The 71483-nt window shown below is 41.6% G+C and overlaps 4 protein-coding genes and 1 pseudogene across 4 annotated transcripts; 2 read left to right on the forward strand and 3 right to left on the reverse strand.

Annotated features, from left to right (window-relative positions):
* The first annotated feature begins 284 nt into the window (after nucleotides 1–284).
* Nucleotides 285–22245, forward strand: LOC139649194 (myoferlin-like; annotated as a pseudogene).
* Nucleotides 22246–22439: 194 nt separating this feature from the next.
* On the reverse strand, nucleotides 22440–28011 carry LOC139649199 (alanyl-tRNA editing protein Aarsd1-like). The gene is made up of 12 exons (XM_071525536.1): nucleotides 27897–28011; nucleotides 27194–27322; nucleotides 26911–27070; nucleotides 26064–26121; nucleotides 25810–25966; nucleotides 24936–25052; nucleotides 24240–24370; nucleotides 24061–24127; nucleotides 23236–23327; nucleotides 22956–23010; nucleotides 22776–22870; nucleotides 22440–22680 (listed from the first exon to the last, which is right to left on the reverse strand). The coding sequence occupies exons 1-12, from the start codon at nucleotides 27933–27935 to the stop codon at nucleotides 22542–22544; spliced, it is 1239 nt and encodes a 412-aa protein (XP_071381637.1). The 5' UTR covers nucleotides 27936–28011; the 3' UTR covers nucleotides 22440–22541.
* A 161-nt stretch (nucleotides 28012–28172) lies between these two features.
* LOC139649200 (putative protein PTGES3L) lies at nucleotides 28173–31447 on the reverse strand. Its single transcript, XM_071525537.1, has 7 exons — nucleotides 31328–31447; nucleotides 31026–31139; nucleotides 30614–30680; nucleotides 30184–30282; nucleotides 29079–29168; nucleotides 28888–28950; nucleotides 28173–28406 (listed from the first exon to the last, which is right to left on the reverse strand). Exons 1-7 carry the CDS (start codon nucleotides 31360–31362, stop codon nucleotides 28398–28400), a joined length of 477 nt encoding a protein of 158 aa, XP_071381638.1. The 5' UTR covers nucleotides 31363–31447; the 3' UTR covers nucleotides 28173–28397.
* Nucleotides 31448–33021: 1574 nt separating this feature from the next.
* LOC139649195 (histone acetyltransferase KAT7-like) lies at nucleotides 33022–42156 on the forward strand. Its single transcript, XM_071525532.1, has 14 exons — nucleotides 33022–33176; nucleotides 34079–34229; nucleotides 34329–34577; nucleotides 34747–34829; nucleotides 35937–36020; nucleotides 36391–36489; nucleotides 36649–36759; nucleotides 37368–37559; nucleotides 37662–37751; nucleotides 38716–38856; nucleotides 38978–39071; nucleotides 40452–40598; nucleotides 40842–40948; nucleotides 41081–42156. Exons 1-14 carry the CDS (start codon nucleotides 33159–33161, stop codon nucleotides 41180–41182), a joined length of 1668 nt encoding a protein of 555 aa, XP_071381633.1. The 5' UTR covers nucleotides 33022–33158; the 3' UTR covers nucleotides 41183–42156.
* Nucleotides 41830–43353, reverse strand: LOC139649196 (protachykinin-1-like). Its single transcript, XM_071525533.1, has 6 exons — nucleotides 43240–43353; nucleotides 42912–43008; nucleotides 42523–42555; nucleotides 42235–42288; nucleotides 42004–42075; nucleotides 41830–41867 (listed from the first exon to the last, which is right to left on the reverse strand). Exons 1-6 carry the CDS (start codon nucleotides 43351–43353, stop codon nucleotides 41830–41832), a joined length of 408 nt encoding a protein of 135 aa, XP_071381634.1.
* Between the last annotated feature and the right edge of the window lie 28130 nt (nucleotides 43354–71483).

A 71483-nucleotide genomic window follows, 5' to 3' on the forward strand; every position in this document is an offset into this window, starting at 1 on the left:
AAAGGCAAAGGCTTTGGAAAGAAATTCATACATAGGATCAACTTCACTATTTATATTTGTCTAAGAAACAAATTTCAAGCATTTAAGCATAAGCCTTTAGATCAAAATGGCTTTAAGAGAATGAAAGACATTCAATCAGGTGTGTCCAAACATTTGACTGGTAGTGTACCTCTTCCCTTCTCGCTGTTTTCTCCCCTTCTAGTTCACTTCTGTATCTCCTTTAATGGCTTTTCAGCATCTCACAGCATTGTTAACCTGCTGATCGCTGTGTTGTCTTTGCACAGGGGCAGGGGGTGGCGTACAGGGGCAGGATCCTGGTCGAGCTCTCCACTAAGCTGGAGGGCAAAGCGGACAAGACAGTAGACGGCATCTCCAGTGATGACATCCTGGTGGCCCAGGTACAGTGACTATTTATTCATGCCTGACAAGTGAGGTTAAGTTTGACCTCAGTGGGGTTTCACATGTACAAGATTTGCATATTAAGACTGGAATAACAGTTTCAAAGTTATTGGAGTTCAAAGTGCTTACATCATGCTCTCAACAGACTTCTCAGAGGGTAAAATAAAAGAAGTTCAGTTAAAAGAAAGATAAGTGAAAGGAATAGACAAGGTACAGACAACAACATAGAGCACCGTTTTGGTTGTGGTTGTTTTGATGGGAGAGGATCAGGGGCTTGGGATATGACAAAATGTAGAGATGGGTCTTGGGTCTTTGCTTGAAAGTAGACTGTTTCAGATTCCCTAGTGGGGCTTGGCAAGCTGTAACAAAATATAGAAAGGAGAAGGACCTGCCACCCGCTGATTTTTTTCATCGGGTGTCAGGAGTGAGAAGAATGACGTATGGCAGTATGACACAAAATGATTGTGCAACTTCTTTGGCTGTGACTCAAAAAGGTGAAGTCAGCCCTGAGAAAATGCAGTTTGAGGTTGTGCCAAAACACTCCCACTGCTCTGTATGTGAAGTAACTGGAGAGGAGAATGGAGAGGAGATACTGATGTGGCTTGGGAAGAGATTGGGGACATGGTGGGATGCAAAAAGCGAGGGAATTCAGATGGAGAGCTGCACAGTTGGTGATGTAACCGAATGAGAGTGCAGTGATTGGATGACTGGGTGTGTCAAACTTCCCTTTCCTCCCAAACTTTCATCATGAATTGTAATAACAGTCTTGTATGAGGAGTTCTATTGAATTCCAGCTGTTAAAAGATTGATTTCCACTCCATCCCCTTCTCTCTCTCCCTTCTTCTCTTCCTCCATCCTTGTTTCCTTCCCTACATAAGAAGTACCAGCGGAGGAGGAAGTACTGTCTGTGTGCGGTCTTCCACAGCGCCAGCATGATCCAGGAACCTGGCGAACCAATCCAGTTTGAGGTCAGCATCGGTAACTATGGCAACAAACTGGACACCACCTGCAAGCCGTTGGCCTCTACCACCCAGTACAGCTGTGCTGTATTCGATGGTGAGTAATAAAACTACAATCTGTCTTGGGAAACTTTTAGGATAACTTATTTTCCTTATGTTTTTTTAAGGAAGACCATTGTAGCAAATGGGGGGGGGGGGGGGGGGGGAAGTAAGATGGGGGGGGGGGGGGGGGGGGGGGGGGGGGAGTAAGATAGGGTGTGTGAAACTGTGTTATATATGTGTGTCTTATATTGATGAAACCTAGTGCTAGGTAATACACTGAAATCAATGACTTTGGCATACAACTTATCACTGAAAACAAGATATACAATGTTATTTTTGTTCTGTTCTCTTTTCAAATCTCACTAAAGATAATTTTACAAGCTACTCTCACTAGCCAAAAGGTTTACATGGTTTAGGCATTTGCTAACACTTTAATCCAGAACATTTTACAATGAGTGCAAAAAACAAACATGCCATTTAAAAGACTCTTTTATCCGTCACACCTTACAGAACCATGAGTGCAGGCAGTTTTAGCATGGGTGGGAATTGATCCTCTATCCACGGCAGTGTTGGCTACATTAGAGCGACACAGGAATTTGTCTCTTGCTATGTACAGGACCAGACCATCTGTTTAAAATAACAGATTTGGCTTATTTATTTGTGTATAATTTGACTAGGTAACCACTACTACTACCTGCCCTGGGCCGACACTAAGCCAGTGGTTGTAGTCACTTCATTCTGGGAAGACATCAGCCATCGCCTGAACGCTGTCAACATCGTCCTCTACATCACTCATCGCCTGGTAAGATAGCTTCATCCTTTGTTACTTACAAAACTGAGACTTTTCTCCGAGAGTTGGGATGATTAATTAAATTTGAATCAGAGTTTATAATCAACTGCCGGGAGTTAAATGGTTGGTATTGATGTTTGATGCGTGTGTGAGCTTGTGCCAGTGTGGCAGCCAGGCTCATGGTTGTGAGATGACGACATCAGGACTGCTGGGGTGCTGCATGTACTCTGCATCTGTTTAAATCCCCACCCATGTTCTGTTCCTGTCACAGCAAGCTAACCTGGACACATTTAAAACCGCCATCTTGGCTAAAGTCACCGACAACCAGCTAGCTGAGGTGTGGCTGAAGTTGCTTGATCAGCTCATTGAAGACCTAGAAAGGTAAGAATTGGATATGGTGCTCTTATAATAATGCAAGATGAGCTCTATTGTGCAAAGAGGGGAAATTGATGAAAATGATAATGGTTCTAGGAAATATGACAGGATTGCACAATAATATAGCAAATGCCCCAGCTTGATAATATTGTGAAAAGATTTTTTTTTTCAATTGATAAAGTAATAAATCGGACACCACTGGTCTGATTTAGACAAAATTTGTGAAACAGCGACACAGACAGGAGAGGGTGTATCAGATGCATAATCCCAGTTTTCATTTTGATTCGACTGAACTGACCCCCCACCTCGTCTCTCCGCTGTCCTCCAGTCTCCCGACCCCCGAGCTGGAGGGCCGACCCAACCTGACAGCCTTGGACATCCAGATCAAGAAGCTGCGGGACAGCGCCATGGCCACCATCAGGGAGGGAGCCAGACGCATGAGGGAGGAGGCCAGAGAGATCAGAGACACTCTGCCAGACATCGAGGCATGGCTGGACAAACTGAAGCTGCTGGCTGAGGAGGTACGAACACAACAAGCACATCTTCCAGCGTTAATAAGTATTGATTTTTCAGTGGTAATTATTTAGAGTTGACAAGTGTTGATTGCAGAGTTGTTTGTCCACTCACAGAGCTGATATGGCTCTGGGGCGGCTGTTCAAAACTATCTAAAAGTGCAAAATTAACTCTGCTAGCATATTGTTAATTTTTACACTCTGAATTAAATTAACATTAACGGTTTTGCTGTAAAGATGGAACATTCTGAGCCAGTTTCAGGGTTAAGCTTAGACTTAAACTAGCATGACTTTATTTTTAAAGAGGTTTTGGATTTAGAGATTTAGAAGAGGATTTAGATTAGATAGTGACTATTATTGCATTATAATACAGTCAGTTATTGTATTGAGGTTGTGTGGTATTCACATGCTGTTTGGAAACGCGGTAGCACTGAACTGTAATGCACCAATACTGTGGTGCTTTGTGTTACTTGCATTATCTTCATTTTGCTTGCTTAGTAGCACTGCATTCAGTCACATTGCATGTATTATGTGTTATCTGTGTTTCCAGCCCCAGAACAGCATGCCGGACGTGATCATCTGGATGCTGAGAGGTGAGAAGAGGGTGGCATACAGTCGCATCCCAGCGCACCAGGTCCTCTACTCCACATACAGTGATCAGGCCTGTGGACAGCACTGTGGCAAGACACAGACCGTCTTCATGCAGGTATACAACAGCCGTCAAGTCATCACTGAAAAAGTCTCGGAAGGTAGTGCAAATTTGATGGAGATTAGCATTTTGTCTCAACAGCTTATGGTTGAATAAAAGATTTTGCATTCAGATTTAGCAGTCCGATATTTTGCTATCAGATTCTGAGTGCTGAAAGGCAGCGCTATCCTCCGTTTCCCTGAAATCATAATGTTTGTGTGATTATGTTCCCCCTCAGTACCCCATGGACAAGAACAAGGGCTTGAAGGTGCCGGTGCAGATCAGAGTCAACATGTGGCTCGGTCTCTCTGCACATGAGAAGAAGTTCAACTCCTTCTCCGAAGGAACGTTCAGCGTCTTTGCTGAGCTGGTACGTTGCTCTCAAAGAGAACAGCCATAACAGAGCAGGAGTCCGTTTTCTATTTCTTACTGACAGAATTAAACATTTTACTTCTTCATTATGCTTATTAAGTATCGCAGGAAAATGCTGAAGGTTTTGTAAAGCTCACAAGTATGTTTTTGAATCTTTGAAGTAGTAATTTTCCATGTAATAATTCCTGATGATTGTTTTGTTTTTTTTACAGATGTTCTAAGGTACATAATGTAACTTGTGTTTAATTAGATATTTATTCAGAGCCAGCAACCTAGGCATCACCTAAAACCAAACACATGCATTCATTTGCATTGCAGTATGAGAACCAGGCCCAGGTGTTTGGAAAGTGGGGGACCACAGGACTGGTGGGGCGCCACAAGTACTCAGATGTGACGGGCAAGCTGAAGCTGAAGCAGGAGTACTTCCTGCCACCCAGAGGATGGGAGTGGGAGGCCGACTGGTTCATCGACCCAGAGAGAGGGTGAGTAAGATTGAAGATGATTGAACCAGTCTGCAACTATAGTCTTTTCTAAAATATCAACCATTTGACCAAGAGAAAGAACTTGTGATGTGATGGTGACATTTCAGGTTTGGGACTTTTTAATATACCAGAGGAAAGCATGAGTTTGTTTTAAATCTAAATTGTGTTACTGCCCCAAGAAAATGGAAAAGACTGGAAAGGTGAACTTTGCTTGGCTTACTGACTGCTGTATCTTGTGTACAGGAACCTGGCTTCTGATAAGGCTAAGGGAAGGTATTAAATTGGAGTGATGGTGGTGATATTGGTTGAATGTGTTTTGCACTGAACACACATGATTCTGCCTGTGTGGACTGAAGCAGAGGAAGTGGGCTAAGTCTACTGTTTACATTCCTCTCATGCCACTGACCATGATTTAATGACAAAATACCAGTGTGCGCCAGCTAGCTGAAATTATTTACCCTTGGAGCAACACTTTTCCCACAAACCAAAACATGGGCAGCAGGGGCCAAATTCAGTTTGCAAATCTAATTAAGGTTGAAGTAAGGAACTTACTTCAACCTTACTATTCAACAAGATGATTGGTGATCTCCCCCTACCGCCTCATTCATGTGCAGCCTTGCCTTCTCCCAGATTTCAGTTGGCAGAGCCGATGCTGATGAGAGGAGTCAATCTTTGGCTAACTAGTTTAACAGTTTGATCATCTGATCACCGTTCCAATTACCAAGTGAAATTATGCATTTTATATAGTGACTGCCTCCTCACTGCTAGTTCCTGACAGTTGCTGAGTTGTGCCTCCATAGTTTGTTCACCAAACGGCGCTCCCTCACCTCAAGTAACCTGGTTTTGCGTTGACAAATGTAAATGTCATGACTCGGGTAAAATCTTTCTTTGATTATGAGAAACCCGGTCCAGAAGCCTGGCTTATTACAATATTAAACAGGTTACTGCTGCATGTAGCACATCTTACTCCTTTCATGATTGGTTTTCACTGTCTGTGCAAACTCAACACAACAATCCCTGCAGCTCCCTTAGTTATATAGGACTCCGATAGCAAGTGCTGTTCAGTACACAGTGGGATGGCCAGGCTTCATTATAGGCTCCATAATGCTGCACAACTTGACAAATAAGGCCTGTGACATGCAAATGTTTTCTTTCCAGTCTACATCTGTAGAAGCATAGCCACTGCCTTCCATCAGTCCAACTTTCATGCATCATTGTTGGGTATTTTGTACTGGCATCAGCAGTAAATTTCTAGGAGTGAGCCCTTCTCAAGCTGCAACTATAACAGCTGTCCATGACGTTGTTGAGGAAGAAATGGAAAAGTACCTATACTAAGCAACGTTCCTATATGCTCACTTAAGGTGTAGATATGGGTCAAAGGTTACATATTAAGTGCCTAAAACTCAAGAATACTGAATTTGCTTCACCATTAGAAGATTAAACTCTAAAAGTAACATCTTGTGTGTTTCTCACAGTTCTGTTTATAGGTACTTTTCCATTTCTTCCTCAACAACGTCCATGAGTCATATGGAAAATATTATACTAGTGGGGTCATCATTTCTTTCACATTCATGAGAAGTAAGCTACTATTGATCAGTCAAAGAGGGAGAGGCAGCAAGTGACAGGAGTGTTCTATTGATTGGTTATCAAGGATATTAAAGTTGAATATAAACAGGTTAATCAGTAGCATGGCTAATAGACAGGTTACTCCCTGCATGTAAACATAGTTATTGTAAAAACATGCAACCCTTCCCTTCTCTCTCACACTGCCCTAACTTCCCATAAGGAAATTCTATTTTCCCCACCTATAATAGACCTTTAGTTGAAGGGCAGCCTCCCTACTCACTACACCACTGTCACACAGAACCTCTACTTAACCTCTTTGGAAAATATGTGTTTCCATATTTCACACACACATACTATGTCTGCCCCTGTGTTTCAGTCTGTTGACAGAGGCAGACGCAGGACACACTGAATTCATGGACGAGGTGTTCCAAAACGAGACTCGCTTCCCTGGTGGAGAGTGGAAGGCGGCCTCCGAGCCCTTCACCGATGTGGTGAGAGCAACACACTCGCATGCAAATAGAGTGCAGTGTAAACATATCAGACACACACACACAAAGTCTCTCTTTTTCTTTGCCCTTTTCACACGCACATACAGAAATACAGTATAACACACCCATGCTCTCGCATACTTTCACATTCGCTCATCTCAGTTACTCATTTACTTATTTTCCCACAATTACCAAACATTAATACCTGCTGTAAGGAACTGGCATGGTGGGTCAGTGATTAGCACTCTTGCCTTACAGTAACAGGGGCCCGGTTTTGATTTCCGGCCCTTTCTGTGTGGAGTTTGCATGTTCTCCCTGTGTTCGCCTGGGTTTAAAATAACCTTACATTTACATTAATTTACATTAATTCACCCCTTAGTTCATGAAAAGGGTGTTATTAATGGAGAAGACCCCATTGAACCCCCTTAAACACCCCCTTCATTTTTGACTGCTTACTTGCTAATATAATGAAAAATTCAGGAAGACAGGAACTTTCCATTAATAACTCATTAATAACCCTGTAAACCATGCACAAAAGGCATGAAAAATCCCATAATTACTAGTGTTCATGAATCAACCTTCCATTAATAAATTCCTTAAAAACCCATGATACTAACCTGTACTTATTTGAAGTTATGTTATTTTTAATGGATAATTAATGTTTATGTAATGGAGAAATAAAGGATATTTCAGAGATAACATTATGGGGTTTGGTTTCATAGACCTATTTGGTGTGTCTCTCTGCCCTCCGCCCAATGCATGAATAGGAATAATCAGGTAAAGAACATGAGTGAATGTGTGCAGCTAACTGAGGTGTTGTTGTTGTTCAGAATGGGGAGAAGAGCCAGAGCCCCGGAGAGTTTGACTGTCCTCCAGGGTGGAGCTGGGAGGACGAGTGGACCGTGGACGACAACCGAGCCGTGGATGATCAAGGTCCGGCCGTTCATCTAAACCGCTGCAGGCTAGAGCCATAGAAGTCTTTCAAGCAGTTTGTTTCCCAGTTTATCTGGTTAATTTAGAAATGGGGGAGTATGGGATTGAAGTTTATGAAATTTTATCAAATATTTGCAACTCCTGATTTTCCCTGGTTTTCCTGGGTTCCTGATTGACACTCCTCCTTAAAATTCAGTAAATTCACAAGGTAGATTCTCATACAAATAAATTCCCAAATGTTCTTGCATCCAAAACATAATGAGACAATTGCAAATGAATTTTTCTTCCTCCTAAATATTCTCAATATTACTGCTATCTTATCTTATGTGCAAATACTACATTTACATTTACAGTATGTACACTGCATGTGTGTCTATTTCCAAGGGTTGTGGTTGCCATGTCATGTGTTCTTGTGTAACTTAGTAAGCTGTTCAGTCAGTAATTATTGTGTAAAATTGATTTGTGTGCTTGTGCTCTGAGTATGCAAATGCATGTCTTCTAATGAGTGTGTCTGTCTTCTTCTGACTGTATTTATGCTTATGTGTGTGTGTGTGTGTGCGTGTCCTCCAGGCTGGGAGTACGGGGTGACCATCCCTCCAGATGACAAGCCTCGGTCCTGGGTTCCTGCGGAGAAGGTTTACCACGTCCACCGCAGGAGGAGGCTGATCCGGCCTCGCAGGAGAGCTGCGCCCCCTGCTGGAGCCGCTATGGAGGTCAGTACATGGGGCAATATGGCCGTACTGTCGAATACTGTGGCAACATTCATATTTACATGTCGTTAAAAAAAAATTTAAAGTTCAATCTCAAGTTTATTGAGGCTGGAGATGCAAGATAAATTTCCGATAAAGATCTAATAGAAAAGTTAGATTAGAGACAGATCAAAAAGCATTATTAAATGTTCATCAGATTGTAAGTGGTTTGCTGTGGGCGGAATTTATTTGATAGGAGAATACTGCGTTTTGTGATTTAGATAAGTGAGAGATGCTCTACAGCACATTCATTCATTCATTCAGTTGCTCTGAGTAAAGAGTAAATAGTCATTAACTGGCAGTGCCTTCTGGGTGCATGTTTATCTTTGTCTCACAGAGGCGGGACCACGGTGACCCGGAGGGCTGGGAGTTCTCTTCTCTGATTGGCTGGAAGTTCCACAGGAAGGAGCGTTCATCGGACTCGTTCCGTCGGAGGCGCTGGAGGAGGAAGATGGCGCCAGAGGATCGCCTGGGAGCAGCCGCCATCTTCCAGCTGGAGGGGGCGCTGGTGAGGACAGAATATACCTTTGGCCTGATTTACACTGCTGGCTCAAATATGATTCGTTTTATCTGTAAGACACAAATCTCATATTTTCTATTGCTGTGTAAATGTAGAAAATCTGATGATGACAGTGAAAACATCAGCTCTGTGCCTTGGATGAAAAAACAAAAAATCTAAAATAAGGATGCCAGTGTAGAGTAAATCCAGCTCTATTCTATCCTATAAGAAGCAATGTAAGCAAAGCAAGAGACATAAAAGCAAAGTAAGAACATAAAAGCAACACATAAAAAGGAGGTGAAGAGCAATTAATAAAAGATCATTCCATAAAAGCAAGTCTATAAAAGTGGGTTTTAAGAAATGATTTTAAAATGATACAGATTTAGTCATCTTAATATTCTCAGCATGTTCCAAACTGTAAGAGCCTTGATGACAAAGTCTCGATCACCTCTTGTTTTTAATCTAGACTTTAGAGCAGCCATTACAAAGATCTACTTTACTAGGTAGGTAGAAAATACAACAGGAGAGAGAGAGAGAGGGATTAGATGAAGGAATGAGCCGGATCTGAGCCCCATTGAGCCATCATACGTCAAATATTTTCAAATATTTACTCAAGGTATTCAAGCGCATCCGCAGTATCGAGGCCTGTTTTCATTTGGCAGTGTGTGACGCAGGACCCAGTGGTTAAAGCTCCCTGATGTGCTGCTGGTTCTCTCTGCAGGGCGTCGATACAGACGAGAAGGAGAAAGGCTCCAAGGCTGACGCCACCAAGCTGTTTGGTGCCAACACACCCACTGTGTCCTGCTCTTTTGACAGTAAGGCATGCAAACACACAGGGTGGCACACACACACACACACACACACACACACACACACACACACACGAGTGAATATGCACTACAAGCATGCAGAAATACACACTGTACATGAACAAAAAAAGATAACACGTTTCAATGGCAAGACAAGGCAAGGCAAGGCAGCTTTATTTGTATTGCACATTTCATACACTGGGGCAATTCAAAGTGCTTTACAGAGTGATAAAAATACAGTAAAGGTAAAAGATTTACAATTAAAAAGTGCAAAAGTACAGACAAGAGATACAAAAGATAAAAGACTTAAAAAGTAAACTAGTGCAGTTCAAATCAATGTGGGTTACTGGAGACGGTATGCAACTGTCATATTGGTATATTTTATTCTTGGGTGATATCCAAAATTTTATATCGCAATGCTGTCCCCCCAAAATATTGTGATATACAATATTATATTTTTTTTTTCTAAATTCCATCAAATTTCTAGGCTATAAATAATAATAATTACGAATATTTATAGCCTAGAATTATAACCTAGAAATTTGATCTTACTGTACAAGCGAAAACAGCGAACGACACATTTTTCACTACAGCTATGATTTTTTTTTTTCTTTTGTTTTGGGGGTGATGCTCAATATTGCAGAAAATATTGCACTATTCGCGAAATGTCGCAATATCAGCACAAACGTATATTTATCTCTTAGACAGATTTCTAAGGTCTGTTTTTTCTCTCGGGTCGTATATTTGGTATATTTGTCGGTTAGACATGTTTCTAAAGTCAGTTTTTTCTCTCTAGGGTCGTATATCTACCATCTCCGTGTCTATGTGTATCAGGCGAGGAACATGATGTCTATGGACAAAGACAGCTTTTCTGGTAAGATGTTATTTTGTGGTCAAATACTTCTTCAAATGCGTTTAAATATACCAAATATTGATCAAGACTGCCGATGGTTTCAGAATTTCACCATTCAGATGAGATGATAATATTGGAGATAAGTGACATTGCATGAAATTGTTGTTTGCTCTGGATGGGAAAACAACAGACTTAAACTTGCGAACCATCTGTTTTTCTGCCACAGATCCATATGCGCACATCTCCTTCCTGCATGTCAGTAAGACGACAGAGAGGCTGCGAGCGACGCTGAATCCAACCTGGGACCAGACTCTGATTTTCAATGATGTGGAGATTTACGGAGACCCCCAGAACCTCGCACACGACCCGCCTGATGTTGTCCTGGAGTTCTACGACAGCGACCAAGTGGTAGGTTGTGGCAAATATACCTGGAGAGGCAGTATGACCAAATTACGTTGTTTGAGTGCTTAATGAAGTCTGCTTTGAAATATTTCATTGTGGCCTCACTTTATAGATAATTACTATATATGAAAAAAGCAAAATGACTGCAGTGTTTCTATAATTTATCTCAAAACAAATATGTGTAATTGGGGTAATTTGAAAGTTTACTACTGGAATAAATTTATCAGAGAATATCCCTAATACAGGCGGAAAATGTCCATTGGAAACTCAATTGGTCCTCAAGTTTATTATACTAATTTCCTCCTAGTTGCACCTAAACTTGACCCTGTCTTGTTTAAAAAAAACAATTTTGCTTGGCTCTTATTTCTTTACCTACCACTTCTCTATTTCAGATGAATATTCTGGGGACACGGGAATATTTGCACTATCACTATCATTTTAATTTTCTCCAGATGAGAGTATCAGCTAAAGCTTTAAGATGTAAATGCAAAATGTAATTCTGTGCCCAGGGGAAGGACGAGCTGCTGGGCCGGAGCGTTTGCACCCCGCTGGTGAAGCTGAACCCGGGCATGGAGGAGACGCCTAAGCTGCTGTGGCACCCCATCATCCAGAGAGGCCGGAGGGCAGGAGATGCACTGGTGGCTGCTGAGCTCATCCTTAAAGACAAGGTTTGCCCCAGTAGCAAAGGATGGGAGGATACTTTTTATTATAATATTTGTAAGATGGCAAGGGAAGGAGACCAGAGGGCAGATGAGGCACTGTTGTAAGGCTAAGGCTAATGTCAGCGCTGTAGTCAAGACCACATTAGTCGAGTCCAAGTTAGGACCGAGACCAGAGCATATCAAGTCCTATTCAAGACCAAGAGCAAAATAGGCAATACACAGTGTGCATGTCTTTCCAAATGGAAAAAAAATGATTGAGGAGTTTCTTAAGGATGAACAAAGATGTAGATCTATCTGTAAATCCACTCTGTGCTATACCATTCGACAACTAATCAATGTATAGAAATTGCATACTCAATGCATAGAAGTTTGAGGACCATGGCTGAAAACAGGTTGAAATCCCTGAAATTGTTGGGGAAGAAAAAAACTAATAAAACTTAAATAAAATAACCCTTTTTTGCATAAGCAGGAAAATGTTGAGTCAAGATTGGGCACAATACTCTAAATGTCTAATGTCGACTTTATTGATGTCTAAAACATCAACAAAGTTGTCTTGAGACCAAACCACTAAGCCCGAGACTCAAGTACTACAGCCCCAGATAATATTATTTTACAGGGTCAGTGTTGTGAAGAGCAGAGGATAACAATGATAGGTATTGCTTGAGAAAGAGAGAATGATGGTAGTAATTGACAAAAAGAGAGCAGAGAGAGCAGGAGAGGCATTTTTTCAGCTGCTCATTTGGTGTCTGCTCTTAAATGTAAATTGACAAAAATATGGATGTAAACCATACCCTCCTATCCTTCTGTCTGTCTTCCCCTCTTTCTAGTCAGGTGAGTCAGATCTTCCCCTGGTTCCCCCAAAGAGAGCAGAGAACCTCTACATGGTTCCTCAGGGCATTCGACCCGTGGTGCAGCTCACTGCTGTGGAGGTAACACACAGTCACACCCACACACACTGTGCCTCTGAACTGATATCCATATGTTTCTCACACCTCATCTGTGTGTGTGTGTGTGTGTGTGTGTCCAGATCCTAGCATGGGGTCTGCGGAACATGAAGCCCTACCAGCTGGCCTCAGTGTCTTCTCCCAGCCTGGTGGTGGAGTGCGGGGGGCAGAGGGTGGAGTCGGCCGTCATCAAGAACATGAAGAAGAGCCCCAACTTCCCCGGCTCTGTCCTCTTTATCAAAGTGGTAATATATGGGAGGGGCTGGGCGCGAGTGTGTGTGTGTGTGTGTGTGTGTCTCTGTGTGTGCTTGAGCAAGACAGAACCGGAAAGAGAGAGGACTTCTGATAACAGTCATCAATCTTAAGAGCATTAAAGTGGTAATCTGCAAGATGCTCATTTTAAAAAAAATATATATATATTTTGCCGCTCATCACTGTGGTGTTTCTGCACTGCACTTCCCAGAGATCACCTGTCAATCAACGGACATTTATGTGCAAACTTTTCAGATTATTACTTAAAAGAACAATTTTCATGTTCTCTTTCTTGAGTCAATTCAAACATTTATATAAAAAAAATTCTGCCATTCTCTCAATCTCCAGCTCCTTCCCAAGGATGAGATGTACACGCCTCCCATCGTGCTGAAGGTGATCGACCACCGGCCGTTCGGCAGGAAGCCGGTGGTGGGTCAGTGCACCATCACTTCTCTGGAGGAGTTCAGATGTGACCCGTACGTCATCACCGCGGAGGGAGCCATGGCTTCCAAAAGTAAGGACAAAAACAAGCTCACATGAACACACACACACACACACACACACACACACACACACACACACACACACACACACACACACACACACACACACACACACACACACACACACAAAGGTCTTGTTCTCATGTTGTCTTCCCCACATTAACAGTGTCTCTGATGATGGCTTCCCCTATCCAGCATGTCTCTATTGACATGGGTGAGACCAGACCGCTGCTGGAAGCTCAGGTAAAGTCTTCTAAATGACTAATTCCTCATCTAGATCATAACTAGTAACTATATTTGTCTAAAAAATTAAATGAAGTTACCTGTCTTGCACTAAGAACGGCAGAATTTGACTCTCTGGTCAAATTTGACATACTTTGTTACTCTGGCTTGCAGTTTATGTACACTATGTCAACTGCTGTCAACAAAATGGCATCCTCTACCTCCCACTTTGTATGTATGATTACTTATTATAGCTTTCTAATTCACAAGGCTGGGCACCAATGACACCCGAGGGCTCACTAATGAACACTAATGAAAATATCCACTCCCAATAAACAAAAGATTGCTTGATTCACAGCGCTATGACCGCTTCACAACGGCTTCATATCACAGCCACTGTGATTGTTATTAATACACTTAACAATTTATTAATTCACCTGGAAATTGTCACCGCCACCGTGATTGTTTTAAATTTACTTTGCAATTTCACAGATTTGTTGTCAATCATGAAAATGCAGCTGGGGTCTCTTTATCAACCTATAGTTCACCAGATTTTCTGTTTCACTGTCTTTCTGATAATATTAACTTATATGTGCATTTGTATTTATGCTATTGCTCCATGTTTGTGATAATTACTTGTGACTTCTTATGTTTTGTATCACAACGCATCTTCCCTCTCCAAAGCAGGCAGAGAAGGTGAGAATTAATAAAAAATGTGACATAAAAATTCAATTATCATATATCAAATGCAACAATTGAAAGAACTGTGTGTATGAAGATCAAAATTATGCGATTCAATCATTATAGGAAAAAGAGACAGTTGATTGGTGGAGTAAATTCTACGCTTCCATCGGAGACCAGGAGAAATGTGGTCCTTACCTCAAGAAAGGATATGACACCCTGAAGGTGAGTTAGCTTTGTTTTAAATTAAATTCTGATCGCCATACACACGTTGTCCAAAACGTTTCCATGTTTTATCAGGATTAGATGTTGCAAACTGTGCGAGAAGCCTCTCTCTCTGCAGCTGTGCATGACTTGAATATATTCTCAGGTGTATGACAATGAACTGGAGGATATCCCAGAATTCCAAGGGCTGACCGACTTCTGCAGCACCTTCAAACTGCAGCGAGGCAAGAACGAAAACGGGGACGATGACCCCACTGTGGTCGGAGAGTTCAAGGTAAAGTTTCACCCCTCCCCTCAAAGCACTATCGTTTGATTAGACGCTATCAAACATATAGATGTTTAATATTTTCATAAATCTAACATTCCATTTGTTGACATAGAAACTAGAGATGTTCCAATACCATTTTTTCCTTCCTGATACCGATTCCGATACCTGAACTTGCGTGTTGGCCGATACCGAGTACCGATCCGATACCAGTGCGTTTAAAAAAACCCATATATATATTATTATTATTTTTTAACAGCTGTATACTACTAACCCTGTATGGATGTGATATGATTGCTATCATTGTTGTATGGCCTGGCTCAGGTTAAACCCTTTTTAAAACATGAACAAATACATAAAGTGAATGAATGCCATAGAACTTTATTATCTAGTTTGACAGTCAGTCATAACTGAAAAAGAACATAAATAAATAAATCTAGGAATAAATAACAATTCCTTTAAAAAACTGTTAAAGTAACAGTAACAGTATAAATTTAGTATATAAGTATAGATTTCCGGGAAAACGGCCGTTTTATCCGGGTGAAACTACTTTAAAGTTGATTTTTTTCGGAGCTAATAAATTACGTGACATCGGCATAGACTCGCGTACTCGCCGATACCCGATCCAGCATTTTAGGCTGTATCGGAGGCATTTCCGATACTGGTATCGGTATCGGAACAACTCTAATAGAAACAACAGGTGTTATTTGATACTTCATATTCGTTTGCATATAATATACTTTATTCAGACAGGAGGAATTACCGAATAGGTGATAAAGAAATGAGCTGAATCTTCTCGGCTTGCACCCAGGCCCAGTTCTTAAAGTCCAATCCGCTCTGCACAAAACACTCAAGTTAAAAAAAAAACCTGGTATGTGTGTGTGTGTGTGTGTGCAGGGTTCATTCAAGGTGTACCCTCTGCCGGACGACCCGGGCGTCACCCCTCCTCCCCGTCAGTTCAGAGAGCTGCCGGAGAGCGGGCCTCAGGCATGTCTGGTCAGGATTTACGTGGTCCGGGCTTTAGACCTGCAGCCCAAAGACAACAACGGCAGGGTGAGGAGCGCACACATGGCTATATACCAGAAATAAAGCCAGCATTATCCACACACAGAGAGCAACCAACAGGTTTGGTTTGAACTTTTGTTCTCTCTCTCTCTCCCCCTCACAGTGTGATCCGTACATAAAGATATCACTGGAAAGAATACGATTGAAGACAGAGACCATTACATACCCAACACCACCAACCCTGTGTTTGGAAGGTATGTACTCTGAATGGATGAGTGAATGAAATGCAGACCATACCATCTTTTAAAGGAAAATCCACCCCTAAAACACTTAACATTTCTGTCCCATTTTGTTGTTTGGTGGTGTATTGTTAATATTCCTTCAGATAACTGGCCAAACGTAGACAACATGACGTTACGATGAGATATTTCCAGCGCAGTTACAAAGAGAAAACCTTTTTTCTCGCAAGAAAAAGAGTGCTTCATAGTCACTACAAATAATTTATAAATTTTTTATACAATTTTATTTAGTCTTTAATTGATTCAATAACTGTCTGGCCCGAAGACAATCTACCTGTACCCTGATAGTGTACAGCTTGCATAAAGATATAAAAAAGGTAAATGTTTCACTTTTTCTAATTATAAGATGACTCCAGGAGAAGTCATCGAATTTCATGCAGAGTTTAACAGCAGTTTTCACTGCTGTTAAACTCAGCAATGGGTCATTTTTGACCCGAGGACAACACTATGATAAGATAACAGGGAACACATAGTTACCATCACACTCTTCAAACACTCTTCTTTTTGTCTTGTTTAGGATGTTTGAGATGACGTGTTTCCTGCCTCAGGACAAGGACCTGAAGATCTCAGTATACGACTACGATCTTCTGAGCCGTGACGAGAAAGTCGGCGAGACGGTGATCGACCTGGAGAACCGCTTCTTGTCCCGATACAACTCCTACTGTGGCCTGCCACAGACCTACTGCATGTGAGGAAACAAACTGGGGGCGGGACGTTTTAAGACTGAGGAAAAAATGTGTTGGAGTGGTGAAGAAATATGCAGAAATAATCCTGGAAAAAAACTGTCAGAATCCATATTTTTTAGTTATTCCATTACTAATGGCACTTTAGACGTTAAAAGTTATGTTTCAGCATTTGGGCTTTCTTCAGCATTCTTTTTCAGAAATATTGCCATTGGTCAAAGTGCATCATTGCTCACAATTTCTCACAATTTTGGATTATAGCAGACTGCATTTGGACTATGTTGGTCCTCCTGCATGCCCTTGTTCCCTTTGCCAGTTTTAAGATTTTATTGATTCATTCCCCTATGTCAGATTTAACTGGATAGTTAAAATGAAAGAGAGAAAATCTGGCTCCTCTTCATCTGCCAGACTAATTATTTAGAAGAGTTTGCTAATCTCACCACTAATCAAACAGCCTCAAACTATGAAAAAAAACAAATCTCTGCCAAAAAAAAGGTGAAAGAAATCTGATTTTAAATCCAGAGATGTGTCTTCATTGCTCTTAGTTCTGGTATCAACCAGTGGCGGGACCAGATGAAGCCGTCTCAGATCCTGGAGAACCTGGCCCGTCTGAAGGGCCTGTCCAAACCCAGGACCGAGGAAAACGGCACCTCACTCACCTTCAACGGCAAAGACTACACACTGGCTCAGTTTGGTAAAGTCAATGGGATTATTATAAAACCCTTCTCAAAACTCTCATTTACAATTAGAGGGACACAAGATAATCTATGACTTCTATTGGCAATTAAGGATTTTCAAAGCAAGAAATTTCAGCGCCTAGCGAAGTAATCATTGAGTTATTGGTATTGATCAACAACCCTATCAAACCTTCACTGATATATTATGGTCATTTTGTGCTATGGGACGGCAAAAATCATACTTATTACACCTTTTAAATGTAATAATAAGATACTGATCATGACTGATTTGAATAAAACAATGATTATTCATTCTGACGGTTGTTTCTAACAGCACACAGTTCAGAATAATGTGCTATGGTATAACTGAGGTCTAATTAAGGTGTACATGTACCATCTTTTCACACCCAGAGGGCAACAAGGAGGTCCATCAGCACTTGGGTCCCGCCCGAGAACGAATCAGTCTGCACGTGCTCAGAACACACGGACTGGTCCCAGAACATGTGGAGACCAGGACCCTTTACAGCAGCTTCCAGCCCACACTCTCACAGGTTAGAGGTCATGACTCACACACACACACATAACGTCTGTACATCGCATGTCCACATCCACCTTGACTGAGCTACTGTCTGCTGTGTAACCTCTACATTGTCTCGATTTAGGGAAGTCTCCAGATGTGGGTGGATGTTTTCCCCAAAAGCATCGGCGTGCCTGGACCTCCCTCTGACATCACACCACGCAAGGCCAAGCAGTATGTGCCGAGTCGCTCTTCAGTGCTTCACATGAACCCGTCACTTCAAATGCCACCGAATCAACCAAATCCTGTCTTGACTTTTCAGGTATCTGCTGCGCGCCGTCATCTGGAACACCACAGACGTGACTCTGGATGAGACCAGCATCACTGGAGAACACATGAGTGACATCTATGTCAAAGGGTATGATGAACACACAGCACATTCACATCATGTGACAGGGTGGATTTCTATACATTTTCTATAGCTATGAAAATGTATATGGCTTTGTTCACGGGTGGATGCTATTGCAACTTTGACTTGGGGCTCCTTTCTTGGCCTTAAAAATTAGATTTTAAATTCAGTGGGACTACCTGGTTTCCCAAAAGCTTCGATCTGGCCTAACATTATTTTGTTTCATTGTAAGCCAAGTTAATGACCGATTCAGTGTTTATACCTTTTTTTTTTCCCCTATATGGACTTTCTCATCTGTAACTAGTTCAGAATGCAGCAACTAAGAGGAAAGAAAATATAAATCTCTTATTTTAGCTGTCTTACATTGGTGTCTTGGCGATTTTAGAATTGATTTTAAGACGTTATTGATTACTTTTAAGGGCAAAACTTGGTTTGGCTTCAGCTTATTTTGGACCCTTTGGGGTGCTGTGCCCTGGACCATCTTTGAATTGCAGAATGATCAAACCTGTTATTCCCTCTGCCAGCTGGATGCCAGGTATGGAGCAGAACAAGCAGAAGACCGATGTCCACTACAGGTCTCTGGACGGAGACGGCAACTTCAACTGGAGGTTCGTCTTTGACTTCGACTACCTGCCTGCCGAACAGCTCTGCCTGGTCTCGAAGAAGGTGAGTCTTGGCTGGACTGGGTTTCCCACAAGCGATGAGAAGCTCTGTAGTCATCTTCTATTATCTTCTGTTAGCATAAAACAGAGATGAAACATTCAGAAATACTTCCAGACAATAAACATATAATCATTGTGTATATACATTATGCAGTGTTAGGTTCCCTGCATGCCTCTGTAAACATCCACTATTATACTAGGAGAAACTTAGCATTAAAGCCATCCACATAATGATCAACTGGAAATAAATGAGAGGCCAGTACTGTGTAAATTACATCTAAAACCTATTGTTTTCATATATTCTCTCTTCAACAGGAGCACTTCTGGAGTCTTGACAAAACGGAGTTCAGGATTCCCCCCAAGCTGATTGTACAAATATGGGATAATGACAAGTTCTCACTGGATGATTACTTAGGTGAGAGACTTAATTTAAAGGTCAACCAAGCACACTTAACTAGCTTCAAGTATTTTATTTACCTACCTGAGCTGCACACATTTCCACACCAATACAAAAAGCATCATATTCCAACTCTAAACTGTGCCAACGTTCCTACAATGTCTTGATAAGCACTCGGCTGCAAATTGGTTCTGACTAATCTGTTATTTCTACACATCCCAGGCACCTTGGAGCTGGATTTGCGTAACCTGGTACCTCCTGCCAAGACCCCAGAGAAGTGCAGCCTGGACATGATGGACGTTCTGGACATGGGAGCGCCACACAAGTCGGAGCACGCCAAGTCTCTGTTTGCCCAGCAGTCAGTCAGAGGCTGGTGGCCCTGTGCCATCGAGCAGGATGGGAAGAAGGTCCTGGGCGTAAGTGTGGATAAGAGATTCTTTTTTTTTTTTTTTTTTTTGGTTTGGCTTGTTCAGACCTGTACTGCTGAACAAATGATCAAATGCCACAAGGCAGGATGGTAAGAAGGTCCTGGGCGTAAGTGTGGATAAGACATTATTGCTTTTGTTTTTTTGTTTTTTTTGGTTTGGCTTGTTCAAACCTGTACTGCTGAACAAATGAACAAATGTCACAAAGCAGGATAGGAAGAAAATAAAGGCTGTTCGAAACCTGAAGAGAGGTGATTTTTACAGTAGCAAAATTGCTTCCTTACTTTAGTAGTTTTTCCAAAACCATCATAACACATCCAAATTGTTGTGCATATGATCTAGTATATGATGTATAGCATGTATATGATGTAGTAAAATGATGTATATGAAGTATTTATATGACCTTTTATAGGATGTGTATATACAGTATATGAAGTACATATATGTATGATGTAAAGCCCTTTGAGACTTGACTGTGATTAAGGGCTATATAAATATACTAAACTAAATTTAAATGTGTGTGTATGTATTATGCCTTGTTGTCCTGTCTGTATAGGGGAAGGTGGAGATGACACTAGAGATCGTAAGTGAAAAAGATGCAGATGAGAAACCTGCTGGGAAAGGAAGAGACGAACCCAACATGAACCCAAAACTGGACCCTCCCAAGTAAGAAAGCTCCATGCAAACACACACATTCACACACTTTCATCCAGTGAAATGTCTGTGAAACATGTTTTGTATTATGCAAATTTGACCTCTGAAAGCTTTATCCCACGCATATTGCTCTTCCATTAGTTGGGAGATCAATATGGAAAAACATGACATTTTACACACACAGTTAACACATCTAAATGTAAATGTCTAACCAACCTTCTCCCTTTCCTTTACCAACAGACGTCCAGACACCTCCTTCTTTTGGTTCACCAACCCCTGCAAGACCATGAAGTTCATTGTGTGGCGAAGGTTCAGGTGCCTCTTCATCGGACTCATCATTCTGTTCATAGTGCTCCTCTTCCTCGCCATCCTGCTGTACTCTTTGCCGGTAAGGACAGGCGGGAGGGGGACAGTGGAACTTCATATCTCAGATCAGGCCAATCTAAATAAGAAGCATCTACACTACCAGCCAAAAGTTTGGACACACCACATTCTTCTATATTTTTCCAAATTTGAGGATAATAGTCAAGACATAAAAACTATGAAATGACACAATTGGAATTATGCGGTGACCAAAAAAGTGTTAAACAAATCTTATATTTTAGATTCTTTAAAGTAGCCGCCCTTTGCCTTGATGGAAAGGAAAAGGCTCTGGAAAGAAGTTCATACCTAGGCATCAACTTCACTATTTAAACTTGTCCAAGAAACACATTTCAAGCATTTAAGCATAAGCCTTTAGATCAAAATGGCTTTAAGATAATGAAAAACATTCAACAAAGTACATTCAATCATGTGTGTCCAAACACTGGTAGTGTATGCATCTACATGCCAAAAACACAATTTACAGCCTAAATTGTTGTTCAAATGCATCAGTTTGTGCACTTACAGATACATGATTATTGTTCTCTTTTGCTTATTCCAGAACTACATCTCAATGAAGATTGTGAAGCCACTACGATAACTCTTCAACGGTGAGAAGCAATGGAACTAAAAACAATTCATAACATCCACAAAACCACTCCAACTGGACGACTACTGCCAAACCACCTGAATAAGGACTTTGTTTACTGCCTGTAGTATTTTTGGACAAGGCTTCACTGACTGGAAAGGGTAGGGTGGGGAGGGGAGGGGTGGGGTGGGGTGGGGCTTGCACTTTTGCACTACATGAAATTTACCTTGCTTTATCTTGTATACTCTTTCCACACCGCTAAACTGTGATAGAGTTGTGAGTACAGCAATAAATTACCAACTGTATGTCAGTGATTTGTCTTTCCAAATCTCCAGTTAAGTTAGTTTATCAACAATCATATTAAAAGAGCTGATCTTTTGTTACATTTTCACAGATTTTTATATGGAACATATTAAGCTTCACTCAACGGATGCTTACTTCCCTTTGATGATATAGTACCAAATGTTTATAAAATACATGTTTATGTGTAATCTGTTAATCAACAGGGAACTATACGAGTAGCAGGAGCCTGAATGATTTCCGATTTTCTCTTTTATCCAATTTTCTTCAGCAGTTAGAATTATCTTTCCATTGTCTGTGCCTTCTTTGCTGACTGAGGTCCTATGCTGTCCTTCTAAGGATTATACATGACTTTCTCTGGATCATTTCAGGTCACCAAATTTAATTCAAGGACAAGCTGGAAAAATATCTGCTGGCAAAGTGAATGAGTAACACTCTCTGCCCCTATCAACAAGAACTGCCAAGGTGCCCTTGAGCAAGGCACTTAATACAACAACTCCAGGTGCTCAACTGTATGAATGTAAAACAGGATGTTGCTCAAAAAAATTGTTTTAAATAAAGGTCTGACCACAGAAAATATAAGATTTCTTGTATTTTAAATGACTAAAATCAGTACATGAAATTTAAGTTACATTCACATATGTACAGTACATGTTGTATTGTGCAGAAGGCTAAATATATTTTCATGACAAACAAACTTTCCACATTGTTCAGCTCTTTCTGTACATGTGTGTGCTAAAACGGAACATTTAGGGTTCATCACAAAACGTAGGACGGATATTTATCACTCAGGCAGTGAGGTAAGGTAGCCATGTTCGCTTCCAATTGTATTGTTTCCCCTTGATATAAAATATTCCTACAGCTTGTTGAACGTATTTAGCCGCCACTGAGTTCATTCTTCCTCTGCAGCGTGATGTTTGCAGTGCTGCTGCAGCAGAGCCTCCAGCTCCGCTCTCCGTGCCAGGCTGTTGGCTTTGCCCTGGAAACGTCCATTCTTTCCCGCTCCCTTCCCCTGGAGCATCTCTAGCACCCTGCAGAGGACACAATTACATAGTTACAAACCTACATTAAATATTACAGATGATATACTGTAGTTTGATTAAGTATATAGTGTTGTCTATCTTACTGTGGTCCCATCTCTGTCACCGGTCCGCTGGGTCCGGCCAGTAGAAACAAGCCCGGCCCCTTCTCCTCGCCAACAGTCAGGAAAACCAACGTTTCCTAAAAGCAGACAATAAGAGGTTGGGCTTGGCAAAAAGGTTTTATAGATAATACTCATAACTAGGCAGTTATTTTATCATCTTACCTCTGTGCCTATTTCATTGGCAATGATATTCATGAACTCATTGTCACCCTCTTTTCTGTAGGGAGAAGGAAAAAAATGAACATAATTTTCTTTCCAAAACAAATTGGGATGCTGTAGTTTTGTACTCTAAACAAGCCTAGGTGTCTCTAATGATGGCTGGGCCGGTGTATCAGCCACACCTCCATGCCCGTGCACTTCAAAATGTTTAACATCAGGGAAATGTATGGTTACTGTAGTTACAGTACGGCCCAGACCATCAACTTCAAGAAGAGTCTCTCACTTGTGCAAGCTGAAGAAGTTGCCTTTCTGTGGGTTGGTCTTGAAGTTCTGGGCAATGAGGACGGCCATGTCTCGCAGCAGACTCAGGTTACTCTGCCAAAGGAAGGCATTTTTATGACGGTTAGGATGAAGTGTAAAACCTGGATTACACATTAATCTGTATGTTGAAGTCAACTAGATACAAGGCTGCATAATGATCCTGTGGTTCAAATTTACTGAGGTGAAACTGATTAGACATGGCTATCAATGCTAGTCTTCTTACAACTACTACTTGTTGCAACTCGGTTTCAGTGATAAAGTGTTTCCATCATAAAAACTTCACAGAGAGCAAATAAAAGGGCACATCATTCATTTTGGTATGTGCGTTCATAATCAACACATAAGTAAATTAAACTGCACTTCAATGCAACAGAAACACATTCTCCATTTGAAAAGGGGCATTAAGTAATTGATGCCCTCTATTGGCCACCAGTGGGAACTGCAAAAAACATTGATAGACTTATCTCCTCCACAAGTCTCTGGCACAAAACAGAGAGAATATTGGCCGGAAAGTGAGTTTTGAAAGCCAATTATCTCAACACCTGGTGAACTACCCATTGAGTCATTGGTATTGATCAATAACCCTGTCAAAACCCTCACATATATATGGTCATTTTGTGCTGTGGGGCAGTAAAAATGATATGTAATGCCTCTTTAAATTAATGCGCTTCAAATCAGAGACCAACCCATTCAGCGCATTAACTGTGATTCCAGCCTAAACCAAGACTACTGCATGTAAACTCATCACAGTGAAGACCTTGACAGTGACAGAGGTATATTTGCTTACTTTCTGTAGCAGCTTCACAGACTTCTGGATCTTGTCTACTGCCTCAACGTGCTCATCAGCTCCAGTCCTGTTGAACGATGACAAGCAAAGCGTCTCTCAGTTCAAGATTTCTGAATAGAATACGTTTTCAAATCACACAGTCGGGATTCTGATCATTCGGAGACGTGTTAAGAACTCACTTCAGAAGAGAGACCAGCGACCGCTCTGTGCTGTAGCTTTTCTCAGCGTACTTCAGTAGTCTGTTCCCTGTCAGGAAGATCAGGTTGGTTTTGTTCTTCTTTCCTTTCTCAGTCCCCAGTAGCTTTATTACCTAAAATAGAGCTGATTAAATATGGCTGAAAAATCATCATCATTCAGAATCATTTGAAAGTCACTGAACACGGAGTGATCTAAAACTGCTGATAAACATTTCTACTCATATTTTTTTACTATCAATGTTGATTTTCCATCTTAAATTCAGGCTTCCTGCACAGTTTCCATTATATATTTTCCAGATTGTCATTTTTTGACTGGATGTGAAGATTTTTGTCAGTGGTCAAAATTATGTATTCTGTTAGTTGCTGGGCAGTATGGCTGTCAACTAAGCCATACACTAAAAACAATGACTAATACAAAGTAATAAATGAAACTTATTCTTCACAACAACAATATTACTATGTGTGAAATGACACAATATGAAATGTGTATCGGGACTGAACAGCAGATGTTTCCCTATACTTTTTCGTTATGTGTGTGTGATTTCAAAACTTTTCAAGACCTGGAAATGATCAAATTCAATTTTCATACATTTTCAAACTTCCTAGTCGTGTTGGAACCATGTAAGTGATTGTGTGTGTGTGTGTGTGTGTGTGTGTGTGTGTGGTCTGGAGTTTCACCTGTAAGTGACTGAGGTTAGACACGTGTGTTCCACAGCACATGTTGGCATCAACTCCCTCGATATCAATTATCCGAATGGGTCCTGCATGGTCATCTGGCAGTCCTCGGCTCCTCACCTAGTTCCCAAACACAATCCATTCAACACACTGTACATGTAGCAACTTAATATATTCATGGTCAAGTTAATAGATTCAAAAGCAGATGTTAAAATAGCATCATAACCTTAGAAATCTGAGTCATAGACAGTACAGCGTGAGGATCATTTTTTGCTCTGCACCAAGTGTGACCAAGATAACTTCGCTCGAGTCCCAAGTCAGTGTCAAGTCTTGAGGCACAAGTCTCAAGTCAAGTCCCAAGTCCAAATGTAGATTACCAAGTCAAGTCCAAATCAAGTCCATGTCATTAATGTCTCAGAACAAATCAAGACTCCACTATTAATTTAATATCTTAAAGAAAACAAAATATCCAGGACTTTTCAATACAGTATTGTTTTAATAGGATAAAAACTTGGTAAGAGCATCAGGAGTTTGATTTCTATAATCAGTTTCAACTTCAATAAATTCAATCATTCCATACAAAATTTAAATACAGTTTTCTGGTGGAACAAATCTCATCACTTTCAATCTAAGTCATTTACACAAACGCAAGATCTTCTGTCAAGACTTAAGAAACCTTTTCAAGTCATCAAAGTACAAGTCAAAGTCAAGTCCCAAGTCACCAGAACCCAAATCAAGTCAACTCTCAAGTATTCTCTTCATGTATCAAGTCAAGTCTCAAGCAATTAAAATTGTGACTTGAGTCTAACTCGAGTCCAAGTCGTGTGACTCGAGTCTCCACCTCTGCCTATTGTATGTGTAACATCTGTATACACACCTTTTCCACAGCAGGATCGTCTATAGAGAGAAGCTGTACAGTGACAGGAACATGTGCTCTGATCTTCTCGTTCACGGCGTCCTCCAGCTCCTGGAGCTGGGCGGGCTTCACACAGGGAGTGTCCAGCTCTATAGTGCTTCTCTGACGCCCCAAGTCCCTGCAGAGAGAGAAAATCACAAGTCTTTATAGTGACTGAGGAAGGGGAAATCATTTCAGTCAGGTGAAAGTGTTAACTCCGTGGTAAGGGGATTTACCAGGATGTGGTCTTGTATCCAAACATCATATCTGCCAAGGCTGTGATCAGATGTTGACCTAAGAGTTAAGAAGAGAATAATCATAGGTTACATCAAGTGCGTGATAACGGCCGAAACAACAGTTTTGCGATACATGTGATGTAGATGTGCTGATGGTCAGAAAACATTTGAGCATTAATAGCTCTATATAGGAAACATGTAGGGCTGGGCGATAATTCAATATTGTTGTTTATTGTCGTTCAGTGGAATCATATCGTCATGATATGGTGATTTTGGGATATCAAGGCGGTGATTCAGCAGAGGTCGAGGCACATCCGATGGTTTTTGTCACAGGTGCTTGGCTTTGGATAACAACTAAAGAAATACAAAAGAACCCGCACACCCTATCTTGCTTGTAGCACTAGAGTGATTTACTATGCTTTGTGCAGCAATTACCTGCAACTGCTCTGACGAAGGCTGTTTAGCCGATACATACATGAGTCATATCGTGATATCGAAAAAAACTCCTTATGATTATCGTGATATTGATTTCAGCCATATCACCCATCCCTAGACACAGGTCGCCTCAAACTGAACACACACACACTAGCGCTGCAACTAACGATTATTATAAATATCTATTAAACCAGAGCCCATTAAGTGATGTCTTAAAATTGCTTACTTAGTCTCACCAGCAGCCAAAAAAAACCCCAACATATAAATTTTATAATTATATGAAACTGAGAACAGCTACAACTACCAAATGATAATCGTTTCAGCACTAACACACACACACACACACACACACCTGCATTCATGAGTAACCTCCAACATTCAGCTTTGGCTCGCTGCGTTCAGCGGTCCTCACCTGAGTGTTGCTGCATGTGGTCAAACCTCCTCTCCCAGTCCACCTTCAGCTGCACCTCCTGACCCGCCTCCACAGGTGAGCCCACAAAGTGAACAGCGTCAGCACCCTGCCGCGTCACCCGCAACACTGGCACCTCTCCGATCAGCCCATGGTCATCTGGCTGAAGGACGACAAACCAGGACATGAAAACTATGAGAATTAATGTATTTATTTGTCTTTTTTTCAATAACTGGTAGACTTATAGTTAATTAAATACACATAAGAATTTGAAAATCCTACTTACTTGGCCACCTCCCTCAGGAAACAAGATGGTGTCTTGGAGCTTGACGTTGAAACCCTTGACAGTTTGCTTCTTCCCATTGATTTCTTGTTTCAGTTCAGCAGGGCAGCAGGAGACTACAGAGGTGACAAACTAAAAAGGAATAATAATCACTGAAAACTTGCATCTACCAATAAGAGACAGAGGCTGACATGCAGCTGTTGAACTGGGTTGAGAAATTAATTTTAAACACTTTATTTGGCTCTGGCTTGTGTACAGAATTAGACCCTGACAGGCCTAGTAGGTACAAGGGTGAAGTTTACTGCGTTTATTTTAAAGCTTAAGTCACTGAATCTGTCTGTGTCCATAAACAGAAAAGTTAATGATTTTCATAGCATTACTGCCATCTGTAGCTAGCTATAGAGGCTGGTTAACTACATGAATGAGAGTAGAGGTATTAGGCTGTTCTGCTATTGATTTTTGTCATAACTTGCATAATGTATGACACTGGAAAGACACATGCTCTAAACGTATGCCTTAATATAGAGCCTCCTTGCTTAGGTTTCGTAAAAGTGCAAGTACTTAGCCAACTGTGTTACTGGCTGGCATTTGCTAGCACGCTAACCGTTAGCTTGTGCAGAGAAAGAAGCTGTTAATTTACCGTCAGTTATTTTCTCAGGGTTTTAAACAGTTCGAAGTTGACAAACAGTTTGAAACACTTTCATACCTCTTTCATATAGCAGTCCCGTTGACACTGAAAAGCCATTATGGAGTGTTTTGAGTGAAGACCAGTCTTTCTTACTTGCACACCACACTAGATCATGCAACTACAGCTGTCCATTGGCTTAGTACGGATAGCACAGTGGGCCAAACTTAGTTTGTACAAAATCCGTTTGGTATAGCTAGTATGACCATGTGAGACCCCGTTTTTTGCCATCCAAAAAGTAGGTTAGTTACATTCCATTACACCAAGACATTATTATATCACACCATAGTTGATGAAAGTCAGTTTTATTAAAATACAGCGGAGAACAACTTTGTCAATAAATAACGTCATAGAAAATGTCACATATTAAAAACACTATTTTGGAGATAGCCTATCACGCTACTTCAGATCATCAGCACATAATTACAACATTTAGCAAACATGATAAGATCTTAAGAATCGCCTGGGCAAGTATTGAGGCACTGCCAATGGTCTCCAACACAGGATCCAAGAATATAAGTCTCAGTCAGACTGTAGGGGAGAAAAGAAGAAACTGGTCAGTTCAGGATATTATATATAAAGTCATACATCACAGCATGTCAATATGATCAGAATGTGAGTCATAGTAACTGAGAAAGTACAGTATTGCAAGCAGAGTTGGAGCATAACGGAGTACACTTAACAAGATTAGGCTACATTACAAAAAATTTAACTTAATCTGTTATTGGCCTAGTTGGTGTACAGTAATTAGATTACATATAATTAAAATTAATTCATTACATGCTTGAAATGGAAAATAACCATATTTGTGGGATTATAGACATTTTGAAGTAATAGTTGCAAATGATTAATCTTATAACGGCACCATTCAAATTACAGCCTATGAATCATTGAGTTTTAGTATTCCAGAGGATCATGTTATTGATCAGGTAAGGTAGTCAGTAGTGTAATGACCACTCCAACCTATACTCTGATATGATTGATAAAGCAAGGCTAAGAATACTGCACTTACATCACTCAGATCACCCATATCTGGTGTCACTCCTTTTTTATCATTAGCCATTTCATGGATCATCTGAAAAGGAAAGCCAAGAATTTGTTCAACACCCATCTCAATCCAAACAAAACCTGAGAAATAATGTGAACGTTACAAAGCACACACACTGTTTCAAACAACATCAAGATCACTTTAGCTTGACTCACATCCATATAGTTATCATACTCTTCCTTTCCCTCGTCCTCTTCATTCGCCCAGTCCCTCCAGTTGTCAAAGTCCACAGCAATCCAACTGGGCTGCAAAAATAAGGAGAAAGAATATATATTTAATCTATATTTATCCAGGGAAAGTTGACTTGTCATGTGTTCTCTGTTTCAGCAGCACTTTGCTTCTCATTCATACAGTTCTACACTTTCACACCTGAGCTGCTCAGTCCAACCTCAGTCTCCTCATGTTGAATCTGTTGGAGGTTCAGTGTCTTGCTCAAGAGCACCTCGACAGTAGTTGTGGAGGGAGGGAAGAGTGTTTTTCATTCACTTTCTCCACCCAGATTTTCCCAGCCACTATAAGAATTTGCAAGGGTGGAAGTAACTATTTACATTTACTCTTGTTACTGTAATTGAGTGGCTTTTTTGTGTACTTCTACTTTTTGGTTAGTAATTTTTAACTTTTAACTTTTACTTTTCTTTACTTTTACTTAAATATGTTTTTACTGAAGTATTGTACCTCTCTACATTTTAAATCACATCCATTACAGAGTACAAATTCAGCAGCTCTCCATAAACATCAGAAACTGAAGAGTAATCTGGCTTTACTTTGTTTGTGCACTTTATTTTGTAATTTCCAATTTTTCAAATTAAAGAATCTAGTTTGCACTCTGTCCTCTTGTTCTTTTAGAATCACATGGGAAAGATCACATCTAACTGTTCTTTTTCTAAAAAGTAACTCAGTAACTTTCAGTCTGAGAACATTTTAAATGAGCTACTTTGCCCTTTTACTTAAGTAGATTTTTACACCGGTACTTTTACTTCTACTTAGGTAAAATATCAGTAAAGTAACAGTACAGTACTTCTACTTGAGTTGGAAATTCTAATAGTCTTTCCACCACTGGGGATTTGAATCAGCAATCCTCTGGTGACCAGCCCACTTCTCTGAGTTGACTGTTTGTTGTAGTTTGAAGCAGCCACAGTGTGTGGGCCATTAAAACCTTATGACTGACAAATTAGCTTCAAAACACACACACACACACACACACACACACACACACACACACACACACACACACACATACACACACACACACACGTGTACCTTAGCAGGGTCTTTCTGGAGACGAGGCCATGCAACATCAGGCGTCACCTTCCTGAGCAAGAAGTTGATGGAGCGGTCATACACTCTCTCCCTGGAGTCCTTTTAAAAAAGGGATGAAATGGGTTTTTTTTTTGTTTTTTTACTCATTTTATTATTATTTACTTGTTATTAAATTTTGTTCTCTTCTTTCCTTCTCTTTCTTTTGTCATTTGTGATCAGTGTCTGTCAATCTGGTATTGTTTATCTGTATACTGTGTATTATGTAAATTCTGTACTACAAATATAGTTTAAAAAAAGGGATGAAAAGGTAAAAATACACTCTTATGGCATATGTAACTTCACATTCAATATACAGTATATTTTAGCATGATGCATTATTCAATTAAGTATCTTCCATGGGTCACATCAAGCCACAAAACTGGATGCTTACATAGATCATCACTTTGTCGTAGAAGTAGAACTCGTTGTAGATCACATCATCTTCATCATTTTTGCAGCTGTTATAGACACACACAGAAGAGGGTTATAGAGGATACACTATACCACAACATAGACACCACTTGCACTGTTTTATATAGATATTGTGTGTCACATTAGTATGTTCAATAACTGCACATATGATAATTTAATCATCTAAGAATAAAAGCAATTTATTAAGTTAAGAATCGTTTTACAAACTCAAACTAATCTCTCTGTCACTCAGCTGCACGTGTGTGTATGTGTGCGTGTGAGTGAGTGAGAGAGAGAGAGAGAGAGAGAGAGAGAGAGAGAGAGAGAGAGAAAAAAAAAAAATTGGAAAAAACATTGGAAAAAAAAACCTGTCACCCATGTTGTAACCTCACCATAAAATCATTTTGTCCTGCTGGATATCAACCTGGACAGCCTTCGGTTTCTGAACCATAAAGTTGACGGTGACATATTTTTTTCTGTCATACCACAGCGCCCGTGCTGGTTGACTGTTAACAGAGAAACAGAGAAACTGTTATAGTTGCGGTCACAAACATGCGTTAAATCAGTAATGATAACTTTATATTCGTGGAATCTGGCATGCTTACTCAAAAGGATTTACTTAGACAAAAAGCACATGTGGTTAGCTGCGAGACTCACACCTAGTGTCACGTAAAGAGAAAGTGTCAGGACTTACCTCTCCTCTGGTCTGACAATTTTCGGCTTGTTCATTCTCTCTTGAATCTTACTCAAAAACAGAACAAACTATTGCGTGTGTGGTATTCCTTTAGAGAGTGGAAGATCTGAAAGAAGTTCGTATGTTGCTGGTTGCTCTAATGCCGTGGCCAGGTCCTGATACTATTTTTAGAGCAGCTGGTATCAGCTGCTGGGGGGGAAATGCCTACCACAGACCCTTCCCCTGCTGTTTATAGACTGTCTGAGGAACTCTCGAGAAAACAGAGGCATTTTCTCCAACTCTTCCACCACCCCCAGCTGGGTGCTGAGAGGGGGCAGGAGGACTCAAAACACAGAGGAGCACAAGCCAACAAATGGCACACAGTGTGACCCAAAATGTGGGATCTGAAAAAAACATAAAAAATGCAAACAGCCTTTGGTACAACACATTTCATAAACAGCTGAATCTCACACATACTTGATTTACAACACGGTAAATAAGAACACAGCTTACAAAAATTTAACATTTAAGAGGATGTAGGCTAGGCCTTCTTGAAATATTGATAATTGGATATCAGGTAATATTTTTCCTCTAAAACTCAAGTGAAAACTTGAACACATTAAGTGTTTGTTGAGCATGAATAGCAAATTGTTAGTTTTTTTCCCTTCAGTTGTAGGCTACATAGTGTTGGGGAAGGGGAAGCTGCTTTGAAAGTATAGTTTTTCAAGTTCCCAGATACTTCACAATGGAAGAGGCAAAGCTACTCTGAAGAAAAGTATTATAATATGTATATAATATAATATAACAAAATTACATGACTCCAAAAAAATACCATTTATTAGAATGCTAGTAAAAAAAAATTTTTTTAATTTTAAATAAGGTTCAAGGAATGTCCATTGAATGCCCACTCCGACAGCTGCCTGCAAGAAACTAGAGTCTGGACAAAAAGGCAAATCAAATAGCCCATCTGGGTTCATCACAGATAGAAATAAATATTAACTTTATTTTCTTGGCTATATCCATCACTCCTGCATTTTCACTCACACACCTGTCTGCCAGAAACTAAGCCTGGAACTAAACCCAAACCAAACAAACCTGTTGCATGTAGCCTACACTTAAAATAAATAAAGGGGTCCTTGTTCCATACACAATCCATGTACAAACTTATCAATTAAAGGAGTAAAAAATAAATCAATTTGTTTTTCCTGAACCATAAAGCATTTTGATTTCTTACTAACTTGGTCTTTATGGTCTGAACAGTCAACTGAATTTGTGAACTTGTCAGAGCAGAATGTTTTATTTTTATTTTTTATAGGCAAACATAGTTGGTAGTCTTATGGTAGATACAGTAGGCCTATTTACTCCTCAAATGACAAACAGGTAATAAACCACTAAAATCACTATCAAAATGTAGTCAATCTATCATTAAGATACTGCAAAATATAGTTAAACTGCTAGTTTAATTACATGTGATGAAACTACTCCCGTAACTAACCTAACCTAACCCCTAACCTTAACCCTACACTAGCTAAATACCTACCCAAATGCTACCCAAATTGGCACGAGTCCCCTGGGTCTCCTGCCAAAAGGTGAGTCTGTACTTTGCGGGACACTGGCGCCCCCTCGTGCCTCCTGCAGGGTCAGGTTCCATTCAACGCTCTCCGGAAGTGCAATGTTCTGTGCGGAAAATGCGGCGCGGGAGACGTAGTCGAAGCTGTGTACATACAAACCAAACTTTTGAAGAGAAAGCAATCCAACAAGATTTTTTATTTTGTCGTTTCGTACACATTTTGGGGATTTTTTACTGTTAACGAAGTCAAACGCACAGACAGCGACTCTCGTACACGTGAATATGCCTCGGAGACGGCAGGTAAGAAGAATGTAGGTCGCACCGCAGATAGTTAGCTTAGCACCGATACGTTCCATTCTCTCTTGTGTGTCACGCCAAAGTCCGTTCAATAATCCTACAGTTAAATGTATCCCTGGCAACGGTACATACCTGGTAGAGCGTGACTAACGACCTTTTATGAATCGTTAGGGTCCACTCTTCAATTTGACAATGCATCCAGTCCGTCGTGCAACACTTATTTCAGTGAAATTGCAACTTTTACAATTGGTTTGCCTATTTATTGCCATAACTATCCACCAGAATAACCTACACCGGGGTGGGCGGTAGCGAGCAGTGTGAACAAAATCTAAAAGTTGAGGTTTTATTGAAATGAACTGCTGCTTGGTGCATCAGATGTATGCCGAACTTACTACAACATCGTATTGATTAATACAATGTCTTAAATGATGGGCTATCAGGCGTTTACGTTTGCCACCAAGCACCGCCAATTTAAACTGCCACATTTCTCAATGGAGTTTGGTGTGTTTTTCTCTCCATACGAGAGAACGGAACGTATCGAGGTTAGCGTAGCTAGACGCTAAGCTAATAATAGGTTGCTGAGCTGCTAGCCTTGCTAGCTACTTTGCTGTGCAGCCGCTGCTGTTGGTTAACTATCAACGGTATTTGGCTTGCTATTCTTTAAGTCATATCTGTAGCATTTTCACTACTTAATTATGGTTTAAATATAACATGAGCCACAGACGTTGGTCATTATGAGGTCTGCTGGAAACTAATTGCCGGCGTTAGCTAGTTAGCTATCAGCTGCCTATTTACATCACTTGAAATGGCACATCAGCTGTTAGCTAGCTGGGCAGGTAGATTATGACAAGATGATTTGTGAAATGTGTATTAGGGTGCTGCTCATTCAGTTGTTTCCCTGACAGAGGCATGTGGCTGGGAGTGGTTCAGATGGGACAGAAGACTCGGACTCCTCTGCTGAAAGAGAGCAGACCAACAGCTCAGAAAGTGACGGGAACATGCCCAAGAGACAACGCCTCACCAGAGCCTCCACTCGCCTTAGCCAAAGCTCACAGGGTTAGCCAACACATCCATGAAGTGTAATCTCTAGCCTTTTTCAATTTTCCATGTATCAGCCATTTAATCAACATGGCATTTGGCCCTTTCCCACTTCAGATACCCCAGACCTGAAGCGGGCTGGGGACCACGATGAATCTCCACCGTTGACGCCCACAGGGAATGCCCCGTCCTCTGAGTCTGAGCTGGACATCTCCAGCCCCAATGCCTCCCATGATGAGAGCCAGGCCAAAGACCCAGCCAACAGAGACTCAGACAAGGACCTCTCCCACCGCCCCAAGCGCCGCCGCTGCCATGAGACCTACAACTTCAACATGAAATGCCCCACGCCGGGATGCAACTCCCTTGGTAAATACAATCCTGTGTCCTTTTGGAACGAGTCTGCTACATAGACTCAACAAGACTTCCCCTGACTCTTTATTTGGATATACTAAATGTGACGTACGTTCAGCACCATCCTGTCATATCATTATTTGGTCATGTTGATCTGAATTACTTTTTTTTTTTTTTTGCCCAGGTCACCTGACAGGGAAACATGAACGTCACTTCGCTGTATCTGGATGCCCCCTCTACCACAACCTCTCAGCAGATGAGTGCAAGGTGAGTATCTGAAAACTCCACTGAGATATATTTATGTTGTGGTGCATGAGTTGATGTAATGAACACATTTACAAGGTGTGTTGATCATGCTATAGTTGACATTTCTGCCAGTTCTATAGAAGTGGCCCTGAAAGTCATCAGATCAAACTGAAGCATTAGCATAGCTGGTGTCCTCCAATAAGAGTGTAGAGGCTTGGTATGAATGGATGATGGACTGAGTAAAACACAAATTAATTAAGAGGAATGCATACATGGATTATTTGTATTGAAATATGACCAGTTGTATTGTTCTGTCCTCCAAACAGTGTTACAGTTTAGGCTTGTTTTCGGTAGTCTGTCATTTGGTTGTTGGGAAAGACAAACGCTGCTTACTATGCCAAAAGTTTAAACATACTGTTTTGCTTTTCAGCCTGTCCGCAGGCTACAGTAATTTATTTAAATAGTGGATATTTGCATTGTCTGCTTGGCCTGGTGCATGGCCAGTACAGTATGTTCGTCTGCTTATCGCATTGTCTTGATGTTGCAAGTGTTACTTGTATGTCAGTGTTTATTGTGCATGGCTATCCATTATGTTTGTCCTTCTATATCTGCCATGGTTTATTTTGCCTTCATGATGCAATCTTGCTGCTTTTTATGCTACTTGTTTCTGTATGGTTTTGTGGTATCTTCTCAATTTATCTACATTGTTTTGCATGATATTCTGTTTTTTTGTTTTTAATGGATATTTAACAGCATAACCAGGGACAGCAGTTGAAAACTAGCCGGTTTGCTATAATAATGTGGATGAACGTGCATAGTCCCTGTAAAAAATACAATATTAAAACATAATTGAAAGTTTGAGCTGTATCTCAGCTTTCTAACACCTTGAAAGGGCGTTAGGAGAGAACTGTGATAGAAAGCAGTGCGCTGGTGTGTTTTCTGCTCCTTGTGTGTGTTGCTGTTTATCCGTGTCTTTCCAAAACAGGAATCAGGATCATGCAGAAGAAACATGTAGTTAGGCTAATGAAAGCAGTATTTAACTACAGTCTGGCTCATTCAGCCCGCCCATAGCATTTAAGTTTCTTACTCAGACTGTAGGCTAATCCATCCATTGCTCACCATTGGCAGGTGAAAGCCATCAGCCGTGAGAAACAGGAAGAGGACGTGAAGGGACAAGACGAGAGCAACACACGCCACGCCACACGTCACCAGGTAATCTCATCTTGCTCCAGCTCCTGCCATCAAATCAATTGGGTTTACTTTCTGATGGGGGAAAATATGAATATTATGTAGGGCTACACAATAAATGGTCTATAATCGAAAATCACAAGTATTGTAGAATATTGTCTTATCGGCCATATTGAAATAATTGCAGTTCATATTTCATTTACAATGTTCTCTGTAGTTGAAAATGTCAAGATGTTAATGTTTCCAAAAATGCAGTAAAGAGTTGAGTTGGTCCTCAAATGATCACAATATCACAATAGTAATATAATCTGGATTATCTCTTTAGCTGTAATTGTGCAGCTCTAATATTATATATAATAAAAGTGAGTGGTTGTGCTTCTCTTGTATTTTTCAGACCCCTACGTCGAAACAGAGCAGATACAAAGAGCAGGTGGCTGAGATGAGGAAAGGGAGGAACTCTGGACTGCAAAAGGATCAGAAAGAAAAGCACATGGTACGAGATACACAGTCCAGCATCCTGTAGTTCATCAGGACAAAAACCTTGGTGTAGTGCACTTTGGCTGTCATCCCGTGTTCTGCTGTCACAGTTGGTGCTCCATCACATGGCTGGTATGTTGTCTCATCCCCGTTCCTCTTTCTGTGTGGTCTGCAGGAGCATCGTCAGACCCATGGCAACACCAGAGAGCCGCTGCTGGAGAACATCACCAGCGAATATGACCTGGAGCTTTTCAGGAAAGCCCAGGCCCGTGCATCTGAAGACCTGGTAACGGCCATTTTCAAATCAGTCTCCCAATTGTTTATTATAGTATGAAGACCAGTAAATGTGTAAGAAGTAGCCTTTGTATTTCAAAACTGAATATTACAAGGGGGCTAGCAACAATCAACTAAAGTAGAAACAGTAGCTAAGGCAATAAGCTTTGGTGCTCGCCTATGAAATGTCACACGATTTGATATTAGACACACACACACTGACCATGCATCTTCTCATGTGCACATCTGCTCTGTAAATCTGATCATCTGAATATCCAACTATGCACATTTACACACACTGCATATCTCATTTTGCACTGGACTCATTTTGCAAAATGGTAAACAGCAACTTTGAAAATCTGTCAGTAGTCAAAATAAATTTAATTCTTTACAGCCAATATTTGCATGGTGAAGGTGCTGTATCTTTAATATTCAATATGCTTTATTTGTTATATTTTTTATCTTTATCCAATGTTGACCCCCTTGTCCCTCAGGGTATCAGTGAAGTTCATCTTATCTTATAATCACACTGATTTTCAGCAGATGACCGTATCACGCAGGTTGACAGTAAGACCAGCAGTGACGACATGTTTTCCTCCTGTCACCCCCTCTCTCCCACAGGAGAAGCTACGTATCCAGGGCCAGATCACGGAGGGCAGTAACATGATCAAGACCATCCTGTTTGGCCGCTACGAGCTGGACACCTGGTACCACTCGCCCTACCCTGAGGAGTACGCCCGCCTAGGGCGCCTCTACGTCTGCGAGTTCTGCCTCAAGTACATGAAGAGCCAGACCATCCTCAGGCGACACATGGTGAGAGGTTTTTAGATATGTCTATGTACCCCTATGTATTTTTTACATTATACCCAGTGAGTTAATGGGAGTAAGATTGATGTTTTTAATCTGTGTTTCCAGGCCAAGTGTGTATGGAAGCATCCACCAGGAGATGAAGTCTACAGAAAAGGGGCTATATCTGTGTTTGAAGTCGATGGCAAAAAAAATAAGGTAGGGAACCTTGTCTTTTCTGCTTTCAGTTTGCTCATTACATGAATGGTAGATTAATTCTGGTGTCATCAACAAGTACTTCTGGTGTAACGGACCGTAGTTGATCCGTGATCCGTACGGATCCCCCCCACACATGTGAACCGCGGATTAATTGCAAAGTTTAACCATCATAGTGTGAAATACAGTTTTACTGCCGCTGTTACTTTTTAAAGTAATAATTCCCTAAATCTCGGTGCAGAGTTGCACTGAAAAGATACAGACAAGACAGATGCGTGCTGTGTTTTACTCTGAAGCGCAATGATTGCGTTAGGGAAGAAAAAAAAGGGAAGAGCGACTGATTTAAAAGCCGTCGCTTTCGCCTCCATTGAGTGAAATCCCGTAGGCCGTGACTTCGGGCATTTTCAGTGGTGTAACTGGGAAACTGGACATGCTTGTCATCATTGAAATAGATCACAAGATTGTGATGTTTATTGCAACTTCGGCAATATGCTGCCTTCCTTCCCTTCGATGCACAGCTCCGCTCGGAGAAGCTCCAGTCTCTTTGCCTGTCTGTGGCATAGCCTTCAGTGTTGATAGGCTATTACTTGTGATGTGTAACCAATCAGATAGTGCTGTGGGCGGGACATTGAGCGAGACTACAGAGTGGTGACTACAGACAGAGAGAGGTGGCTGCATCAGAGCCAAAGTAACACATTTTTAAAATTAATTTTACCCTAACCCTTTTTTTTTTTTGCTGATCCGAAACATTATCCGATCCGTGACTCAAAACTGTGATACGATCCGAACCGTGAGTTTTGTGATCCGTTGCACCCCTAACAAGTACGTATTAGTTCCTGAGTTTTTTTAGACACTGCTTTGCGATTTGCCTTATACACATGCAGAGCAGACTCCACTGTGACGTTGAGTCCTTTAGAAAATCAAATAATTGAATGAGTGAAGTGAGGAAATTGGATTTTGTCCCCAGATCTACTGCCAGAACCTGTGTTTACTTGCCAAGCTCTTCCTGGACCACAAGACACTATACTACGACGTGGAGCCTTTTCTCTTCTATGTCATGACTGAGGCCGACAACACTGGCTGTCACCTAGTGGGATACTTCTCCAAGGTAAATACTGAACAGTTGTAGGTATGCTGCATGTCCTCCAAACATTGTATTTAGTAGTGATATAATTATGAAATATATTTGAAAGAAGCAACTAAAATGTGGGTTTTTTTCTGGTCTCCAGGAGAAGAACTCATTCCTCAACTATAACGTCTCCTGTATCCTGACCATGCCACAGTACATGAGGCAGGGCTTTGGCAAGATGCTCATTGACTTCAGTATGTATATCTTCATTGATTTCTTCTTTACTTTGTCAGTTGGATATTGATGTGGTAATAAGATAGGGAGTGCAAAAGCTTGTTGGAATAACTGTTGGCTGCCGTAACAGCAGGCTTAATCACTTAAAGAGGAACACCACTCAATTTATTATTTTATGTTATTCCCATGGGCTAGGAACAGACTGGTCAACATTTGTTTACATGGAAAAATTTGAATCTCGAGCTGCTCCATAGACAATGATTTGGAAAGATAATTATGGGATAAGTAATCCCATAAATTTGATTCAAGTAAATATAAAGTCAGCTGCCTGAAATTTATAGGTCATCTTTGATATTCAGGTAAACAGTTGTACAGTTCTGTTTCATTCAGCTAAAAACAATCCCTGAAATATAGCTGTTTTATTGTTCAATCTGGAGAAAGTCATTTTTTTTACCTTATTTCCCCACAGATCACTTTAAATATTATGTACTGATAACATACTCATCATTTTTTAAGCACGGATAGGTTTGGCCCGCAGTTATCTGACTTGTTAACTCTTCATGAATCTGTGCATAACCACTACCTTCTGGTCATCCCTAAATCTATTCTTCAGACTAAAGAAGACAGAGCCTTTGTCAGCAGGGCACCTAGTCTTCTGGCAAAAGTGTTTTTGTCTTTTAAATAACTTTTAAAGACCTTTATAAAACCTATTTCTACAGATGCATTTTTATGTTTCTCTTTCCACATTTTTGTAATTTTTGGTTTTACTGCTCTCCTTTCTTGTGTAAACTTGTTTTTGTCTCTTTTGTCTTGTATTTGAAGTTTACTTTGTAAACTTTGTTTTAGAAAAGTGCTATACAAATAAAGTTATTGAGATGGTGAGAGTTCCCAGGGGAATTCTCTGGTGAGAACGGTTCATTTTCAGAGTTGGAACTGTTTACACTCTGAATTTAAGCTTCTCACTCAAGCTCACTCCTCCATTCATTGTCGATGGAGCAGCCGCAGAGTTACATGTTGATGAGTTTGAGTCTTGGTTCTCCTTTCTGACAGAGTTGTTCATATTCGAATTAAGAGTTTTGTTGTAACATGCATTTGAATAAATTACCACCCACTTTTACAAAATAATTGCTGGCATGAAAGTAAAGCACATTAGGGGGTTGCTGTTTAAAGTTATTAGTTTAAAGTTGCAAGTCTTTTGCTTACAAAATTGTGTTATTGATGAGTCATCTGTGTTTTGATTTTGAAATATTGTTGAATTTGGCATAGTGTTTTTTTATATACCTTAAATGTATATATAGCATCCTTCAGATATTGTTTGGACTGTGTGCCGACCGTAGGAATAACATGGAGCATTCTCCTTTAACTGCTCCCCTGCTGACTGGTCTCCATGCTGTGTGTAGGCTACCTGCTGTCCAAGGTGGAGGAGAAGGTGGGCTCCCCAGAGAGGCCTCTGTCTGACCTGGGCCTCATCAGCTACCGTAGCTACTGGAAGGAAGTGCTGCTCAGATACATGTACAACTTCCAAGGCAAGGAGATCTCCATCAAAGGTGAGTGAGAGCACAGAGCTGAAATGCATCTTGCCCATCTGGCAATAGTGCAATACTCCACTACTATTGAGATAATGGATAAAATGGAATGTAACATACATTACCATTCAAATTTAGCTCATTATCAGGTTGGGAAATACTTATTTAACGTATGAAATGTTCCCTTACAAGTGTTTGAACAAAGTATACACACATGCCTATACAAAAACATTCACTGTTGTAATATTTGCTTGGTGTCTATAGAGATCAGTCAGGAAACTGCCGTCAATCCGGTGGACATTGTCAGCACCCTGCAGTCTCTTCAGATGCTCAAGTACTGGAAGGGGAAGCACCTGGTCTTGAAGAGACAGGTAAGATACCAACCTGTTGGCCTGTGTAGCCTGTATTCATTCACAAGAGTATGCAGTTTTGCTCTGTCCACTTAAATTAACTTAATTTCTGTGATTGATAGCCCAGTTTCTCACTTCTCCTCTTCCTCCCAGGACCTGATTGATGAGTGGAAGGCCAAGGAGACGAAGCGAGGCAATAACAACAAGACCATTGACCCCAGCTCACTAAAATGGACCCCACCCAAAGGGACATAAACACTAAGAACCCCAGGCTACTGAATAAACTGACCACCAGCCACACCAGCCACAAGTAGCCTAGACCTACCAACTCCCAATAAAAATCAGTGTTCTTTCTTTCTTTCCATCTTTCTTTCCAGTTTTTACCCTGGTTATTTCCCAGCAGCGTTCTCCTTTGTGTCATGAACTTTATTACCATATCATTTTACACTTCAACTCATATTTATGTTTTAATTACCATGCGTCACAATTGAAAGGACTCTTGACTGAAATATTGTCAAACAATTAAAGTTAAGAGAATCTAAGTTTCTCCTTTTTGTTTTAAAATGATCTGCTTCTGCTGCGCTTTGAATGTCTTTGTATATTAGATGGATAAATGGTCCAATGTGGTGGATGCCATGAATGTCTGCTTTGCCCACGTAAAAGAAAATACATACCTTGTTTTGGCAGCATTTACTAGCTGTTACTTTTTATTTCTTTCAAGAAAAAGTGCATTTTGAAGATGGTTGTTATTTTTATTTGGGATTAATACAATATCATTGGCATGAACTTGAAACCATAAGCAGAGTGTTTTTTGAGGAGTATGATGTTTTGTATTGTAGTGTCTTTTTTTGGTTGGTATAAAATTGTATAGATGATGATAATATGTAATTCTTTTTCTAGCTCTAGTAATACCGGAGTTGGGCCCATTCCTCTTGCGAATCTGCCAAATAAAAGAATAATACCATTGAGATATTTTAAATTTCCTCAGAATATCACAGATTTGACCACAACATCACTGTAAAGAAATGCACACAGAAATAAAACGACCTCAGGTTTTTGTATCGACACAATCATACCTTGCTTGTGTGATTCCTCCGAAACATCAAGAGCAGTGCTTGTTGCAGATGGAATTATTCTGGTTAAAGATTCTGCAATAAACAAAACACATTTTATCTCAACATTTTAATGGAATTGTTAAAGCCTGATTGTACTTTTAATCCTAGATGTTAATTGTGTAGTAGCAATTTGTTATTTTTTTATATCAATAAAGTTGCCTTGAGATTTTGTCTGGTTTTATTTGTCCTTACCACCACTAGAAATGCTTCTTCCCATCAGGCCCACAAACATCTCTCCTTTATTTCCTTAAGGTGCATGAAACAAAGGCATATTGGTAAAAATAGCAATTTCATGGTAATGTATAACAAGTCCTGTTATAAAGGGAATTATAATGATTTAGAAATAATTTTTAATGGTATCACAAAGGTAATTGTTAAAATTGCTCATTTTCAAAGGTATTAATTGCTTTGTTTAGATAAGATTGCTAATTTCCAAGGGTTTAACAGTGTAATGGGGTAAAACCACATCAAGATACTTACGTCGTCTATTCATTCGAACAGGTTGCCTTGCACCTGTGAGACAGAAAACCTTATTACTGGTAAATCTATAGATATATATATATATCAATCTATCAATACCTATCACCAAACACATAACTTTATTTTTGTAGCACCATGCATACATAGAATGCAACTCAAAGTGCTTTACATGAAGTAAATGGAATAAAACAATTGCAAGCTAAATTTTCAAGCAGAACCAAGACAGAAATTAAAACAGTATTAAAAAAAACAAATCAAAGGGCATAAAAGATGCTTAAAAAGAGGTTTTGAGCTGGCATTTGAAGGAGCTCACTGAGCTCGCCTGTTTCACATCTGTTGGTAGATAAATAATAGGTTGAATGAATTTAATAATTCATAAACACAATTACCTGAGCGTTTGCCCATAAGTCCATAGAAGCGAAGGGCTTTAGATCTCTTCATTAGATTATCCACTGGGCCGGTCAGACTCGTCTCCACTGACTCATCCTGCCAGAGAAATCCATAACAGCTTTTATTTCTCATCCTAATGTAGTTAAAAAAATCATTACACCATTTACTATATTTCCATTTAGTCTAAATATGAAACATTTTAAGTTTGTCAACAAATAACTGAGCAGGTATTTCATAATTCCTTGATTGATTATCCATGAAGCAGAGATTTGTGAACATTTCCTTAAATAAAAATAAATAACAGACTCATAAATTGTTGATGCTCACCTGCCAGTCTTTGGCTCGCCCTCTCTCCTCTTCCACACTCAAAGACAATCCCTGATAGGTTTGCACCAAGGCACAGAAAGCAACGACAACAAGTTGGAGCTTCCAGTTCTCCATTTAGGTGTTAAGCTGGTAAGGTCACAGAGAAATTATATTTGTTTTCGCGTCTCTTTAATCAAAGCAATTATTATTATTAGCTGTATGAGCCAGGATTTTTTTTTTTAGATGATCTTGGACAGATGTGATGCGGTGATGTCTGTATACTGTCTGCTCCAGCTGTATGCAGGCTGCCTTTATACCCCCATGCACCATGCTGCAGTCCCCTCCCCTTCAGACTCTCCCCGCATCATTACGCACTTGCTTCTATTGCTCTAAAGAGAGACTAAGAAACTTCCAGATTTTTCATACTGTATCAGGTGTATAAGATCTCTTCAAACTAGCTTTTGTCACTTCACCAAGTTTTAGTATTTTGCAGCCACTGGCATATCAAATATAGTATACTGTAATTCCTCATTTATTCCAACTGGAACTGGAAAGTCATCCATAAATTTCCTTTAAGCAGTGTTTTACTCTCAGAAAAGTACACACATGTAACAGACAGAGGGTATCACAGTGTAAATATTTACATTTCAGATGGTCATCTTTCATTTCCATGTTTATTAGACATCTGGAACAGCGTTGGTCTGAAAATATCCCTCCTGTTGCCTCATTTGTCACCTTGTGATGTGCATATGCTTTGATATCACCGTGGAAGAGACAGGACAGCAGTCGCCTCGGGTCTTTGAACAATGCTTTGTAAACACAACCATCTGCTTTGAGGTTAGAGCTTTAATGGTTAGCCAACTGACTTGGTGAACTATTCCTAAATTAATTAAAGCAGCGCAGCCTAAACTTGACCTTTCAGTTCAAATACAGTCACCTCCAGAATTATTGGCATCCTTCATTAAAATGTGCAAAAATGATTGTATAAATATAACATAACAATTCAAATGTTCTGTGCAAACATTTGGGGAATCTACTTATTTCACTTTAATAAAAATGATTCTTATAAAAAACATGCTTTTTTGAGTAATAGTATTTTTCTCAAAAACACAGGGGTCAAAATGATTGACATCCCTAAATAATATTTAAAATGAAACCAAACAAAGTAGCGTCTGTGATCAAATTCTATTTTTTTAACTGGTCTCCAGAAGCTGTATTGCTGCCTGTCACCATTCGCTGTTTCACTGGGGTATAAATATGAGGTTGCACACTTGTAAAACCCCTTTGTCATCTATCACCATGGGGAAAATCAAAGAGCTTTTAACTCAGAAGAGACAGATGGCTGTTGACCTCCACAAATCAGGTTACGGATATTAAAAAAGAAAGACATAAACAGTTGAAAATACCACTAACCACAGTCAGGGTAATAATCAGAAAGTTTCAGAAGTCTGGAACAGTTGCCAGTTTGACTGGAAGAGGATGCATGTGCATATTGCCCCCATGCACCGTGAGGAAGATGGAGAAGAAGTTTGTTCACACCTTTCTTGACTGCCATAGACAATATGCAGATCTGCCACATCCATCCTTGTTTGGTTGTTAGAGTGTCTTCACTTGGAATGAACTCCTGAGACTTTGATAAACCTTTGAATAGAGACATCTCAACCCCAAATACTGATGCATGAGATATTCAAAGTAGATATAGCCTGTTGGTATGTTAACCTGCAGCTCAGATGTACAGGATTCATGCAGTAGATGATGTTGATAAAGAAAGTGCTCATTATTGCTAACAAGCGCCAGCAAATAGAGTTATACCATTTGGAGTACTGTCAAATATGTGTGAATTGTATGGCGCAGTATAACCTGTATTACTAAAATAGTAATATTAAAAGTCAAGTCAATATTTGTGACAAGTTCATAAAGCGATAGTTCAGTAAGGTCATTTATTTTCCATCTCCTGGGGTAATTACGCTATTATTAAACCTTTTCATGATCTTTACTTAGCCATTTAAATACTCTGTTTTTAATGAAATGTGATGTCGTTTTTTTCCAACACACTCTGGCTATAGAAATTTCTGGAGAGGCAATTACTTGTCAATCTGCGTGCTCTAAGGACACCCTCTTGAAACAAAGCTGACACACACATCAAATGCTTTGATCCCCGCACAGGTGCTTCTAAAAGCAAGAAAAGCCCGGGACAATTTGGCCTGAAAGGCAATTACACCTGAACAGCCCTTGTGTGCACATAGTCTAACCCACAGCTAACGTGGAGTGGTGAATCAAAAGAAATCGGAGGCCCAGAATTTGCATTTGAAATGGTTCGGTCACAAAGAGCTCTCGTAATGACAGAACTCTGTATTTCCATGTTACGCATGGCAGCGGCTCAGCAGGCCTTTTCAGGATTTCCACTATTCACGGTCGGTGATTCACTGCGGCTGTTGAGTCTGGTGTTAGTGACATCCATTTAATCTTCAAATATGTGTTTGGGCATTATTTTATTGTGTTTTATGTTAAATTATGAGTCATTTGTGCTTTTACAGTGATATATGCAGAACAAATGTAGGCATGGTTATGCCGATAAGATCAGATGCATGTTATCTTCATCATTGTAGATCACCTTCTTACAGGTGCATCATGGGAATCGTTCATCGGTACAGCAAGCTACCAATCTCGTTTCTGTAAGAACAGCATTGAACCCCCATTTTAGTGTATAAATGGATCTTCCTTCTTGATTCACTCCTATTTGGAGCATTCATTGCTGCAGGGGTGAATTGTGATTCATTTCTATTGGGAGTGACTTGTCCATCTGGATTGTATCCTGTGATTTTTTATGGTTTTTATTGTGACTTTGCGAGACTTTGAAATTGCCTCTCTTGGTGTTCTCTGATGGGTATGAAAGAAATATAGACTGAAGAGGATGGCCAGAGCTTATGTACTATCCCATACTCTCATATAATTCTTAATCTAACAGGGAACATGTGGTCCTGGCCTTAAGTAGGCTCTCTTTTGAAATGTTGACTTGAATGACAGCACCAAAGAAACAAGTTATTTGAAAGTGGGCCATGGGAATCCATTTATCCAGCTCATCAATCGGAGGCATTACTGCAAGCTGATGATTTCCCACAGAATCCTTCTTCTGCTTCATTTCAGAGATTAGTAAATGATGGCCATCTTTCATGTATCATACACACAGTCATCTTTTGATTTACTCAACACTTACTGGCTTGACAGCCCTTTTATATTGTAGCTACATTATTATTTCAATTGTAGCTATTACTTCTATTATAGATGCTGAAATACAGCCTACTGTGTGATACTGATAATCATCAGGGAAATTGTACATGACAGATTCATCTGTGCACGATTTGTTTGTGGTCTATACTAATAAAAGCCATCATCTCTTCTCTTCTTCTGACTATTGTGAATAACTAATGTCATATGACGATTTCTCAATGTCACCATATTGCCAGTTATCCAGGCTCACAGCTTTGCTTAGCCTACTCTTATATTAGTCTTAGGTTTGTGTTATTTTGATTCCTTGTCTAGAGGTAAATACAAAGCAGGTAAATACAGATGCAGCACACAAGGTGGCACCAGCTGACAAAAACAAGACCCCAATTGTTTCAGTCTTTGTTACAGTGTTACAGTTGGAGCCATGGCCTGTAATCTCCTGTTGACAGATACTGTGTTATCAGATGAGCCAGGCCCCACAGATCCTGAAATGTGGTGAGTTTAGCGTGGAGGCTTGTTATCATCACCTATTGGTCTGACAGAGCTGCTTTAATGGTCCTAAGGCCGGCAGTTAGACCTGCTGCCTGCTTATCTGCGCACAATCTGGGATCCATCTTAACAGAGACAAATTAGTCCATTCATGGGACTAAGTGGGGTTTACTGGAGCTGGTCAGTCAGGTGAGCAGAGGATGAGAAGTGACAAAAGGTGGCAACTGGAAACATGTTGTACCATTAAGGTATACTGTAAAAATATTAAGGCGCTTCCACTTAAAAACTGACTGAATTGTTGACTGACTGAAATAGTGGTGAGCAGCTGGGTCAAAGGTCATCAGCTGTTCTAATGTAGTAAATCTCACAGACTGAATTTAAGACAATAAGTTTAATGAACAAATATCTTGTCATGTTGACAAGTGTTTAGTAGTTGAATCAATTGATTGGTGAATCACATTATTTATTCTTTCACCAGTGAGGAGGTTTTTAGTGTCAGTTATTCCTCTAAATCATTCTATTGTTGTATTGACGTGGGGATTGAACTGGATACAAATTTTCATTATTATTTTCATTTTTCTTAGAAATAGCTATGATCCTTGTTAAACTGTTATATGATCAGTATAGTAAATCCGTTGACTGTTGTTTTTTTCTACTAATAATTTTAAGTCAGCTCGTAAACTCATGATTATAGGTTATGAAGCCGATAGCAGTTGTTAAGAAATCGACAAACACATTTACACATCATTTACACATCACTGAGTTAATGATGAGTTAGTTTAACTAAATTGAGTTTTTCTGCACGCTGTATTTCAAGATGAAGAAAATGTGATACAGTGACATGTAGGCCTATCATTAAAACAGCACATGCAGCACAAACACTGCAGTGGCATTTTTTATTTTAATGACAATACATTTTTGATTACAGTGCGTGAATATTCCTTTAAAATTGGCTCATATGTTAACATTATTTTGTCCTTGTGTCAAAATCTCAGTCAAGTTGAAAATGCAAATATAAAGCTCTTAATAGCCTACTATCATTAGGCTTTCTTTGAAGGGCTAATCTTAGTTTATGTTTGGAGTGAAGACTGAAATTATTTTTATGTAAATTTCCATGATTTCTTTGAAAAAGAACAGGCTAATGTATTTCAATCTGTAGTCTAATCAGGATTCACGGACTCTTTATCAAAATGCGTTATGATAAAGTAACATTAGTTTGGGCCATTAATTCAGGATATAACTAATGCAGAATTAGGCTACATCGTTTAAATTTTTTTTTTTCAAACGATAGCTAACCATAGCTGTGTCTCAAACGGAAGTTTGAAAAAAAATGTAAACAATGCATTGTTTAAATTGTTTTTTCAAACGATCGTTACCGTTCCATTGTGCAGTTTCCCAAAAAACAACAACATCGTTTTGCGGAATTTCGTTGTACCATGACTACGCCTGCTTCTACATCTGCTCAGGTAAGATGAACAACATTGTATAATATTATCCGAGCTTAGTCTTTGGTGAAACTTAACAGTTGCAATGCAATTTTCCTCTGTCAGATGTACATTCAGAGCGCTGAATACTTGAACACTGTAGAGCAGTGCTGGAGTAAGAGCTGTTTCTATCGGCAGGTAGGCTCCTGTTATGTTACATTTCATGAAAACGTTTTGCTCATTAAAACGCAGCGTTTTGTGCAACTGCTGTATTTTATCTCACACTGTGTGTGTGTGTGTGTGTGTGTGTGTGTGTGTGTGTGTGTGTGCGCGCGCGCGCGCGTGCACGTGTGTGTCTATGTGCACATTTCCCTCTGCAGAAGCAGCTGATGAAACATTTTCTGGTTCTCCAGAGCAGTGATACTGAGCTTCTGCCTGGCAGAATCACACTGGAGGACATGAGCGACTGGCTCATATCCCAGAGGAAACTCATCCCAGAGCGGTCAGTTCAAATACAGTTTCACGTACTGAATGCTGTGCGTCCAGATAAAGGCATCATACTGAATGCTGTCGGTTTACGGTAGAGTGAGAAGTGCTAGTGTAGTGTATAGGCAGGGAAGCTGAGAGTACCTCTGTTTGATTTAAAGGCTCAGGGTTGCAACATCTGAGGAAAGGATCAACCTCGCTCACTTGGTAAGAGATAGGAGATGAGGAAATTGCATAGGGAAAGGTGTGAGTGTAGTATGTTAGTCACTGTGAATCATTCTGCTTCATGCTGATGCATTTCCACTACTGCCCTTGTGTAACCTCTTGTTTTCTGTCTGAAGACATTGTGGGTGAACACCAACCTCACGATGCGCACCATGGAGCTGCAGGCCTCTGGAGAGTTGAATAACAACCTCAGTCAGACCAACCCGAACTTGAATTCAAGCAACCTCTCCTACCTGTGAGTCTCATAAATAATATTCATTAACGCCCTCATAACGCCCCCTGATATAAAACGATATGTTATCTCAAACATTATATTATATATTTGTGAATCAAATACAAAAACACAGTATATAACAAAAACAATTAAAATGCATAACTTAAAAGCGCAATACAGAACAAGTCACCACAGCTTACGTCATACAGACAAACCTCAGTTGACAAGACCAGACAGAGAGTCAATAGCTCAGTGCAGTTCACTCATCAGTTGTGTGTTTGTGTCTAATTCCAGTGCTGATGGAGTCAAAGCTGAGGTGGTCAGAGCTCTGAGGACCATTTCCCGCACAGTGGCCTTCCAGCCAGTCTCCAGGTTGTCCTGCTCAGCTGATGTGCTGGTGGATCTGGTGCCAAGGCTGCTGCTGAGCCTGACCAACCAGCCGGCTCAAACTCCATGGGATAACAGAGTCTTCTTGGCCCTGAGTAACCTGGCTGTCACCATGGTGCTGGAGGTGTTGGACAGGCTGCCTTCTACTCTGCAGAGCCAAGCTCCCAAAGTCCAGTACTCCAGAGCCACTGGGATCTACATGGTTCGCACTACCCTAAGTAGGATCCATAAACTCTGCAACATGGAGGAGTTTAATAGCGACCTATATTCCTGGAGCCCCAGCCTGATCAGTAGCATGACTCAAGCAGTGACCACCCAGGTCCAGAAACTGTTTGAAAAACCTCCAGACTTCATCCTGGCTGAAACTTTAGTCTTTAGTTGGCTGTCAAAGAACGGGGCAAAAGCCGAAAAAATCAGCACCCTTCCGGAAAACCCCCAGGAACTAGTGCTGCACCTTGAAACCATCAGGACCATCATCGGTCTGGCAGTTATCCAGATATATGATGAAAAAATTGAGCCTCATGTTGACTTACAGAACGGGCCCATCATTGCTGAGGTTCAGAACAAACTTGCTGTATTTAATCTGAAGGTCTCCAAGAAGGCAGAGAAGGTCAACTGGCACCTGAACACACAAGACGTCGTCAAAATAGCGACTCAAATCCACAACTACATCCACAGCTACTTTGGCAGCAAGCTGAACATGAAGATGGCCCTTTCTGCCAGAGTTCACTTAATGACCAGAGCAATGGCTCACGTTGTAGTCCAGCAGATCCTCACTCTCAGGGACACAGCGTATTATAAGGATGTCGATGACGAGGACGATGTCGACTTCTCTGATGACATCCTCGAGTACATCCTGGTTTTGTTCCTGGAGAAGTTCCTTCCTGTAACAAATGGGATGGGAGACCATCCGAAGTGTGTTTCTTTGGCTGCTCTGATTTCCACAATGGTCCTCAGCATCACAGATAGAGCGAGGAAGACCAGCATGTTGTTTCAGAAGCTGGAAGAGCTAAAGATCTGCGGTGGCCTCGTTCCCCTGGCTGACACCCTCTATGGGGACTACATGAGCAGGTGCTTCTCCCCCCTAGCGCTTAGCCTGGAGGCCTTTTGGGACCGGGAGAAAGGTCTTCTGGTGGCCAAGATGTTGGCTGACAAGCTGCTGGGTCACGTCCCGCCTCGGCTGTCCCGCTCCATCACCCACTTTGAGCTGAAACCTACTGCTGAATCCTGGGGAAGGGCCAAGGCTGACAAATGGCAAACGGGGAAGACGGCTACTCTGTTTGATGACGAAGCAACTCAGATGGGCACAAACCAGGAGAAATTTGAGGTAATTTTCAGTGTCCTCAACTCTCATTGTCCTCTCATTCTGGTCTTTGATCTTATAATCTAGAAAGACAAGCTGTAATTTCACTATTTGGAAATTATTAATTGCAAAGGTATTGTTTCTCTTCTGTTTTCAGGCGGGGCGAGCAACAGCTGAGCTCCAGTCTGGTGAGTTATCTATCTGTTGCACACTGTCTCATCAACGACGTAGAAGCCTGTAGCTTCATACAGTGCATTTAAATAATGACATGGATTTCCTCTGTTTGGTTTCCAGCTGATGCGGACGTTGTGGTCAAGCCCAAGAAAAAAAGCCGGATTGCTCGTTTCTTCCGCAGAATCTTTTGATTCCGCTGCATCTCCAAGCCAGATGTGGAGGACTGAGGCCTCCACATCTGGCTCCGCACTACCTCACCTGCAACACACGCCCTTTTTTACTGTACTGTACTGTATGATTCTGATTATTGTATGATCCTGATTTTACCATGATTTTTCTGTATGATGCTGTGGACATCTTGCATCGACAGAAAGCTTTTCATGGATTTAGAAAAAAACATTAAAAAATATGGCATACATTTTTGGGTTGCGCGTTTTTTTTTAACGATGAGCGATGATGACTTGTGATTGGATGGCATATACCATGCATTATATGATGCATCAGTTGACACCTATGAAATGTAGTGTTTATGAAATTGATCTTTGCTTTTTAGTAAGCATGCCAATTGTCTTATTTGTTTTGTGACACTTTTTCATGATATTGTTCCACTGATTTTCAGCTGTAGCCCCTTTGAACATCTATTGACTGTTTTGAATACTGTAGATGTCTGTAGTCATCCAGCAGGGGGCAGTGTTCTCTAACAGTTGAATTCAGAGGCACCAAAATCTGTATCATTACTGGTTCACTGCCAATATATTGCCACCATCTCATGGTCATTTTTGCAAGACTTGTAAGTCCTCCTGATGAATGTATGTCTCCTTTATGCCTACATTTATGTCTAACATGTATTTTAATAAATATGCTGATGTACCTCAAATGTTTTATGTCACATTACTTTATTTTTCTTTTCACTTCGGTGAAATAGCCAAAAAATAAGGAATGTGCAAGTAATGCCTTGGTCAGTAGCAATGTGACATGTATTAATAGTTGTTTTTGATTTTTGCAGTCTGTTTCTATTCTGTTTGTAAGTTTACAAATAATGTCTTTCAAGCGTCAGCATATTTTTACAGCCACAAAGAAATCTGACATTTGTTGCACATAGTGATTTTTTAAAGTTCTGTTCTCACTGTATTAAGTTACCTCTATTTGAAAGATGAAATCATTCAAGTAGATCTGGTTACTGCAATGTTCTGGTTACTGCAAAATGGCTGTTTTGCAGGATTAAAGAAAAACAGCCTAATATTTAGTTTGCTGCCCGTACATTTTTGAATTTTTTGGAATTACAAAATAGGTTTTCAAGTGGTTTCATGGGCCTTTGAGTAATGAAATTCGCTCAGCACACACAGCCATGTAAACACTTGGTTCAAGAGAAAACACTGAAAAGCACCAAAAGTGGAAACACAGGATTTTCATGGGGAAATTATGTTATCCTGCATATTCAGTGAATTGTAGCATAGGTATTTATAGTGAATTTCTGTTTCTTGAATTGTGCCTATTGTTTAATGTCTATTTACTGAACAGTTGAAGAATGAAAGGTAGGTGATAAGTCAAAATGAACTTAAAAACAGACCAATATATATGTCTATTACTTTCAATACAATCACCAGACATACGCCGCTTTCATATTAGAGTAACTCTCACCAGAACAGAGCAGACACTCCATGAAAAAGACTCCATCTGTACAATGGTAGGCGGTACAACCTTGTCTGCATGCAGCTATAAATTATCATAGGAGTTTTCACTGTTGGAGTTGATCTGAATGCCTTACTCTCTTGTTCCCCAAGTTGTTTTTCCCGTTTGGTGCCCTGTGGCACTTTAGTGTGGTTTCTCCAGAGAGCCATAAATTTGGTCCTTCAAGGCTCTCTGAGAGTGAAGTCCCACTGTCTGCCTTTGCAGGCTGGGTTGGACCAGGGGCTTTGGGTTGGTACTGCGGTGGTTCTGTTTCTATGTATATGGCAGTGAGAGACAGGCTGGTGTCATGGGATAAGCTGCACCAGTCACAGACCATGAAGAAGGGGGCTTAGGAGCAACAATCATAATATCTGCGTCTCACTTTGTATGTTAATGTGTGCGTGTGTGTGCGTGCATGCGTGTGTGTATTGTTGACTTTCTCTTGAGGAAATGCAGGTGCTTGGCCATGCTTGATGGCACGATTTTATACAACTAGCACAATGAGCTGGGTCCAATGTAAACACACTGTAAAGAGCGGATGTCATCGCCAGCGGATGATAAAGGCATTCCCCCGGCTACACACTCAGACATCGGCAGGTTGCGTGGGGGCCTTATCGCTGTGGTTACGCTTTTTGGAGGTGATGTCAGGTGGCGGAGCTTCACTGGAGCTTCCCCAAACACAAACAGCAGCAGGCCAGAGTCGACTGGAAAGCCCTCAGTCAGAGGCAGCAGATTTCTGGCTTTGAAGTTCCTAAAAATCCTTTTGGAGGCCTTCTGTTTGAATGTTAACTCATGGCTGTTTGAAGTTGTTAAAGTAAAATACCCCAGTACAATACCCAAATCCTTATGGTTTTGTTATTGTTCTGGCATCGTTCTGAATAACAATTCTATTTCATTGGTGTATGGATTGAAACTGAGTCATGACCTTTCACTGTTTCATACTTGTACCATTACAAATCAAAGTTTCATTAGTTGCTAACTGTGTAATTATTTTGTCACCACTGAATGGTTATGTAATTACATGTAGTGTTCTGAAGAAGGAAGAAACTGCAGTGTTATTCTACCTGACCTTTAGACATACAGCTCATGGGAATTTCTTCTTCTTCTTTTTTACTCATATTAATATGAACTATTTTGTTTTGTTTACCCCTTGTACCCTGACTTTACCTGACTTTACCCTTAAATTTCCCCTTAAGCAGCTTAAGCAAAGTTAGAAAAAAAAACTGAATACTGAATGAAATATTAAAATACAAGACGGCATGTTTTTATGGCTGCACCATTATATCAAATGGAAAAAATCTAGATGATGTGCATCATTTTATAAACATTTCCCTGTAATTCAGCATGACACATTTGGTGTATTTGGAAAACTTGTTATCTTGACTAGAATTTAAAATAAAGTTCTGTGGGTTTGAACAAAGCTTGGCTGTGCAACCTGCATTTGTAATGATGGACCCAGTGGCATGGGCGGCAGGGAAGAAGAGGTTAAATTGAGTTCTAGTCCTTATCTATTATGTCAGTCATCAATATGCTGGATCCCTCTGCCTCAGTATGACTGCTCCTTGTCTTTTCCCAGCCTCACTACAGTATTCATCTATTTCTTCTAACACTTAGGTCAGACTCCGTGGGTCCCTAGAGCCCCATAATTGGTCCTGTTAGAGATGTGCTTGTTTGCTGGGCTCTTGTGGCTTCTTCGACACTCTCAGCCTATGGCAAGGCCTCGTTTGGTCAGATGTGCTTACTTTGTCCATGAGCCAATCACCAATTCATTCCCAAAGCCTCAGGGGTTCAAAAGCCAAGTGCATAATTGCTCCTTAAATCAATCTGCAAATTTCGTGGTATCTGAGCTGCAAACAGTTGGCCTGGAACCATCTATTCACAAGGAATGGCTGCCTATGGTATGTGTTTAGAGTCACAATAAATACTACAGTGTCTTGGAGAAAATTATATTTGAATCAGAGGAGATACAGCCAATTATGGGCCACTGGCTTACATGCATTTCACATTAGGATCTGTACAATCCATCCCATTTGTTCAACCTTTATGGGTATCATCATGTTTTTGTGGTTCTGATGGTGGGGGTACTGGGCCGGGCCACACAGCTAGAACTGTGTCCCGGCTCTGCATTCAACAGAGGTTTTCCCCATAGTTTAGAGAGTTTCTCTCTCAGCCCCTCTTCATAAACTTGAGTCAGCTGCTGCAAGTCTGTTGGTGTGTGTGTGTGTGTGTGTGTGTGTATGTGTGTGTGTGTGTGTGTGTGCGTGTGTGAGTGAGAGAGAGAGAGAGGTAGGAGACAGACGTGCGGGTTTTGGCAGTGTCACTGTAAAAAACAGACAGGACTCGTCTCCCTCGGTCTCTCCACCTTAATAACAGCTCCTATCCACACACACTTTGATGCCCTGGGCTTTACGAGTCTTGTTTAATGCACACAGTCTCTCTCTCTTTCCCTCTCCCTCTCTTTATTTTTCTGTCTCTATCTCCTTCTTCCTCCTTCCGTCTTTCTCTCCCTGTCTTTTCTCTCTGTCTCTCCACTCCTCCTCCTCCACCGCCTCCTCCTCCTCCTCCTCCTCCTCTCCCTGCTGTATTTGCAGGCAGCTTTAGTGCCAGACACCCTGAGGCAGCGGTAGCGCCAGCGAGTCTTCCCACCTCTGTTTTTGTGGTGGGAGATGACATGTCGAAGCTTTGAAGGGCAGGGGAAGGGAGGGAGAGGGGGAGGGACGGGAGGGGAGGGAGGGAGCACATCACTCGGCGCGGAGGAAAGCGAGGGACCCAGAGAGAATGTCATGTGGCCTGCAGTCCGCCCAGATTCTCTCTCTCTGTCTCTCTCTCTGTCTCTCTCTCTCTCTCTCTGGCTGTCTATGTGGGCAGGGAGGAATGGCGACAGGAAGCAACCAACCCCCTCCTCCTTCCTCCCTCCATCCCCTCCTACCCTCCTTCACTCACTCACTCACTGCTCTCCTACCCCCTTCCCCCCTCCTTCTCTCTCTCTCTCTCGCTCTCTCTCTCTCTCTATTTCCCTCTCACCCCCCCCTCCCTCCTTCCTCCACTCAAACTCATGCTCCTTCCCTCTCAGCCAGCTCTGGGCCCAATTTCTGCCGTGTGAATGTGATTTCTTGAAGTTGCAATGCTGTTCTTTTTTTTTTTCTTTTTTATTATTTCTGTTTTTCTGTCTCCCTCTCCAGTAGGCGTGCCTAGGTGCATCATAACTCACCCGGTGTTGAAGTGTGTTGAGGTGTGTTGAGGTGTACGGTGCGAGTGACTAGCAGACAAAACATGTTTGATTCCAGATCCTCAGGCATTACTCACCCTCTCATCTGAGAGAGGAAAGCAGCAGTACTTTTCCAACTCTACAGCAAGTGTAGGTTTCTGGTTTATTTGTGTCTCGCCTCCAGTGTGTAGATTTCACACGCAATATGCACTACCAGTCAAAAGTTGGGACACACACATTTTTCTTGAATTTTACTATTTTCCACATTTTAGAATAATGGTAAAGACATCAAAACTATGACCAAAAAGTGTTAAACAAATCAAAACTATCTTATATTTTAGAAGTAGCCGCCCTTTGCCTTGATGGAAAGGCAAAGGCTTTGGAGAGAAATTCATACATAGGCATCAACTGCACTATTTATATTTGTCTAAGAAACAAATTTCAAGCATTTAAGCATAAGCCTTTAGCCATCAAAATGGCTTTAAGATAATGAAAAACAGATAATGAAAAACATAGTACATCCAATCAGATGTGTCCAAACGTTTGTCAGGTGGGTACTGAACCAAATAATTAATGAAAATGAAATTGTAACAAAGGAGAAGTTAACGCATTTCTAGTACAACCACCCAATGAATAAACAAACACAGACATTGCTCAATAAAATACCAGGAAGCACGCACTGCTCTTTCAGCTGTTTGACTGTTTATATTTTCCACCGGAAGAATGCTGGGTTAGTGTGCTAAGTTGTGAATCAGAGCGCTGGGATTAGCATGGAGGCAGACAGGATGGGACCACACTGAAATGATCAAACATCCTCGCTGATATGCTCTGTTGAATGTATGGGTAAGGATGGGGGGGGGTTACAGAAGAAACACAACACATAGACACCCACATTGATATCTCCCAGTCAAGCAAATAAAACGATGAAAGGAAAATGGAAGTCTCTACTGGGGTAAAAAAAAAAAGCCTTCCACTGACTTTGATATGTGCCTCTGATGGTACTTCAACCATACCTGCCTGTTCTTATGTGGCTACAGTTTCACCTGTGGTCTTTTTAAAAGCCAACACACATAAGTAACACATTGTAAACCATCCTCCGAGACAGGGACGGGGACTTTTCAGACTGGTATTCTTCAAAGTGGAGACAGCTACACATGCCGCTCGAGACCCAAAGAGACCTTTAGCCACTTTTACTTTTATCCTAAATGAGTGTGTGTGTGTGTGTGTGTGTGTGTGTGTGTGTGTGTGTGTGTGTGTGTTGTTTGAGGCGTACTCTGCTACTTTCAGATCAACATTTCCAGTCACAGGCAAAGTGTAGCCTGAAGATAAAAACAATAGACCTGTCACTCTAAGAATGACTACTGTTGTTGACCAAAGCAGCTTCCTTTGCTGGCTCAGGTGAGCTCACTGGATGCTGTAATGTGTGTGTGTGTGCATGTGTGTGTGTGTGTGTGTGTGTGTGTGTGTGCGCATGCGTCTCTGTTTGTGCGCAAAAGCGTGTGCGTTTGTGTGTGTGCGTGTCACCTTACGACATTATATGCGTGTTTGCATGTGCATGTGTTTTGTATCATTGTAGGCCAGTTTGATATTTCAGTCATTACCAGCGTCAGAAAGGGAAGAGATTACAGGGTACAGCAGCCATTACATACACCATTAGTGAGACAAGGTGTTATTATGCCTCTGGTGTCAGGTGAGATGTCAGAGCAACTAGCCTCTGTGTCATTCCTACAATCGCTAGATCAGCAGGCTTACTTGCAGTAACAGCTGATAGAGTAAAGCAAACACACTGACACACAGACACATATTTACATCTTTTCTGAATGCCATGTCATACGATTCTTTAATCTATTTTGGTTATTGATTTTATCAGCATCACTGGACAAGTTTCCAACTTCAAAGCAAAATATTCTGGACACCAAATATATACCAGTATTTTGAAATGTCCGGTTATGTAACTTCATAACATAGCAACATCTACTCCCACTATTGTTTGAATAGAGTCATAACTTTACCGTTACAGTACAGTTTTTTCTTTCACTTTCAGATTTGAAATTTCTCTGAGAACTCTCCCCTTCACAGTAAGTGTGTTAAAGGCATCAAGAAAATGCCCACTGCCGCAAATGTGAATGAGCACATAAATTTCGCCCGCCTCTTTTTTCCTTCGTCTTTCTTGTTGCGTCTAAATTTTCCATGGCCTGGCCTCCCTACTGCTGAGAGTGCTGTTCCTCGAAGCCGCAGTGTATTTTGAAGCAAGGTCGGGAGAGAGCCAGAGGCTCCAAAAGCAGGCACAAGACTCCCAGTGTTCCACTGTTCGGCTTGGGCTTGGCACCGGCTCCTGACCAGAGAGGTCCAGCTAGCCACAGCCAGTGTGTGTGTGCGTGTGTTTGTGTGTGAACATATATAACCCCCGCTCCTTCCCCCCAACTTCTAAACCTATGTAGAAATAGCCTTGGTTGACTCATTTATGGGCTTTCCTGCTCACAAACAGTACCTAGGTGTGAGTCAGAGAGGCTCATGCACAGTTTCTGTTGGGAGAGTTTTGCGGGTTTTCAGTTTTTCTTAATAAGCCCCCCTCCCCCCAGGCACACACACACACACACACACACACACACACACCCTGTCTCCCCGATAATAGAGTATGCTCGTAACTGAGCTGGAGGCGGGCCCAAATGTGCTGCAGTTTGACAAATCCACACACAAGGAATAGAGGGGAGCTCTTCTAAATTGGTTCCATACCTTGGCTGACAGTGGTGAGGTCATCCCCCATAGAAAAATGGCCTGAGTTGATGATACCGAGCTTGTGATTCTGACAACTCTCAAATTTCATAGCTTCACTATAGCTGTCATTATAGACCTTCATACAAAATGTCACAACTTAAAGGGAGGACAGCCTGTCTTCAGCCATAACCTGTTCTGAAAGATAGACCTACAGCATTATGTTTTTTTTTTAAAAAAGAGAAAAGAAATAGGGTGGGGGTGGACCACACATCAAAACCTCACACTCGATTAACACATATGGATCTGACATTAATCCCGAAGGTTCCTTTATGTCAATGGAAAGCCATCCATCTGTCTTCGTCCTCAGTCGGAATATCCTCCCGGGGTCTGGAAGTCTAGGACGCAACACGCAAAACCGCAGCGAATATAAATAAATGGCTGTATTTCTCTCTCTGCTTTTGTCTGGTCAGGACACTCCGTCGAGGGCCTGCCAAGTTGAGCATCTACATTTGGGTTTGGCTGTTCCCCTCTCCCGACAGCTCGGCCCGGGCCAAACCACAGGAAAAGGAAGCGAAAGGCCCTCTCTGAAGGGCTTATAAAATATTGTCCCGGGTAAAAATGGCCGCCGTGAATGGCAACATTCAGTCCCTCCACTACAAACAAAAGGCCTTTGAAAGGGAGACATGGGGCAGTCGCTGTTGTTTTTGCTGCCTTCGCTGCCCAAACCCTTGTGTTTTACTGTTTCTCATACTTCATTTGCGTTTCTAGTAAGTGCTGTGTGTTTCCTGGCAGAGATATGGTGCATGATATGGTGCAATAGCCATTTGAGAACAGTACTTTAACTGTTTATTGTCATAGTCAGTGGTCATATAAGTTTGTAAAGTGAAGTCTGTATGTCACACAAATAAAGTCACACAAATAAACAACACCATGCAGGCATGTTGCTCTAGTTGTATTATGGGTCCACAATACATGGAAACATTGTCTGATGTATACTAAATACTGTCAGTGTTGTCATTGGCCTTATTTCACTGTGGCTCAAACAACTGAAGAGCTTATTTCCAAATTGCTCCCAAAAAATATTTACCTTAAGATCAGCATTCAGTATCTCTAAAGTCAGTGTCATTTTGTGAACCAAAGACTTACGTTACAGACAATTTAGCCTTACTTAATTTTATGCTATCTATCATCGATAAGTGGGATTAGAAGGTCCACCCATGGTTCAAATCCATGAACAGGATGGGAAAATCTGGGTAGAGAAAGAACCATAAATGTTCTCGCGGCTCACAACAATTACTGCTGAGGTTCCCTTGAGCAAAGCATTCAACCTCTGAACTGCTCCAGTGGAGCTGCTCAGTTGCCAGCAGTAGAAGACTTTATTTGTACTGGGAAGCTCCCAGATTTGAAAGTGTGGAAATGCATGTGAGTGGAGCAAGGCATTGTTGAAAAAGGGCATGCATGCTCAATCGACTTTCCCTGGATAAAGAAAGGTGAAAAAATGTGAGGGTAAGAGTCGCTCTTTAAAATGGAGGATTTCTCATTTTGAATTGAAACTCTTTTTCTGCAATGTTACTGCAGCGGTCGTGGATCAATTTGTTCTGCTTTTTATTTCAACACCATAAGTAGCATAGTAAGCTATCAGCACTATGAGAATCTCCCAAACAAAGTCAAAACATTGTATTTTATTGCAATGGTCATGGATCAATTTGTCACGCTTTCGGTTTCAACACCATAACTAGCGCCGTAAACTATCAGCACTATGAGAATCTCCTAAACAACGTCAAAACATTGTGAAACTGTTGGATATCACTTCAATACTTCAATGCCAGTAACCCTAACCCTGAAATCAGTTTCACAACAATTGCAAATGGAAGAGTTAAAACTTAACCAGTGTGTACCTGCAGTGCGGATGCTTAGCCGTGAAATTGAACTGATATGTGGCAGCACTGGTACGGACCTCTTTCCATTGCAATGTTTTTCCATCCCCCATCTATGGAGTTTTATCCTCCCAACAAACACACAAACACACACATACATTGTAAACCAATGTCACAAACACTCAAACTCAAACAGTAAAGCATACTAATACTCAGCCTCCTACATGCAAATACATACACACTCACACACTGACCACACACACAAACACACGCTACACACATCCTCCCCTCCTCCCACCCAGCGTCTCGCTCCTTGACAGTGTCTGTGACAGAATATAGTTGCTCGGTTTGTGTGGATGGATGTGCGGTGTGTTCTTTCCGTGTATTTCCTTGTATGCACAAGTATACATTAGGTCCGTGAGTGTTTTCGAGCATTTATACGTGTGAAAGTGGCGTGGACGCGCACAAACTTCTACATACACACGTACATGTGTAGACGCACATGTACATGAGTGAGTGGCTATGTGCGTGTGTGTGCGCACGGGTTGATGTCTATACTGTACATGCATGCGTGAGGTGTGTGTGTATCTGATGTGTGCGGAGGGCCATCTGGTCACCCTTGCCATGCCGTGGTCCCTGTGAAGTGCTGTCAGCGTGGCCGCTGTGGTCTCCCGTGGCGACTGGAGGCTTGCTGCACAGCACTTCCAGCCCAGGCAGCCAACCTCAGAAAAGGAAATTTGGGTCGCTCAAATGGAGGGGTTGCTCCCGAGCTATTTACAGAGCCCTCTACCGGTCCAGCGCCACCCACGATATTCCATATGAGAACCAGTGTGTGTGTGGTGCCTGTGGTGTGGTGTGGTGTGGTGTGTGTGAGTGTTGGGGGGCGAGGAGGGGGGGAAAGAGGGGAGAATGGGGGTGGGGTGAGCGTGTGTGTCCGCTTGTGTGTGTGTGTGTGTGTGTGTGACATTATATGGGAACGTGAGCATGTGTGTGCTTTTATAAGGAAGTGCGTGCTTTATGTGTGTGTGTGCAAGCATGAGTGTGGTGTGTCCAGGCGTACAAATGCATGTGCATGTAATGTTTCTTTTGTTTTAATGTTTTTATTAAGCTCAAATGATAATCACAACTTCACATGTTACATTTTGTTCACTTCAGATGTTTAAGCGTATAAACATGTGCGTGTTTCATAACTACTCATTATTACTTGGCCGCCAATCTGCAATGTGGTAAAATAATTATTAGCAACACAACTGTATTCACACCTTCACACACACTGACTCACTATTAATGTGCCGTAGATGAAAGACCAGCCATGCTTCTGCTCATTCATATGCCACTGCACAATATGTTCAATAACAAGGACATAAAACCACAAACTCATATTCCATGAATCACAAAGCATAAATCACTGTCAGATTTATGGATATTGTATCTACAGAGTGCATACCTTAGCAGAGATTGAGACGGCCCTTTCTTGCCTCGCCTGTATAAACATTTGGGGCGTCATGGTTGCTGATCATGGAAATACGATGAGGATACGGAGAAGCGCGGAGCCTCAGATTAATGAGAAACCTGCCTGTAGGAAACTTTGGTTCAAGTGAGATCATGGGCATTTCTCTTTCGATGCCCATCAATTGGGTTTAGTGGTTTTATGGTTGTGCTCTGTAGACTTGGGGAATAATGCTGAAACAGGGCCGTGGATCCACTTGCCAAGAAGCAGAGGATGTGCTGTGTAGTCATTTCAGTGATAACCCACATCATGTCTGCTGAAAAAAGATGGGTCAGTTTATTGGGAATCGGGATATCAGTTGACCAGATCTGCAAGGTTTATGTCAAACATGTTTACAGCCATATGACATGCTGTGGTTTCATTGGATTCATGTACAGGAGCTCAAATGAGTACCTCGCCTACATGTTCTTGATGTATCTAAGAGAGGTAAGCAAGTAAACAAACTCTTAACCGCCTACAGGCTCGAGACAGTCCACCGCCACCCAAGGGGAGACCTCCAGCATCTCTCAAAGTCTCTCTATGTTGTGAATATTAGGTTATGGTTATTTTAGGCTGACCCGCTGCAGAAGCAAATTACAGTGCAAGGAAGGGGGTGAAAAACCGAGTGGGCCGTCCACCGTGTAATTTTCCTGTTTCTCTTTCAAAGGATGAGGTATTCCTCGAGGAAGCCCTGTTAAATTTACAAGCCCTATGGTCAGGCCAATGACCCCACATCAACGGGAAGGGGGCTGCGCTGAAAGGGCAGAGGAGACATGGATGGAGCTTTTACGCCTTTATGTCAAGCACTTGATGGAGCTCTAGGCCTTTCAGGTCATTACTGTTAAGATTTATCTGTAAGAGAAGTCAGAGAGCATTGGGAGTCTATTAATCAGGACAGGTATTCGGAAGTTGGAAGAGGTAATATGAATCTCACTGCTTAACGCTTTGTCATTGTTAGAAATGCTTTGAATTTGACCAGCTAGTGAAAAGAAACTACCGATGAATCCTTTACCTTGGGTGTTTCTGTCGCTGTTTGTTATGTTGCACTGGAAGAGCAATAAAGCTCACGCATACCGCACTCGGTTGGTATAAGATTCCTGAATAAGACCCTCTGGCTGATCTAAAGAAACCTCACCCTGAATAAAGGTCTCTCCTGCCCCAACAAGAGAGCAGCCGTAGAAGAATGAAGATGATCACTGCTTACTCCTCAAGTGTTTGTACCTCCAGACGTCTCAGCCATAATTATGCCAGTCTGGAGGAATTACAGGTACCCTGGCATTACTTCTGATACACACCAAGATGCAAACACACCCTTACCTCTTCTTCATCAAATGCTACTATCCTCTCTCGCTCTCTCTCATGCTTTAAGTTCATAAACTCTTCAGAAAACCATCCCGCTTTATACCGTGACTTTGATCTCTGCCAAGAAGGCCTTGCCGGCTATAATTACGTGTTAAATGTCACATGCTAAATTACGACCAGGCAATTCATTACACTTGAAAGCAGATGAGCGGCGACGTTGACACATGATGCTGTTAATACCCATACATACATCATCAACCGTCGTATCATCAATACACTGATCGACAATTAGCACCTCCTCCACTTGAAGTCAATGCATTGCTTACGTCTTCCAGTGCATCCTCATCTAGTAGCAGCAGTATAAGTGTATATAGTCTTTCTCTGTGTTTCCAGGGGCCCCTGCAGTGTGGGGAGGGGGAGGGGACGTGCGCTGCAGTGCGGCTTGCTGGTTAATTATGGGTCGCGAGCTGCAGCTCGGCTGGCCTGGGCGGGTGTTGGAGCCAGTGGGTCTGGCACAGGGAGGTCTGGCCACAGACCCCGGTGGTGACGGCATGAAGTCTGGGACGAGTCAGAACACCAGCCCGGGGTTTGGAGCATTCCTCGCATTCCCTCCTCCCATGGCTGCCTGCCTGTATGTGTGCGTGTGTGTGTGTCTGTGTGTGTGTGTATGTGTGTGAGACAGAGAGCGAGAGGAAAAGAGATGTGCGAGAGATGCAATGTGTGTACATGTTCATGTGTGTGTGTGCATGTTTTATATCCTGGCTACATGGATGGTGTAGCCAGGCTCAAATACAGGACAGTATCAATGCAGAATCCATCCCAAGAAGAGCGAGCTGTCGTGATATCTTCGGCTGAGAGTGTGTAGGACAGCTAAGCCCTTGATGAAAGGAGCTAAATCACTGTTTGTGAATAGAGAGATTCCCTTGGCACATGAAGTAATTCTTCAGTGCTTCTGAGACGCATAAGTGGTCTGATATCTTACAAACTCGATTAAAGCAGAGTAGCACTCAGTTTAATAGTTTATATACAATATGTTGCTTCTGTCCTGGAAAAACTCTTTCCTGAAGGCAGAATCCAGAGAACCAATGTAAAATCTGTAATTTCCCACCAATGTGCAACATGGAGCTGTGCACTGACAATAAATAGAAGACTGATATTGCGTCACAATGTTGACTCTACTGACTCTGTCTGAACCCATCTGAACCTATTTTATGGAAGAACTATCAAAACAGAGAATCACCCTCATGCCCAGAAAGTCATATTTGAGTGGTCTCACTATCATCTTTCCCATGTTTTCCAGTTTGTTCTCTATCTAACTGTATGACATGACAAACTCATGCTGGTTTTAACAGACAAGTGAATGTTAAGCACCAGCACATTTTAAAGATAAAATTCAGTGGTATTCCATTTTGAGTCTAGTCTGGATTTTTATTGTAAAAGTATTGGTTTTAGCAAATCTCTCGCAACAATATTTCAAATTTAATTAACATCAGACATGTCATTTGCGGTAGAGATGTAACAATGTTGCATGCAAGCTAGCTGACAGTTGCTCCTTTATGCAGCTGAAGGATTTATTAGCTTGTTTGCGTAGGATCAATTAAGTGAGCTACATAGGTAATAGTGCAAAATGGCAAATTTGCAAATTGTCTATTCTTTGATGTCAGTGTGAACAGGCGTGGGACTGCTTGTATATCGCAGCGAGAGTTGAGAGGAGCTGAAGATGCAGGCAGAGAGAGGAATTAAATTGTAGGTTGTACTACATTACATACTTATGTGTCTGTACCCAATATGGGTCAATGGCCTACTTCTGGTGGGTCCCCACATGGCAAAACAAGTACTATATTTATATGAGCCTAGGTTCCAGTATGAGAAGGTTATATCACTCTCAATGGATGACACAAAAGTATAAAAGATGAGTGATGAGGTTTTAGTCTTATGAAACCCTGGTCACAAGGTACATCTAGCAGGTGAGGAAGCATTTTAGCCCAGATCTTCGTATATTTGTGTGTTCACAGGAGGCGAGACATGCTGCAGACAGAGACAGGTGAGTGGGCTGCAAAGAAAACGAGGTGTGGTGCTTCTCCACACGCTAAAAACACAGATCAAAGCCGGATGCACGTCAATGGGCTGCAGTGTGTACTCAGCTCAGACAACTCTTTACAAATCTCGCTAACTCTTTCTCTACCACTGTGTCAAAGGATTTAAACCTCTTTTTCAATCCGACCACATCCAGCTCACCTGTATGTTGTAATAAAGGTGGCATGTCAAATATGTTACAGTGTCAGTGTCAACATACTGACATGGAGTAACCTTTGTCGCTTGGCTGTGTATGTTTTACAACTTTAAGGAAGGACCTCCATTTTATTTTTAGCTCTCTTGATGTTGCTCTATGCTAGGGAAAAAACTAACGAGGAATGAGGAACTCCTCAAAGTTGTCTTCGTGTATCATACTCAAAGCTTCGCAGCTTCACCCAAAGGTACAAGCTAGCTCAAAATAGCTCCAAAGTGGGGGAGAGGGCCACCAAAAAGCCCTATTTCTTTCTCCCCACACAACCTTTATTTTGACAAGGCTGGGAGAATAGGGTATTTATATATGGGGCTGTGTGCTGTGGTTTCTCCACAATTACAGAGTGGCAGTGCTCAGACTGGGAGGCGTGCTGGAGGTTTATGGAGGGGGACTGAGTGGGGACATGAGGGGACCAGCCCTCCTTCGCCTCTTACAACCTGACATATAGACTCAAATACCACACACTCATACATACACATGACTTATACCCGCACACTTCCATAGTCAAGCACAGGCATAGTCATGCAGACTTAGATTTGCCGAAAATCAAACGAGCCGCACAATCATATGCATGCATCTCCCCATACATGGCCCTGGGAAAATACTGTAGGTCTAAATCCAGGTCTTAATGTGAAAATACATTTTATGCATTTAGAAGCATGAATAGAATTTTTCCCAGTTGAGCCAAACCTCCGTAGCCCCAAACCTTTACATTGCAATAAGGCTCAATTTCAGTGTTTAGAAGGTGGTCGGTAATGTTTTGAGTGGTTCTGGCGTGGGCCGGAGCCTCTCTTTGTAGATTTACTGTATTATGGTTGTGATATAAACAAGGATTTTCTCCCGAAGTTCTTGCACAACCACTGCGAGCCACGTAGAAGAGAACAGTGGGAGTTTGTGTTTGTTTCTTGGATGCTGTGTTGAATCTGGCATCGGCCTCTGCAGGGGCGAGCAGAGGGGGGAAGCGGGGTTTGTGGTTCTGTGGGGGAGCCTGGAAGTCAGTCAGGGCGGTGGCTGAACCACCTTCCCTCCGCAAGCCGACATCCACCCCACTCCCCAAACACACACGTATATGTGAACACACACATTCATATAGGCACTTATATTACACAAATATGAGTGCAGGCACACATGGACACACACACAAACTCACACACCTCCCTCTCCTCTTTTCTTCTTTTCTTCTTTACAGTGCATCCAGGAGGGTGGCGTGCCAGGCAGGCAACAGGAAATACAAGACGGCCTTGTTTACAAGGACAGCACGTGATGCAACAGCTACACACCAGAAAGACTGGTGCCACAAGACCAGAATTCATTAAACACCTCTTTAACAGTTTCCAGTAATAGCCAAACTACTGCAGCAAACCAAATAGGTAATTCTTTTGATGAGGATTTAGACCTCTATTTACCATTTTTGGTTTCCTCACCACTGCACTTTGCTTTAGACTTGCTCTTGCCTGCCTATATACCTTCATGTCAAGCCGGGCTTTGAAACGTAATACATCTGTAGGGGTGTGAACGTCCTAAACACTCGGCAGTGAGCTTGTTGTGTCTCTATGCTAGAGTGACAGATACCTGCAAATGGAAAACAAACAAGAGCAGCTAGTGCTGATAGGCATATCTATGTACTTCTTAGAAGACTGGCATGTATCTCCTCAGTGGTGTAAACTTTATTTTGGCACAGCTGGTACTACATATGTGCTGTCTAAGGTAATGGTATTTTCCTGCTTTGTAATGGCAACCTGTCCATCACAGTCTCCTACCACCGCGCTTGTTCTTGTTTCCAAGCTTGTTCTTGTTTCCTCCTACGCCTGGATTTAGTCACCATGGCGGCAAAACAAATACTTGCATCAAATGTAGCATTTGAATCACAAAACCTGTAGTTTCTACCCACATTAAAGGATATCATGGTTTCAGAACGGAGACAATAGTGCATTAAGGTCTATAGAATGCTTTGTAGGCATTGTTTGCATTTGCGGTTGGTGGAGTCAGGGTCCATTGTAATATACACGATGTGGTTTTATGCATAACTGAAAATAAATAGGAGCATGTTGTGATGTCAGAGATATGGTGAAACAGGAAGATGCTGCTAGCCGAGCAAGTGAATGACTTATTGTAATATGAGCAGACTGTAATCATACCCACACATCTAGCTAAGTGTTTTTAAGAAAAAATGAGTGTTGCTGGTCCAATTTTAGCCACTCCATTGGTATTACATTGTATCAATGTTCTTCTCCAACCAGCTTTGGACAGACTATCATCCTGTATACAATACAGTGGAACATTATTTATCTGATCCCCAGTTATATGTTGTAAACTACTTCAAAATACAGTATCTTTCATTTAATTATTGACATTTATTAGAAATGTTGCACGACATACATCAACATCTTCATCACTAACTTCTGTGGGCCTGTACCTTACCGCTCACTATTTGCCTTGCAGATTTGTCACCAGAGACATATGCATGGCAATTTTATTTTCTCTAGCTCTTCCTCTTCTCTCGGCACTCTGAAGCAGATCAAATAGGAGCTGCTCCCGTCACCTGTCAGAGGAATGTGCCAGCACTCCCATCCATCAGCAGCTCGACTAGAACAGGCATAGCTGTGGCCCACTGTAGGCCCCAGAACGGCCCCGGGGCAGGAGGGCCTGGCTGGTGGATTGGCTTAGCGGCGCGCACGTACGCTTGTGCGTGTGTTTGTGGTGTGAGTGTACTTCAACACACACACAGGTTCCAGGCGCACACACATATACACCAGCGCACTTGCACTCACGCATGTTTACGAGGCACCGACGCAGCCAGTGGTGCCATCACGTGACCAAACATGTCTTGCTCTGCTCGGCGGCCTGTGTGATGTCTGCGGTTTAGACAGGGCGTTCCAGCGCGTTCACCACCAACCTGAGAGAAAGAGGGGGATTTGGCATGTGTCAACAGGCATACCTGTAACCTGGGAGATGTGCCCCGGAGGCACCTAGTGATTTTCTCATGATTGTGATGGCCAGACGCAGACGACAGGGCTTGCAAAAGTAGACTCCTCAGCAGGACTGAGATGGCTTAGTGTGGCGTCAGACACACACACCACTGCATTCCATTGGGATGCTCTTTATGCAAAGGGAGGGGTGTAACACGGAGGGTGTGTGTGTGTATGTGTGCGCGCACTTGCTTACATGCGCTCATGTGCGCGTGTTTGCACGTTTGTGTGTGTGTGTGTCTCTCACAATTACTGTTTGTGTTTGCGGCCACCGAGGGCCAGTGTCACGGTAGCGCACAGGGAACAGAACACAGGTCCAACCCTGAGAACCTGAGGAACCTGAGTAGACGTCAGGGGACTAAGGGAGTCTAAGGGGCTTAGGCCTGGCCCGACACAAACACTTACCTACTGTGTCTGCTGTCTCCGTCACTGTGTACTGGAAAACAAGAGCTTTGGTGGAGACACTGGATCCGAGGGGTACCCCAGGGCTCCTACCTAGGCCCGAGCTTTTTGTTGCGTACCTTGTGTTTGTTTTAGGTTTTGCTAATGTTGAAGTGATACTGTATCACTCACAATATTCCTCTTGTATTTTTTTTTTCTCTCCCATGGAACTGGTATGTCATCTTCCAGCGCTATCTTCTCTCTGAAGTGGTTCCCAACCCAAGCAACAACAAGGTGGCCCTAAATGTGAGGTTGGGAGAGTGTGAAGGGTATTAATCACAATCTCTCTGTCAGTTTGGAGACAAAAGAAGGGCCAGCTGATAAAAAGAAAGGCTTCGCGTGTGAGAGTATGGGGGGTCTTTAAGCGAAGGATGGCGTTGCGTGACAAACAATAGCAAATGATTGCCATCGGCTGTCATGTGGCAGAAGATGAAACGCTTGCTCAAGACAGATGAAGAGGGTGAGACAGAGAAGTGATTCCCACTGCTGCATTTCTACAACCGCCACACCTAAGAAGCTGCTCCGTTTGATCTCATTTGTCACTATTGCCTTTGTGAGCTCAAGTGACAACTGAGAGGTACTAGCACATTTTCTCTGTCAAAGGATGCCAATCAAAAAAAAAGACAAGAAAATGGAGTGCTTGTGTGTGTGTGTGTGTGTGTGTGTGCGTGTGTGTGCATGCACTCACACGTCTTTATGTGCGTGTTTAATTGTGGTGGGGAACATCTTGTCAATTAGCATAAGGTTACGGCCCCACATATTCATTGGCCTCATGATAGCAGTCATTATGTTGTAATTACCCCTCTTTCTCTTGTCAATAATTTACATTAGTCCTGCATTTGTAGTACATGCATATTGGCTCAGGCAAAACCCTAACTGAGGCAAGCTGATATGATAATTAAGATAAGCTGGCTGCAGACCCTGAGGTGAGTCTTCCTGGTCTAGTTGTGTAATAGTAATAGCAGGGTTCCTCCAGGACCAGGGATAGTGAAGCAGGGGAATCTCTAATTGCCCCAGTTATCAAGGGAAACCTGCATTCCAGCGGGTGGTAGAGTGAGCAGGGAGCCGCTGAGTGTTATGACATTAACTGTGTCATTATCTTCTCATTAGATAGTGAGACTAAAAATAATTGCAGCTCAATTCCACCCTTTCCGGTGCACAAGGCAACTGAGGGCAAAATTTAAGATTGAGATGAGATTCTTGATAGTTTTGAGCAACAAGTTCAAATGTTGGATGTTTTAATAAAGCGGATGGGTTGCATCCTTGGACAAACAGAGCAGCACCTCATAAAGTGTCTGAAGGGGTTTTTGGGTGTGGAGCCACCCTCTTCCGTGCCAACACTGGAATAAAACCAACACATTGACACAAAGTAATCAAATGTTCACCTAGCATGAACTCAACTCATTAAGTTCATGGACTGCTCAAGGCAAAGTCCCAGTTGGTGTTATTTCTTTGTTGTGCTGCCAAGTTCTTCCTCAAGATGGACTCAACTGGTTTTCACTTGCATCATATTTTATTAGAAGATGAGCATAGCAAATTGAATTTGTGATTTGTCTAACAGTGATGTTGCACGCACACATATGAATGCAGAGATGCTGACATGCATGCTCTACATGTTTGCTCTCTCTCTCTCTCTCTCTCTTTCTCTCTCTCTCACACACACACACACACACACACACACACACACACTTCCCACGTGCACCTACACAGCTAAGAGGAGAGCGCGGAGGTGTCAAGGGTAATGTCGTGGCTAAGCCTTGGCCATCTCGTGTCAAGAGGTTTGGATTAGTCACGCTCTGAGGTGTCCCATGTCCATTATTTATCAGCGTACTCCCTTGTCACCACCCTCCACCCTCCACCCCCACACCCATCCACCCTGCCAGCCAGGATTTATACCTCTGATGTAGCGGGCAGAACACAGAGGCACGCATTAATTAAGGAAATGGAGACAAAGTGCAGCCGGACCACACTGACACCTACTTAATACCACTGTATTAACTAGGTGTTGTCTCTCCCTATCTAATTAAAATCATCGTATATGCACAATACACGGGGCTGCAGCTGAACATGAGTCAGCCGGAGTCAGAATCGGAGCGTGTGTAAAAGCTGAGGCAAGAGCGTATCGCTTTATAAATCATTGGAGAGAGCAGTGATAGGCGTTCGGCAGGATGGGAGACACGCTCTCTTGTGTTCAAGAAGTTACAAAGTAGTGTTAGGCCAGAGGTCTTAGAGAAACTAATGGGGAGAGGTGAAGGGGTTTCGGTGTTGCCGTGAATTATTGAATACGATCGGGTGTCCTGTGCTCTCCGGCACACACAAATACTCACACACATGCACAGGGGAGCAGTTCCCCTGGTTCCTCTTGCACAGTGG

This window comes from Centroberyx affinis, unplaced genomic scaffold (genome assembly GCF_046629955.1).
Source record: "Centroberyx affinis isolate AG114_WGS23_722 - 3 ecotype Tasmania unplaced genomic scaffold, CSIRO-AGI_Caff_v1 ptg001302l_1, whole genome shotgun sequence".
In the NCBI taxonomy this organism is placed as follows: domain Eukaryota; kingdom Metazoa; phylum Chordata; class Actinopteri; order Beryciformes; family Berycidae; genus Centroberyx; species Centroberyx affinis.

Excerpts from the sequence above, each read along its gene's own strand:
- LOC139649199 (XM_071525536.1), bottom strand. The coding sequence starts at position 27,935 with ATGGCTTTTCAGTGTCAACGGGACTGCTATATGAAAGAG. Across the intron at positions 27,323-27,896 it reads GGGACTGCTATATGAAAGAG|TTTGTCACCTCTGTAGTCTC; the intron begins GTATGAAAGTGT and ends ATTCCTTTTTAG. Across the intron at positions 27,071-27,193 it reads TTCCTGAGGGAGGTGGCCAA|CCAGATGACCATGGGCTGAT; the intron begins GTAAGTAGGATT and ends GTCGTCCTTCAG.
- LOC139649200 (XM_071525537.1), bottom strand. The coding sequence starts at position 31,362 with ATGAACAAGCCGAAAATTGTCAGACCAGAGGAGAG. Across the intron at positions 31,140-31,327 it reads ATTGTCAGACCAGAGGAGAG|TCAACCAGCACGGGCGCTGT; the intron begins GTAAGTCCTGAC and ends CTCTGTTAACAG. Across the intron at positions 30,681-31,025 it reads CAGGACAAAATGATTTTATG|CTGCAAAAATGATGAAGATG; the intron begins GTGAGGTTACAA and ends TGTCTATAACAG.
- LOC139649195 (XM_071525532.1), top strand. Across the intron at positions 34,230-34,328 it reads CCTTAGCCAAAGCTCACAGG|ATACCCCAGACCTGAAGCGG; the intron begins GTTAGCCAACAC and ends TTCCCACTTCAG. Across the intron at positions 37,560-37,661 it reads CCATCCTCAGGCGACACATG|GCCAAGTGTGTATGGAAGCA; the intron begins GTGAGAGGTTTT and ends CTGTGTTTCCAG.
- LOC139649196 (XM_071525533.1), bottom strand. The coding sequence starts at position 43,353 with ATGGAGAACTGGAAGCTCCAACTTGTTGTCGTTGCTTTCTGTGCCTTG. Across the intron at positions 42,076-42,234 it reads AAGAAGCATTTCTAGTGGTG|AATCTTTAACCAGAATAATT; the intron begins GTAAGGACAAAT and ends TGTTTATTGCAG. Across the intron at positions 41,868-42,003 it reads GGAGGAATCACACAAGCAAG|ATTCGCAAGAGGAATGGGCC; the intron begins GTATGATTGTGT and ends TTTATTTGGCAG.